Below are 72,089 nucleotides of genomic sequence, written 5' to 3'. Positions count from 1 at the left end.
TGTGGTGTGTTTTTAGCACATTGCCCAGCTTTTCAGAAGTTGTGTGTGTGTGTGTGTGTGTGTGTGTGTGTGTGATGGCTGGAGGTTGGAACAGAAACGGTTCCCTATGTAGCCCACAAGGCTCTGGTCAAAAGTGGTGCACTAATCAGAGAACAGGATGCCAGTTCACCCAGCCTCTCCTCCAGCGAGGGGGGGGGGGGGGGGGGGGGGGGTAGTATCTAATGGGTGTCTCCTCCAGTGAGAGGGGCCTAAACCTAAAATGTCTGACTTGAATATCTGTCGTGTTGGGACTTGCCCGGAGAAATGAAGATGCTTTTATAAGGTTTCAGAGAGAAATACTTGCCCTGTTACATGAAATGGGTCTTCCACTTAATCAAGTTGTGCTTTTCAAACCTCTCATCAGGGACCCCCAGAGTTGACTGGGGTGTGCCAGCTCTGCAATATATCAAACACATGGAACGGCAGGGGGGTCCCTGAGGAGAGGTTGAACCCCCCCCCCCCCTGCTGTAGGAGCAGACGGTGGGCATATCTCCCAAATGGCACTCTATTCCCTATCTAGTGCACTATTTTTCACCAGGATCCATAGGCCACAGGGTGCAGACCCAGTAACATAGCGAAGCAAACCACTGATCTGAATAACAATTTATGACTGGATTAACCAACACGGATGTATCCCAAATGGCGCCCTATATAGTGCACTACTTTTGACTAGAGCCCCCCCCCAGCGTCATCTGAGGTAGGCCGTCATTGTAAAACAAGAATTTGTTCTTAACTGACTTACCTGGTTAAATGAAATAGGACTCTGATGAAAAGTAGAGGCTTTTATGTAGGGAACACTTTAAAACTAAATCACACGCACTGAGAGACCTAAGAGAGAACACTGTGAGACCTAAGCGATAACACTTGTGTGTACAGTATAAAAAAATTACATTGGACATTGCTATTTAGCATTTTGTATTTAAATTCTTTTTATTTTTCTAGATCTTCAACTAATGCTATATTGACATGTATACATACAGATGGCATTAACAGATATTTATAAATGTTTGAGAGTAAAGAATTGTTTATATTTAATAAACTGATGACAGAGAATGTGGGTTCTGGGGGATTCTTGACCAAGTCTCCAGACAATTTCTTTTTTAGTTTTGAGAGAAATATTCTTTAAAGTCAAAGAAACGACATGTTTTGGTTTGATTCAAGGGCATTTCCAAACACAGAAATGGAAGAGACATATTGAAAATATATATTTGTTTTAACAATTCCAATAACCAATCTAAACTAAATGTAATATTTTAAGCTCAAATAATGCAACAATCAGTATTTTCAAACTATACAAATTAAGTGACCCTTTCAGACATGGATTGTCCTGACTTTTATAGCAAGGCTGTGTGCATTAGGGTACAAAGCAGCAATGGAAAATAAGCAGTTATTGGACAAGTATTGAATGTTTTCTTCTGTTCGGTGTCTACTGAACACAACCCAGGGCCATGTTCAGATAGAAATATAGAACAAACATACCTCTGACAGGTAGAGTAAGGGACTCATTTCTACTCTGAACATTGCAGATAGAAATGGCATGAATAATGTTTTGCCAACGGAATGTGACCCAGTTACAGACGTGTTAAACAGCCACGGACTGTATTACAGTGTCAATAGAAGCCTCCGCTCCGAGGATCCTCAGAAGACTCTGGAAGGAGTCGGGGGCATTCTCGATCACCTTCCTGCTGTCCATCTCGAGCACTGAAAAACAAAACAATCTTTATAGTTGTGATATCAGGTGCTTGCTAGAAATATGTTGTAGTAATACCGGTTGGTCTCATTATGATTTGAAAAGCACAGTTGTTTGATTTCACTTTCTGATCCGTTCGAAAAGGTAAGAGATTATTGTGACGGGAGTTATTTCAACATTGTCTCACCCTTCTCAGGCATCTTGGTAAGGAGGTCTATCTTGGGTGTGACATCCCCCTCATTGGTCACCTCAATGCTCCAGTAGACAGTCAGAGCACACCTGGATCCAATCACAACTCTGTTAGCGCCACTGTGGATCTCTCGTATCAGCCAATCAAGACGTTACAGAGTGGCTACCGTTATCTTGAGCTATAGATAAAGAGTGACAGATTACCCGGCTAGTTTAGGTGACTTGATCTGCATGGTCTCGGCCCTGCAGCCTCCGGGTAGACTGACCACACGTGGATACTTCTCCTGGAAGAGAGAGAGAAACCGTTGATCAATGTTCAAATACAATTAAGTTCCATCTCATTCAGTAAGGAGGTCCATCCTCAGGCTGTGATGGTAAATGTTAAGATTTCAGATGTTCCATATTGTCAAGGTCAGATACCAGACCGTATAATTGAGCAACACGGCATCTCAGGGGTTTGTGGTATTTGGCCAATATACTACGGTTAAAGGCTGTTCTAATGAACGACGCAATGCAGAGTACAGCCCTTAGCCGTGGTATATTCACCATATACCACAAGCCCCTGAGGTGCCTTATTGCTATTATAAACTGATTACTAACGTAATTACACCAGTAAACAAGTCTATTATAAACTGATTAGCATCATAATTACACCAGTAAACAAGTCTATTATAAACTGATTAGCATCATAATTACACCAGTAAACAAGTCTATTATAAACTGATTAGCATCATAATTACACCAGTAAACAAGTCTATTATAAACTGATGCCCTCGTAATTAGAACAGTAAAAATACATGTTTTGTCATACCCGTGGTATACTGTCTGATATACCACGGCGGTCAGCCAATCAGAATTCAGGGCTCGAACCACCCAGTTTATAATGTCTGATATACCAACTGCTTTCAGCCAATCAGCATCCAGAAGTGAATAAACTCCAGGTGATCTGTTATGGACTGATCTGTGTAAACATAACTGGTACCGTAGAATCGGGAAGGAATAGGATGTGTGGAATAACGAGCAACAGTAGTTCCGGCTTTTCATCAATGGTTATTTGGACAAACTACGATTTGCATGTGTTATTTTCTTGGGGAAGGAGAGGGCACAGTCGGCTCAGTAATTTGCAAAGAGAAAGGCTGGAGCTCCTCGTAGTAGTAGAGTAGCAGCAGTAGTAGTAGCAGTAGTGGTAGTAGTAGTAGAGTAGTAGCAGCAGCAGTAATAGTAGTAGTAGCAGTACTGGTAGTAGCAGTAGTAGCAGCAGTAATAGCAGTAGCAGCAGCAGTAGCAGCAGTAATAGTAGTAGCAGAAGTAGTAGTAGCTGTAGTAGCAGTAATAGCAGTAGCAGCAGCAGTAGTAGTAGTAGTAGCTGTAGTAGCAGCAGCAGTAATAGTAGTAGCAGTAGTAGTAGTAGCTGTAGTAGCAGCAGCAGTAATAGTAGTAGCAGAAGCAGTAATAGTAGTAGTAGTAGTAGTAGTGGTAGTAGCAGTAGTAGTAGCAGTACTGGTAGTAGCAGTAGTAGTAGTAGTAGTATTAGCAGCAATAGCAGTAGTAGTACTGGTAGTAGTAGCAGTAGTAGCAGTAGTAGTTGTAGTATTAGCAGTAGTAGTAGCAGTAGTAGTTGTAGTATTAGCAGCAGTAGCAGTACTGGTAGTAATAGTAGTAGTAGTAGTAGCAGTACTGGTAGTAGTAGCAGTAGTAGTAGTAGCAGTAGTAGTTGTAGTATTAGCAGCAGTAGTAGTACTGGTAGTAGCAGTAGTAGTAGTAATAGTACTGGTAGTAGTAGTAGCAGTAGCAGTACTGGTAGTAGTAGCAGTTGTAGTATTAGTAGTAGTACTGGTAGTATTAGTAGTAGTATTAGCAGTAGTAGTAGTAGTAGTAGCAGTAGTAGTAGTAGTAGTAGCAGCAGTAATAGTAGTAGTAGTAGTAATAGTACTGGTAGCTGTACATTCCAACAGGATGAATCCAATGGTAACATTGCAGAAGCCAGTCTAAGCTCACACACACACCACACACACACACACACACACACACACACTGTCGATGCTCCGTAGCCACTAACACACCTCTAGCATCTGAGTACCCAACCCTTCCATAGCACCGGTTAGCTCTATGCTCCAGTCACTGAGTACCCAACCCTAGCCTTCCATAGCACTGCTTAGCTCTATGCTCCAGTCACTGAGTACCCAACCCTAGCCTTCCATAGCACTGCTTAGCTCTATGCTCCAGTCACTGAGTACCCAACCCTTCCATAGCACCGGTTAGCTCTATGCTCCAGTCACTGAGTACCCAACCCTAGCCTTCCATAGCACTGGTTAGCTCTATGCTCCAGTCACTGAGTACCCTGGCCTTCCATAGCACCGGTTAGCTCTATGCTCCAGTCACTGAGTACCCAACCCTGGCCTTCCATAGCACTGGTTAGCTCTATGCTCCAGTCACTGAGTACCCAACCCAACCCTTCCATAGCACCGGTTAGCTCTATGCTACCGACGTTAAGGCTAATCTGAAGATGGTGCTGGCTAAAGCTAAAACTGGCGAGTGTAGAGAGTATAGAGATATTGTTATCCACGTCGGCACCAACGATGTTAGGATGAAACAGTCAGAGGTCACCAAGCGCAACAAGCCTCAGCGTGTAAATCAGCTAGAAAGATGTGTCGGCATCGAGTAATTGTCTCTGGCCCCCTCCCAGTTAGGGGGAGTGACGAGCTCTACAGCAGAGTCTCACAACTCAATCGCTGGTTGAAAACTGTTTTCTGCCCCTCCCAAAATATAGAATTTGTAGATAATTGGCCCTCTTTCTGGGACTCCCCCACAAACAGGACCAAGCCTGACCTGCTGAGGAGTGACGGACTCCATCCTAGCTGGAGGGGTGCTCTCATCTTATCTACCAACATAGACAGGGCTCTAACTCCTCTAGCTCCACAATGAAATAGGGTGCAGGCCAGGCAGCAGGCTGTTAGCCAACCTGCCAGCTTAGTGGAGTCTGCCACTAGCACAGTCAGTGTAGTCAGCTCAGCTATCCCCATTGAGACCGTGTCTGTGCCTCGACCTAGGTTGGGCAAAACTAAACATGGCGGTGTTCGCCTTAGCAATCTCACTAGGATAAAGACCTCCTCCATTCCTGCCATTATTGAAAGAGATCGTGATAACTCACATCTCAAAATAGGGTTACTTAATGTTAGATCCCTCACTTCAAAGGCAGTTATAGTCAATGAACTAATCACTGATCATAATCTTGATGTGATTGGCCTGACTGAAACATGGCTTAAGCCTGATGAATTTACTGTGTTAAATGAGGCCTCTCCTCCTGGTTACACTAGTGACCATATCCCCCGTGCATCCCGCAAAGGCGGAGGTGTTGCTAACATTTACGATAGCAAATTTCAATTTACAAAAAAAAAAATGACGTATTCGTCTTGAGCTTCTAGTCATGAAATCTATGCAGCCTACTCAATCACTTTTTATAGCTACTGTTTACAGGCCTCCTGGGCCATATACAGCGTTCCTCTCTGAGTTCCCTGAATTCCTATCGGACCTTGTAGTCATAGCAGATCATATTCTAATTTTTGGTGATTTTAATATTCATATGGAGAAGTCCACAGACCCACTCCAAAAGGCTTTCGGAGCCATCATTGACTCAGTGGGTTTTGTCCAACATGTCTCTGGACCTACTCACTGCCACAGTCATACTCTGGACCTAGTTTTGTCCCATGGAATAAATGCTGTAGATCTTAATGTTTTTCCTCATAATCCTGGACTATCGGACCACCATTTTATTACGTTTGCAATCGCAACAAATAATCTGCTCAGACCCCAACCAAGGAGCATCAAAAGTCGTGCTATAAATTCTCAGACAACCCAAAGATTCCTAGATGCCCTTCCAGACTCCTTCTGCCTACCCAAGGACGTCAGAGGACAAAAATCAGTTAACCACCTAACTGAGGAACTCAATTTAACCTTGCGCAATACCCTAGATGCAGTTGCACCCCTAAAAATGAAAAACATTTGTCATAAGAAACTAGCTCCCTGGTATACAGAAAATACCCGAGCTCTGAAGCAAGCTTCCAGAAAATTGGAACGGAAATGGCGCCACACCAAACTGGAAGTCTTCCGACTAGCTTGGAAAGACAGTACCGTGCAGTATCGAAGAGCCCTCACTGCTGCTCGATCATCCTACTTTTCCAACTTAATTGAGGAAAATAAGAACAATCCAAAATTTATTTTTGATACTGTTGCAAAGCTAACTAAAAAGCAGCATTCCCCAAGAGAGGATGGCTTTCACTTCAGCAGTAATAAATTCATGAACTTCTTTGAGGAAAAGATCATGATCATTAGAAAGCAAATTACGGACTCCTCTTTAAATCTGCGTATTCCTCCAGGGCTTAGCTGTCCTGGATCTGCACAGCTCTGCCAGGGCCTGGGATCGGGAGAGACACTTAAGTGTTTTAGTACTATATCTCTTGACACAATGATGAAAATAATCATGGCCTCTAAACCTTCAAGCTGCATACTGGATCCTATTCCAACTAAACTACTGAAAGAGCTGCTTCATGTGCTTGGCCCTCCTATGTTGAACATAATAAACGGCTCTCTATCCACCGGATGTGTACCAAACTCACTAAAAGTGGCAGTAATAAAGCCTCTCTTGAAAAAGCCAAACCTTGACCCGGAAAATATAAAAAACTAAATCGGCCTATATCGAATCTTCCATTCCTCTCAATTTTTTTTGAAAAAGCTGTTGCACAGCAACTCACTGCCTTCCTGAAGACAAACAATGTATACGAAATGCTTCAGTCTGGTTTTAGACCCCATCATAGCACTGAGACTGCACTTGTGAAGGTGGTAAATGACCTTTTAATGGCGTCAGACCGAGGCTCTGCATCTGTCCTCGTGCTACTAGACCTTAGTGCTGCCTTTGACACCATCGATCACCACATTCTTTTGGAGAGACTGGAAACCCAAATTGGCCTACACGGACAAGTTCTGGCCTGGTTTAGATCTTATCTGTCGGAAAGATATCAGTTTGTCTCTGTGAATGGTTTGTCCTCTGACAAATCAACTGTACATTTCGGTGTTCCTCAAGGTTCCGTTTTAGGACCACTATTGTTTTCACTATATATTTTACCTCTTGGGGATGTTATTCGAAAACATAATGTTAACTTTCACTGCTATGCGGACGACACACAGCTGTATATTTCAATGAAACATGGTGAAGCCCCAAAATTGCCCTCGCTAGAAGCCTGTGTTTCAGACATAAGGAAGTGGATGGCTGAAAACTTTCTACTTTTAAACTCGGACAAAACAGAGATGCTTGTTCTAGGTCCCAAGAAACAAAGAGATCTTCTGTTAAATCTGACAATTAATCTTGATGGTTGTACAGTCGTCTCAAATAAAACTGTTAAGGACCTCGGCGTTACTCTTGACCCTGATCTCTCTTTTGACGAACATATCAAGACTGTTTCAAGGACAGCTTTTTTCCATCTACGTAACATTGCAAAAATCAGAAATTTTCTGTCCAAAACTCATGCAGAAATATTAATCCATGCATTTGTTACTTCTAGGTTAGACTACTGCAATGCTCTACTTTCTGGCTACCCGGATAAAGCACTAAATAAACTTCAGTTAGTGCTAAATACGGCTGCTAGAATCCTGACTAGAACCAAGAAATTTGATCATATTACTCCAGTGCTAGCTTCCCTACACTGGCTTCCTGTTAAGGCAAGGGCTGATTTCAAGGTTTTACTGTTAACCTATAAAGCGTTACATGGGCTTGCTCCTACCTATCTTTCCGAGTTGGTCCTGCCGTACATACCTACACGTACGCTACGGTCACAAGACGCAGGCCTCCTAATTGTCCCTAGAATTTCTAAGCAAACAGCTGGAGGCAGGGCTTTCTCCTATAGATCTCCATTTTTATGGAACGGTCTGCCTACCCATGTGAGAGACGCAGACTCGTTCTCAACCTTTAAGTCTTTACTGAAGACTTATCTCTTCAGTAGGTCATATGATTGAGTGTAGTCTGGCCCAGGAGTGTGAAGGTGAACGGAAAGGCTCTGGAGCAACGAACCGCCCTTGCTGTCTCTGCCTGGCCGGTTCCCCTCTCTCCACTGGGATTCTCTGCCTCTAACCCTATTACAGGGGCTGAGTCACTGGCTTACTGGTGCTCTTTCATGCTGTCCCTAGGAGGGGTGCGTCACTTGAGTGGGTTGAGTTACTGACGTGATCTTCCTGTCTGGGTTGGCACCCCCCCTTGGTTTGTGCTGTGGTGGAGATCTTTGTGGGCTATACTCGGCCTTGTCTCAGGATTGTAAGTTGGTGGTTGAAGATATCCCTCTAGTGGTGCGGGGGCTGTGCTTTGGCAAAGTGGGTGGAGTTATATCCTTCCTGTTTGGCCCTGTCCGGGGGTATCATCGGATGGGGCCACAGTGTCTCCTGACCCCTCCTGTCTCAGCCTCCAGTATTTATGCTGCAGTAGTTTGTGTCGGGGGGCTAGGGTCAGTTGGTTATATCTGGAGTACTTCTCCTGTCTTATCCAGTGTCCTGTGTGAATTTAAGTATGCTCTCTCCTTCTCTCTCTCTCTCGGAGGACCTGAGCCCTAGGACCATACGTCAGGACTACCGGGCATGATGACTCCTTGCTGTCCCCAGTCCACCTGGCCTTGCTGCTATTCCAGTTTCAACTGTTCTGCCTGCGGTTATGGAACCCCTACCTGTCCCAGACCTGCTGTTTTCAACTCTTAATGATCGGCTATGAAAAGCCAACTGACATTTATTCCTGATTATTATTTGACCATGCTTGTCATTTATGAACATTTTGAAAATCTTGGCTCTCTCTAATTCTCTCCTTCTCTCTTTCTTTCTCTCTCTCGGAGGACCTGAGCCCTAGGACCATACGTCAGGACTACCGGGCATGATGACTCCTTGCTGTCCCCAGTCCACCTGGCCTTGCTGCTATTCCAGTTTCAACTGTTCTGCCTGCGGTTATGGAACCCCTACCTGTCCCAGACCTGCTGTTTTCAACTCTTAATGATCGGCTATGAAAAGCCAACTGACATTTATTCCTGATTATTATTTGACCATGCTTGTCACTTATGAACATTTTGAACATCTTGGCCATGTTCTGTTATAATCTCCACCCGGCACAACCAGAAGAGGACTGGCCACCCCTCATAGCCTGGTTCCTCTCTAGGTTTCTTCCTAGGTTTTGGCCTTTCTAGGGAGTTTTTCCTAGCCACCGTGCTTCTACACCTGCATTGCTGGCTGTTTGGGGTTTTAGGCTGGGTTTCTGTACAGCACTTCGAGATATTAGCTGATGTACGAAGGGCTATATAAAATAAACTTGATTTGATTTGATTTATGCTCCAGTCACTGAGTACCCAACCCTAGCCTTCCATAGCACCGGTTAGCTCTATGCTCCAGTCACTGAGTACCCAACCCTAGCCTTCCATAGCACCGGTTAGGCTTTATGTTCCAGTCACTGAGTACCCAACCCTAGCCTTCCATAGCACCGGTTAGCTCTATGCTCCCGTCACTGAGTACCCAACCCTAGCCTTCCATAGCACCGGTTAGGCTTTATGTTCCAGTCACTGAGTACCCTAGCCTTCCATAGCACCGGTTAGCTCTATGCTCCCGTCACTGAGTACCCAACCCTAACCTTCCATAGCACTGGTTAGCTCTATGCTCCCATCACTGAGTACCCAACCCTAGCCTTCCATAGCACCGGTTAGGCTCTATGTTCCAGTCACTGAGTACCCAACCCTAGCCTTCCATAGCACCGGTTAGCTCTATGCTCCAGTCACTGAGTACCCTAGCCTTCCATAGCACCGGTTAGCTCTATGCTCCAGTCACTGAGTACCCAGCCCTAGCCTTCCATAGCACCGGTTAGCGCTATGCTCCAGTCACTGAGTACCCAACCCTAGCCTTCCATAGCACCGGTTAGCTCTATGCTCCAGTCACTGAGTACCCTACCCTTCCATAGCACCGGTTAGCTCTATGCTCCAGTCACTGAGTACCCAACCCTGGCCTTCCATAGCACTGGTTAGCTCTATGCTCCAGTCACTGAGAACCCAACCCAACCCTTCCATAGCACCGGTTAGCTCTATGCTCCAGTCACTGAGTACCCTAGCCTTCCATAGCACCGGTTAGCTCTATGCTCCCGTCACTGAGTACCCAACCCTAGCCTTCCATAGCACTGGTTAGCTCTATGCTCCAGTCACTAAGTACCCAACCCTGGCCTTCCATAGCACTGGTTAGCTCTATGCTCCAGTCACTGAGTACCCTAGCCTTCCATAGCACCGGTTAGCTCTATGCTCCCGTCACTGAGTACCCAACCCTAGCCTTCCATAGCACCGGTTAGCTCTATGCTCCAGTCACTGAGTACCCAACCCTAACCTTCCATAGCACCGGTTAGCTCTATGCTCCAGTCACTGAGTACCCAACCCTAGCCTTCCATAGCACCGGTTAGCTCTATGCTCCAGTCACTGAGTACCCTAGCCTTCCATAGCACCGGTTAGCTCTATGCTCCAGTCACTGAGTACCCTAGCCTTCCATAGCACCGGTTAGCTCTATGCTCCCGTCACTGAGTACCCAACCCTAGCCTTCCATAGCACTGGTTAGCTCTATGCTCCAGTCACTGAGTACCCAACCCTGGCCTTCCATAGCACTGGTTAGCTCTATGCTCCAGTCACTGAGTACCCTAGCCTTCCATAGCACCGGTTAGCTCTATGCTCCAGTCACTGAGTACCCAACCCTAGCCTTCCATAGCACTGGTTAGCTCTATGCTCCAGTCACTGAGTACCCAACCCTGGCCTTCCATAGCACTGGTTAGCTCTATGCTCCAGTCACTGAGTACCCTAGCCTTCCATAGCACCGGTTAGCTCTATGCTCCAGTCACTGAGTACCCTAGCCTTCCATAGCACCGGTTAGCTCTATGCTCCAGTCACTGAGTACCCTAGCCTTCCATAGCACCGGTTAGCTCTATGCTCCAGTCACTGAGTACCCTAGCCTTCCATAGCACCGGTTAGCTCTATGCTCCAGTCACTGAGTACCCTAGCCTTCCATAGCACCGGTTAGCTCTATGCTCCAGTCACTGAGTACCCTAGCCTTCCATAGCACCGGTTAGCTCTATGCTCCCGTCACTGAGTACCCAACCCTAGCCTTCCATAGCACCGGTTAGCTCTATGCTCCAGTCACTGAGTACCCTAGCCTTCCATAGCACCGGTTAGCTCTATGCTCCAGTCACTGAGTACCCTAGCCTTCCATAGCACCGGTTAGCTCTATGCTCCAGTCACTGAGTACCCAACCCTAGCCTTCCATAGCACTGGTTAGCTCTATGCTCCAGTCACTGAGTACCCTAGCCTTCCATAGCACCGGTTAGCTCTATGCTCCAGTCACTGAGTACCCTAGCCTTCCATAGCACCGGTTAGCTCTATGCTCCAGTCACTGAGTACCCTAGCCTTCCATAGCACCGGTTAGCTCTATGCTCCAGTCACTGAGTACCCTAGCCTTCCATAGCACCGGTTAGCTCTATGCTCCAGTCACTGAGTACCCTAGCCTTCCATAGCACCGGTTAGCTCTATGCTCCAGTCACTGAGTACCCTAGCCTTCCATTGCACCGGTTAGCTCTATGCTCCAGTCACTGAGTACCCTAGCCTTCCATAGCACTGGTTAGCTCTGAGTACCCTAGCCTTCCATTGCACCGGTTAGCTCTATGCTCCAGTCACTGAGTACCCTAGCCTTCCATAGCACTGGTTAGCTCTGAGTACCCTAGCCTTCCATAGCACTGGTTAGCTCTATGCTCCAGTCACTGAGTACCCTAGCCTTCCATAGCACCGGTTAGCTCTGAGTACCCTAGCCTTCCATAGCACCGGTTAGCTCTATGCTCCCGTCACTGAGTACCCAACCCTAGCCTTCCATAGCACCGGTTAGCTCTATGCTCCAGTCACTGAGTACCCAACCCTAGCCTTCCATAGCACCGGTTAGCTCTATGCTCCAGTCACTGAGTACCCTAGCCTTCCATAGCACCGGTTAGCTCTATGCTCCAGTCATTCTGTTACGTTCCTGTTCTCCACTGTCCTGAAGATCCTCGGTAGAAATGAAGCACATGGCAAAATCATCTGAAACATACACACTCAGTGGACAGTTTATTAGGTACAACAATATAGTACCGGGTTGGACACTCCTTTGCCAAGAATTTGTTCTTAACTGACTTGCCTAGTTAAATAACAGTTTAAAAAATGCCTGAATTATTCGGGGCATTCTACAAGGTGTTGGAAACGTTCCAAATGGATGTTGGTCATGATGGAATCAAACAGTTGCTGCAGATTGTATGGTGGTACATTCATGCTGCCAACAGCCCGTTCCATCTCATCCCATTATGCTCTATAGGGTTGAGGTCTGGGGGACTGACCAGATTGTATGGTGGTACATTCATGCTGCCCGTTCCATCTCATCCCATTATGCTCTATAGGGTTGAGGTCTGGGGGACTGACCAGATTGTATGGTGGTACATTCATGCTGCCCGTTCCATCTCATCCCATTATGCTCTATAGGGTTGAGGTCTGGGGGACTGACCAGATTGTATGGTGGTACATTCATGCTGCCCGTTCCATCTCATCCCATTATGCTCTATAGGGTTGAGGTCTGGGGGACTGACCAGATTGTATGGTGGTACATTCATGCTGCCCGTTCCATCTCATCCCATTATGCTCTATAGGGTTGAGGTCTGGGGGACTGACCAGATTGTATGGTGGTACATTCATGCTGCCCGTTCCATCTCATCCCATTATGCTCTATAGGGTTGAGGTCTGGGGGACTGACCAGATTGTATGGTGGTACATTCATGCTGCCCGTTCCATCTCATCCCATTATGCTCTATAGGGTAGAGGTCTGGGGGACTGACCAGATTGTATGGTGGTACATTCATGCTGCCCGTTCCATCTCATCCCATTATGCTCTATAGGGTTGAGGTCTGGGGGACTGACCAGATTGTATGGTGGTACATTCATGCTGCCCGTTCCATCTCATCCCATTATGCTCTATAGGGTTGAGGTCTGGGGGACTGACCAGATTGTATGGTGGTACATTCATGCTGCCCGTTCCATCTCATCCCATTATGCTCTATAGGGTTGAGGTCTGGGGGACTGACCAGGTTGTATGGTGGTACATTCATGCTGCCCGTTCCATCTCATCCCATTATGCTCTATAGGGTTGAGGTCTGGGGGACTGACCAGATTGTATGGTGGTACATTCATGCTGCCCGTTCCATCTCATCCCATTATGCTCTATAGGGTAGAGGTCAGGGGGACTGACCAGGTCTGGGGGACTGACCAGGTCTGGGGGACTGACCAGGACTGGGGGACTGACCAGGTCTGGGGACGGACCAGGACTGGGGGACTGACCAGGTCTGGGGGGGACTGACCAGGTCAGGGCTCAAAAGGTGTTTGATGGGGGTTGAGGTCAGGGCTCTGTGCAGGCCAGTGAAGTTCTTCCACATCGATCTCACCATTTCTGTATGGACCTCGCTTTGTGCACGTGGGCATTGTCATGCTGGAACAGGAAAGGGCCTTCCCCAAACTGTTGCCACAAAGTTGGAAGCACAGAATATTCTAGAATGTCATTGTATGCTGTAGCATTAAGATTTCCATTCACTAGAACTAAGGGGCCCGAACCATGAAAAACAGCCCCAGACCATTATTCCTCATCCACCAAACTTTATAGTTGGCACTGTGCATTGGGGCAGGTAGCGTTCCCCTGGCATCCTCCAAACCCAGATTCATCCGTCAGACTGCCAGATGGTGAAGCGTGATTCATCACTCCAGAGAACGTGTTTCCACTGTTCCAGAGTCCAATGGTGGCGAGCTTTACGCCACTCCAGCCGACGCTTGGCATTATGCATGATGATCTTAGGTTTGTGTGCGGCTGCTCGGCCATGGAAACCCATTTCATGAAGCTCCCAACGAACAGTTATTGTACTGACGTTGCTTCCAGAGGCAGTTTGGAACTCGGTAGTGAGTGTTGCAACCGAAGACAGATGAGTTTTATGCACTATGCGCTTCAGCTCTCGGCGGTCCCGTTCTGCGAGCTTGTGTGGCCTACCACTTCGCGGCTGAGCCGTTGTTGCTCCCAGACATTTCCACTTCACAATCACAGCTCTAGCAGGTGCAGAAATTTGGCAAACTGACTTGGCATCCTATGACGAGGCCACATTGAAAGTCACTGAGCTCTTCAGTATGGCCCATTTTACTGACAATGTTTGTCTATGGAGATTGCATGACTGTGTGCTTGATTTTATACACCCGTCAGCAACGGTTGAGGCTGAAATAGCCAAATCCATTGCTTTGAAGGGGTGTCCACATACTTTTGTATATATAGTGTATATAGACCAGATATTTGGATGTTTTCCGCCAACTCTGCCAGAAGATAACATCTCTCCTGGCAGAAAGACAAACCTCCAATACATTACTAGTCCACGGTATCCTCCCACTAGGGATGAGATGAGAGGAAAAGGGGCTGGACATCACTCTCATTGGGTAACAAATATCTTCCTACCACTAAACTAGCCACTAAAACTGCAGAAAACATGCCTGGGTCCCAGACCAGGACAGAGTAGACTGTCTTTCCCATCTCTCCATGACACATCAGCCACTAAGGATGTTGAACCCTGCGTCTGAAAGGGCACCCTATTCCCTATATAGTGCACTACTTTTCATCAGGGCCCTATTCCCTATATAGTGCACTACTTTTCATCAGGGCCCTATATAGGGAATAAGGTGCCATTTGGGGGAACCCCCCCCCCCCAAGACGTGTACATTTCTGTCCTATATTCTGGTGACAGGTGGCGGTGCAGTCTGCAGACTGGTTAGAGGCGGTGCAGTCTGCAGACTGGTTAGAGGCGGTGCAGTCTGCAGACTGGTTAGAGGCGGTGCAGTCTGCAGACTGGTTAGAGGCGGTGCAGTCTGCAGACTGGTTAGTGGCGGTGCAGTCTGCAGACTGGTTAGTGGCGGTGCAGTCTGCAGACTGGTTAGTGGCGGTGCAGTCTGCAGACTGGTTAGAGGCGGTGCAGTCTGCAGACTGGTTAGAGGCGGTGCAGTCTGCAGACTGGTTAGAGGCGGTGCAGTCTGCAGACTGGTTAGAGGCGGTGCAGTCTGCAGACTGGTTAGAGGCGGTGCAGTCTGCAGACTGGTTAGTGGCGGTGCAGTCTGCAGACTGGTTAGTGGCGGTGCAGTCTGCAGACTGGTTAGTGGCGGTGCAGTCTGCAGACTGGTTAGTGGCGGTGCAGTCTGCAGACTGGTTAGTGGCGGTGCAGTCTGCAGACTGGTTAGTGGCGGTGCAGTCTGCAGACTGGTTAGAGGCGGTGCAGTCTGCAGACTGGTTAGTGGCGGTGCAGTCTGCAGACTGGTTAGAGGCGGTGCAGTCTGCAGACTGGTTAGTGGCGGTGCAGTCTGCAGACTGGTTAGTGGCGGTGCAGTCTGCAGACTGGTTAGTGGCGGTGCAGTCTGCAGACTGGTTAGTGGCGGTGCAGTCTGCAGACTGGTTAGTGGCGGTGCAGTCTGCAGACTGGTTAGAGGCGGTGCAGTCTGCAGACTGGTTAGTGGCGGTGCAGTCTGCAGACTGGTTAGAGGCGGTGCAGTCTGCAGACTGGTTAGAGGCGGTGCAGTCTGCAGACTGGTTAGTGGCGGTGCAGTCTGCAGACTGGTTAGTGGCGGTGCAGTCTGCAGACTGGTTAGAGGCGGTGCAGTCTGCAGACTGGTTAGAGGCGGTGCAGTCTGCAGACTGGTTAGAGGCGGTGCAGTCTGCAGACTGGTTAGAGGCGGTGCAGTCTGCAGACTGGTTAGAGGCGGTGCAGTCTGCAGACTGGTTAGTGGCGGTGCAGTCTGCAGACTGGTTAGTGGCGGTGCAGTCTGCAGACTGGTTAGTGGCGGTGCAGTCTGCAGACTGGTTAGAGGCGGTGCAGTCTGCAGACTGGTTAGTGGCGGTGCAGTCTGCAGACTGGTTAGTGGCGGTGCAGTCTGCAGACTGGTTAGTGGCGGTGCAGTCTGCAGACTGGTTAGTGGCGGTGCAGTCTGCAGACTGGTTAGTGGCGGTGCAGTCTGCAGACTGGTTAGAGGCGGTGCAGTCTGCAGACTGGTTAGTGGCGGTGCAGTCTGCAGACTGGTTAGTGGCGGTGCAGTCTGCAGACTGGTTAGTGGCGGTGCAGTCTGCAGACTGGTTAGTGGCGGTGCAGTCTGCAGACTGGTTAGTGGCGGTGCAGTCTGCAGACTGGTTAGTGGCGGTGCAGTCTGCAGACTGGTTAGTGGCGGTGCAGTCTGCAGACTGGTTAGTGGCGGTGCAGTCTGCAGACTGGTTAGTGGCGGTGCAGTCTGCAGACTGGTTAGTGGCGGTGCAGTCTGCAGACTGGTTAGTGGCGGTGCAGTCTGCAGACTGGTTAGTGGCGGTGCAGTCTGCAGACTGGTTAGAGGCGGTGCAGTCTGCAGACTGGTTAGTGGCGGTGCAGTCTGCAGACTGGTTAGAGGCGGTGCAGTCTGCAGACTGGTTAGAGGCGGTGCAGTCTGCAGACTGGTTAGTGGCGGTGCAGTCTGCAGACTGGTTAGAGGCGGTGCAGTCTGCAGACTGGTTAGAGGCGGTGCAGTCTGCAGACTGGTTAGAGGCGGTGCAGTCTGCAGACTGGTTAGAGGCGGTGCAGTCTGCAGACTGGTTAGAGGCGGTGCAGTCTGCAGACTGGTTAGTGGCGGTGCAGTCTGCAGACTGGTTAGAGGCGGTGCAGTCTGCAGACTGGTTAGTGGCGGTGCAGTCTGCAGACTGGTTAGTGGCGGTGCAGTCTGCAGACTGGATAATGACAAGCTATAGGGGTAAAGCTACACCTCTGTTGTTGTTGCAGAGTAGTGTACCCAACACCACCATTGTGTTAGCTTGGCTAGTAATTACAAGAGAAAATGACCTCTCTCAACACTGTCTTCGTGTATTTTCTAGTCGTTTAAGTGATCTGCTCTCTCTCTGATGCTACAGCTTTACAGACTTCTAAAACATGTCTTCTGTTAGGCAAGGCTTGGCATCCCCGGGCTTCTGTGAGCGGAGCATAACAGGCTTGTCTTCCTCTCTGTCTGTTTAAAACATTTATCTCCTCGGCAGCTCAGAGCCTGCAGAGGAGAGGACACTGTCCTACAGCTGGTTTGGAAGAGGGAGGAAATAACTTGGCATTGCAACATACAGACAGACAGACATCCTGCAACACGTTGGTAATGTATACTGGGTTGTCTCACTACTTGTTCCGCTTTAACTATAGCTAGTCATTAAGTTCAATGTGTTCTGTGTTTGAGTAGGTCAGTGAGGGAGGTGTTCTGTGTTTGAGTAGGTCAGTGAGGGAGGTGTTCTGTGTTTGAGTAGGTCAGTGAGGGAGGTGTTCTGTGTTTGAGTAGGTCAGTGAGGGAGGTGTTCTGTGTTTGAGTAGGTCAGCGAGGGAGGTGTTCTGTGTTTGAGTAGGTCAGTGAGGGAGGTGTTCTGTGTTTGAGTAGGTCAGTGAGGGAGGTGTTCTGTGTTTGAGTAGGTCAGTGAGGGAGGTGTTCTGTGTTTGAGTAGGTCAGTGAGGGAGGTGTTCTGTGTTTGAGTAGGTCAGCGAGGGAGGTGTTCTGTGTTTGAGTAGGTCAGTGAGGGAGGTGTTCTGTGTTTGAGTAGGTCAGTGAGGGAGGTGTTCTGTGTTTGAGTAGGTCAGCGAGGGAGGTGTTCTGTGTTTGAGTAGGTCAGTGAGGGAGGTGTTCTGTGTTTGAGTAGGTCAGTGAGGGAGGTGTTCTGTGTTTGAGTAGGTCAGCGAGGGAGGTGTTCTGTGTTTGAGTAGGTCAGCGAGGGAGGTGTTCTGTGTTTGAGTAGGTCAGTGAGGGAGGTGTTCTGTGTTTGAGTAGGTCAGCGAGGGAGGTGTTCTGTGTTTGGGGGGGGGGGGGGGGGGGTAGACTGATGATTTCTGGACACAGAATACAGTCCAGTGAGAGTATCAACTTTTTCCTGCCATGTTAGTAAAACAGCTTTGAAAGTGTTCCCTTGTTGTTTATTTTTGTTAGAAGCTAATCGTTCATCTGGGATCTTCATTTCCTCTACCCCCTTTCTATATCAACAAATGCATTCCTAGTCCTAACTGTCAGCATTAAATCCTATCCAACTGTTCAGTAAGACGTGAAAACACCCCACTATTAAAAGCTTTGGTTAAGATGGTTACCTGACAGCTTGGAATGAGACTGAAAACTCCACAGCCAAACTGTGGCGACTTCATTATTAGTCTAAAAATGGTTTCATTCAGTCTCATCCTCTCCTGTAGATTATTTTTAGTTCAGTAAACTCCCTCCCTCTTCCCCCCCACCCTTTCCCTCCTCTCTCTCTCTCTCCCCTCTCTCTCTGTCCCTCCCTCTTCTCTTCTGTTTGTATAGAGTTTCTCCATGTGAGCCTAGTCATCCAGAGGGTCACGTTAATCACAATGTTTTCCACTCTTTTCTTTCCCCTCTCCTCTTCCCCGTCCCCTTCTCTCTTCCCCCCCTCCTTCTCTCCCTTTCCCCTCCCCTCCCCTTCTCTCTCCCCTCTCCTTCTCCTCTCCCCTTCCCTCTCCCCTCCCCCCTCCCCTCTCCTCTCCTCTCCCCTCCCCTCCCCTCTCCTTCTCCTCTCCCCTCTCCATCTCCTCTCCCCTCCTTCTCCCCTCTCCTTCTCCTCTCCCCTCCCTTCTCCTCTCCCCTCCTCCCCTCTCCTCTCCCTTCTCCCCTCCCCTTCTCCTTTCCCCTTCTCTCTCCCCTCCCCTTCTCTCCTTCTCCTCTCCCATTCTCCTCTCCCCTCTCCTTCTCCTCTCCCCTCTCCTTCTCCTCTCCCCTCTCCTTCTCCTCTCCCCTCTCCTTTTCTTCTCCTCTGAGTGGAAGGAGGGTTTAATGCTTCAGTTCCAGGGCCGGTTTATGACTGACTGCTGAGGCTGCTTCCCAAATGGCACCCTATTCCCTTATTCCCTTTATAGTGCAACCTATTCCCTTCACAAGCATTTTGCTACACCCACAGTAACATCTGCTAAATATGTGTATGTGAGCAATACAATTTGACTTGATTTATAGTGCACCCTAAGGCCAGTACTACATAGAGCCATGACCACATGGAACCTCGAGCCATGACCACATGGAACCTAGAGCCATGACCACATGGAACCTAGAGCCATGACTACATGGAACCTAGAGCCATGACTACATGGAACCTAGAGCAATGACTACATGGAACCTAGAGCCACGACTACATGGAACCTAGAGCCATGACTACATGGAACCTAGAGCAATGACTACATGGAACCTAGGGCCATGACTACATGGAACCTAGAGCCATGACTACATGGAACCTAGAGCCATGACTACATGGAACCTAGAGCAATGACTACATGGAACCTAGAGCCATGACTACATGGAACCTAGAGCCATGACTACATGGAACCTAGAGCCATGACCACATGGAACCTATAGCCATGACTACATGGAACCTATAGCCATGACTACATGGAACCTATAGCCATGACTACATGGAACCTATAGCCATGACTACATGGAACCTAGAGCCATGACTACATGGAACCTAGAGCCATGACTACATGGAACCTAGAGCAATGACTACATGGAACCTAGAGCCATGACTACATGGAACCTAGAGCCATGACCACATGGAACCTAGAGCCATGACCACATGGAACCTAGAGCAATGACCAGATGGAACCTAGAGCAATGACTACATGGAACCTAGAGCCATGACCACATGGAACCTAGAGCAATGACTACATGGAACCTAGAGCCATGACCACATGGAACCTAGAGCAATGACTACATGGAACCTAGAGCAATGACTACATGGAACCTAGAGCAATGACTACATGGAACCTAGAGCCATGACTACATGGAACCTAGAGCCATGACTACGTGGAACCTAGAGCCATGACTACGTGGAACCTAGAGCCATGACTACGTGGAACCTAGAGCCATGACTACGTGGAACCTAGAGCCATGACTACGTGGAACCTAGAGCCATGACTACGTGGAACCTAGAGCCATGACTACGTGGAACCTAGAGCCATGACTACGTGGAACCTAGAGCCATGACTACGTGGAACCTAGAGCCATGACTACGTGGAACCTAGAGCCATGACTACATGGAACCTAGAGCTATGACTACATGGAACCTAGAGCCATGACTACATGGAACCTAGAGCCATGACTACATGGAACCTAGAGCCATGACTACATGGAACCTAGAGCCATGACCACATGGAATCTAGAGCCATGACCACATGGAATCTAGAGCCATGACCACATGGAATCTAGAGCCATGACCACATGGAACCTAGAGCCATGACCACATGGAACCTAGAGCCATGACTACATGGAACCTAGAGCCATGACTACATGGAACTTAGAGCCATGACTACATGGAACCTAGAGCCATGACTACATGGAACCTAGAGCAATGACCAGATGGAACCTAGAGCCGTGACTACATGGAAGCTAGAGCCATGACTACATGGAACCTAGAGCCATGACTACATGGAACCTAGAGCCATGACCACATGGAACCTAGAGCCATGACTACATGGAACATTATTCAAGTAACGCAGGCAGATAAGTAGGTATTTAAAAAACTGAAAATTACACCTTACAGAACAGCATGGACTGTGAACACAAACACACACGCGCACGCACACACAATATTGTAGTAATGTGTTGGGAATTGTTATGTTTTAACTCTATGTAAACCCCAGGAAGAGTAGCTGCTGCCTTGGCAGGAACTAATGGGGATCCATAATAAACCCCAGGAAGAGTAGCTGCTGCCTTGGCAGGAACTAATGGGGATCCATAATAAACCCCAGGAAGAGTAGCTGCTGCCTTGGCAGGAACTAATGGGGATCCATAATAAACCCCAGGAAGAGTAGCTGCTGCCTTGGCAGGAACTAATGGGGATCCATAATAAACCCCAGGAAGAGTAGCTGCTGTCTTGGCAGGAACTAATGGGGATCCATAATAAACCCCAGGAAGAGTAGCTGCTGCCTTGGCAGGAACTAATGGGGATCCATAATAAACCCCAGGAAGAGTAGCTGCTGTCTTGGCAGGAACTAATGGGGATCCATAATAAACCCCAGGAAGAGTAGCTGCTGCCTTGGCAGGAACTAATGGGGATCCATAATAAACCCCAGGAAGAGTAGCTGCTGCCTTGGCAGGAACTAATGGGGATCCATAATAAACCCCAGGAAGAGTAGCCGCTGCCTTGGCAGGAACTAATGGGGATCCATAATAAACCCCAGGAAGAGTAGCCACTGCCTTGGCAGGAACTAATGAGGATCCATAATAAACCCCAGGAAGAGTAGCTGCTGCCTTGGCAGGAACTAATGGGGATCCATAATAAACCCCAGGAAGAGTAGCTGCTGCCCTGGCAGGAACTAAATGGGGATCCATAATAAACCCCAGGAAGAGTAGCTGCTGCCTTGGCAGGAACTAATGAGGATCCATAATAAACCCCAGGAAGAGTAGCTGCTGCCTTGGCAGGAACTAAATGGGGATCCATAATAAACCCCAGGAAGAGTAGCTGCTGCCTTGGCAGGAACTAAATGGGGGATCCATAATAAACCCCAGGAAGAGTAGCTGCTGCCTTGGCAGGAACTAATGAGGATCCATAATAAACCCCAAGAAGAGTAGCTGCTGCCTTGGCAGGAACTAATGGGGATCCATAATAAACCCCAGGAAGAGTAGCTGCTGCCTTGGCAGGAACTAATGGGGATCCATAATAAACCCCAGGAAGAGTAGCTGCTGCCTTGGCAGGAACTAATGGGGATCCATAATAAACCCCAGGAAGAGTAGCTGCTGCCTTGGCAGGAACTAATGGGGATCCATAATAAACCCCAGGAAGAGTAGCTGCTGCCTTGGCAGGAACTAATGGGGATCCATAATAAACCCCAGGAAGAGTAGCTGCTGCCTTGGCAGGAACTAATGGGGATCCATAATAAACCCCAGAAAGAGTAGCTGCTGCCTTGGCAGGAACTAATGGAGATCAATAATAAATACAAAATATAAAAATACAAATAGTGCCCTGGTCAAAAGTAGTGCACTAGTACAGACATGCTCTCTCTCTCTGTCTGTTGGGATAAAAGTGACTGGCTGCCTGAGGCTCAGTACAGACATTCTCTCTCTCTGTCTCTCTGTCTCTGTCTCTCGGGATAAGAGTGAAGACATCCTTCAGCATGTTCACACACTTCCTGCTACACCCACATACACACACCACCAATCTGCAGGATGGTCCTAGACCTAGAAGACGGTTGAGGACAGAGTTGAGATATTACAGAATCTGTTTACAATATAAACTAGTTTCCTACCTGTAGTCTGGAGGAAATGAAGACCAATCCTTAACAAGTCTGATTCTCCTCTACCTAAAGACCAATCCTAAACAAGTCTGATTCTCCTCTGCCTAAAGACCAATCCTAAACAAGTCTGATTCTCCTCTGCCTAAAGACCAATCCTAAACAAGTCTGATTCTCCTCTGCCTAAAGACCAATCCTAAACAAGTCTGATTCTCCTCTGCCTAAAGACTAATCCTAAACAAGTCTGATTCTCCTCTGCCTAAAGACCAATTCTAAACAAGTCTGATTCTCCTCTACCTAAAGACCAATCCTAAACAAGTCTGATTCTCCTCTACCTAAAGACCAATCCTAAACAAGTCTGATTCTCCTCTGCCTAAAGACCAATCCTAAACAAGTCTGATTCTCCTCTGCCTAAAGACCAATCCTAAACAAGTCTGATTCTCCTCTACCTAAAGACCAATCCTAAACAAGTCTGATTCTCCTCTGCCTAAAGACCAATCCTAAACAAGTCTGATTCTCCTCTGCCTAAAGACCAATCCTAAACAAGTCTGATTCTCCTCTGCCTAAAGACCAATCCTAAACAAGTCTGATTCTCCTCTACCTAAAGACCAATCCTAAACAAGTCTGATTCTCCTCTACCTAAAGACCAATCCTAAACAAGTCTGATTCTCCTCTGCCTAAAGACCAATCCTAAACAAGTCTGATTCTCCTCTACCTAAAGACCAATCCTAAACAAGTCTGATTCTCCTCTACCTAAAGACCAATCCTAAACAAGTCTGATTCTCCTCTGCCTAAAGACCAATCCTAAACAAGTCTGATTCTCCTCTGCCTAAAGACCAATTCTAAACAAGTCTGATTCTCCTCTGCCTAAAGACCAATCCTAAACAAGTCTGATTCTCCTCTGCCTAAAGACTAATCCTAAACAAGTCTGATTCTCCTCTGCCTAAAGACCAATCCTAAACAAGTCTGATTCTCCTCTACCTAAAGACCAATCCTAAACAAGTCTGATTCTCCTCTACCTAAAGACCAATCCTAAACAAGTCTGATTCTCCTCTGCCTAAAGACCAATCCTAAACAAGTCTGATTCTCCTCTGCCTAAAGACCAATCCTAAACAAGTCTGATTCTCCTCTACCTAAAGACCAATCCTAAACAAGTCTGATTCTCCTCTGCCTAAAGACCAATCCTAAACAAGTCTGATTCTCCTCTGCCTAAAGACCAATCCTAAACAAGTCTGATTCTCCTCTGCCTAAAGACCAATCCTAAACAAGTCTGATTCTCCTCTACCTAAAGACCAATCCTAAACAAGTCTGATTCTCCTCTACCTAAAGACCAATCCTAAACAAGTCTGATTCTCCTCTGCCTAAAGACCAATCCTAAACAAGTCTGATTCTCCTCTACCTAAAGACCAATCCTAAACAAGTCTGATTCTCCTCTACCTAAAGACCAATCCTAAACAAGTCTGATTCTCCTCTGCCTAAAGACCAATCCTAAACAAGTCTGATTCTCCTCTACCTAAAGACCAATCCTAAACAAGTCTGATTCTCCTCTACCTAAAGACCAATTCTAAACAAGTCTGATTCTCCTCTGCCTAAAGACCAATCCTAAACAAGTCTGATTCTCCTCTACCTAAAGACCAATCCTAAACAAGTCTGATTCTCCTCTACCTAAAGACCAATCCTAAACAAGTCTGATTCTCCTCTACCTAAAGACCAATCCTAAACAAGTCTGATTCTCCTCTGCCTAAAGACCAATCCTAAACAAGTCTGATTCTCCTCTACCTAAAGACCAATCCTAAACAAGTCTGATTCTCCTCTACCTAAAGACCAATCCTAAACAAGTCTGATTCTCCTCTGCCTAAAGACCAATCCTAAACAAGTCTGATTCTCCTCTACCTAAAGACCAATCCTAAACAAGTCTGATTCTCCTCTACCTAAAGACCAATCCTAAACAAGTCTGATTCTCCTCTGCCTAAAGACCAATCTTAAACAAGTCTGATTCTCCTCTACCTAAAGACCAATCCTAAACAATTCTGATTCTCCTCTACCTAAAGACCAATCCTTAACAAGTCTGATTCTCCTCTACCTAAAGACCAATCCTAAACAATTCTGATTCTCCTCTGCCTAAAGACCAATCCTAAACAATTCTGATTCTCCTCTGCCTAAAGACCAATCCTAAACAAGTCTGATTCTCCTGTATAACAGCTGTTGTCTAGGTGACAGGATGGATGTAGATCCTGTATTAACAGCTGTTGTCTAGGTGACAGGATGGATGTAGATCCTGTATTAACAGCTGTTGTCTATGTGACAGGATGGATGTAGATCCTGTATTAACAGCTGTTGTCTAGGTGACAGAATGGATGTAAATCCTGTATTAACAGCTGTTGTCTGGGTGAACATGCCATCGTCTTTGTCAATCAACACACTTAACATTATTCAGTCTAAATCCTAAATGTGCTGCATCACATATTTAAAGGAGTATCTTCACAAAGCTGTGAAAGGTAAGCATTACAGAATTACAGCCCTGGTGACAGAGAGAGGTTTGTGCCTGGCCTAATCCGTCTACTGTCTGACTCGGACTATAGACCAGAGGCTTGTTATTACTACGCTAGAGCATGTAGAAACTACATATTATGTCCGTATCCTACATAGCACCCTTTTCCCAATATAGTGCACTACCTTTGACATGCTACATGTTATATAGAGACCCAGGTAAAAAAAGTAGTGCACTATATAGGGTGCCATTTTGGACGTAGTGTCTCACAGCTCTCTATATCAAGGGCTTTACCAGTATCTAAAACCCCTCTTTGTCTTGTTCCAGTGTAACACACAGACTCCTGTTCTGCTATGGAGCGCTGGGTTCTCCTCTCTCTGTCTCTCCTGGCCTACCTGTATCTGGAGGTGGCTGGAGCTGGGGCCCAGGACCAAAGAGGGCTGGCAGGCCAGGGCAACGGGAGGAGGAGAGGGCCAGGGGGCGCAGAGCACAACCAGCCCCAGGGAGTAGGACTAGGACGGGGAAAGAGGAGGAAGGCAGGAGGGCCCGGGAAAGGGAGAGCCAAGGGGAACAGGGACAATCAGAGGTCAAAACCCCCCCTGGGTCTGACGAGGCTGGGGAGTCTTCCACCCAACGCAGGAGGAGACAGAGGGTCTATATTCATTGAGTCGTACAAGAGTGTTGACGAGAGACAGTCTAACTACAATGTTATCCCAGGTTAGTCCACCACCACGCCTCTCTCTCTCAATCCCTCTCTCTCTCCCTCCATTTCTGTCTCCCCCCTCTCTGCTGTACCAGATGTTACGCACATAGACTTACGCTCACAGTCCTTTTATTTTCTATATAATCAAACAATGAATTAAGCAGTTTGATTACGGTTGGTGTATTTGTACAGTTACTGAACTGAATCAGGCAGCAGATGTCTTCAACAAAAGGGAACAATGTACTGTACGAGCTTAGTAGGGAATGCCCCACGTTCTTCTCAGGCAGGAGGAAGCTCTCTCATCCATTTATATGCAGATGATACAGTCTTATACTCAGCTGGCCCCTCCTCGGATGTTGTGTTAAACGCTCTACAACAAAGCTTTCTTAGTGTCCAACAAACTTTCTCTACCCTTGACCTTGTTCTGAACACCTCCAAAACAAAGGTCTTGTGGTTTGGTAAGAAGAATGCCCCTCTCCCCCCGGTGTTATTACTACCTCTGAGGGTTTAGAGGTTGAGGTAGTCACCTCATACAAGTACTTGGGAGTATGGCTAGACGGTACACTGTCCTTCTCTCAGCACATATCAAAGCTGCAGGCTAAAGTTAAATCTAGACTTGGTTTCCTCTATCGTAATCGCTCCTCTTTCACCCCAGCTGCCAAACGTACCTTTTTTGCACTATTGGTTAGAGTAAGCATTTCACTGTAAGGTCTACACCTGTTATATTCGGCGCACGTGACAAATAAACTTTGATTTGATTTAACGCTGATTCAGATGACCATCCTACCCATGCTAGATTACAGAGAAATAATTTATAGATCGGCAGGTAAGGGGTGCTCTCGAGCGGCTAGATGTTCTTTACCTTTCGGCCATCAGATTTACCACCAATGCTCCTTATAGGACACATCACTGCACTCTATACTCCTCTGTAAACTGGTCATCTCTGTATACCCGTCGCAAGACCCACTGGTTGATGCTTATTTATAAAACCCTCTTAGGCCTCACTCCCCCTATCTGAGATATCTACTGCAGCCCTCATCCTCCACATACAAAATATTTTCCTCCTGAAGATTTTACCTCAGTATGGTCTGTCGGTCAGTATGGTCTAATAGTCAGTATGGTCTAATAGTCAGTATGGTCTGTTAGTCAGTACGGTCTGTTAGTCAGTACGGTCTGTTAGTCAGTACGGTCTGTTAGTCAGTACGGTCTGTTAGTCAGTATGGTCTGTTAGTCAGTATGGTCTGTTAGTCAGTATGGTCTATTAGTCAGTATGGTCTGTTAGTCAGTATGGTCTATTAGTCAGTACGGTCAGTATGGTATAATAGTCAGTATGGTCTATTAGTCAGTATGGTCTATTAGTCAGTATGGTCTATTAGTCAGTATGGTCTGTTAGTCAGTATGGTCTAATAGTCAGTATGGTCTGTTAGTCAGTATGGTCTATTAGTCAGTATGGTCTATTAGTCAGTATGGTCAGTATGTCATTTGTATGGTTCAGGTAGTCGTATGGTCTTATTAGTATGTTCATTAGTCAGTATGGTCAGTATGGTCTATTGGTCAGTATGGTCTATTAGTCAGTATGGTCAGTATGGTCTGTTAGTCAGTATGGTCAGTATGGTCTGTTAGTTAGTATGGTCAGTATGGTCTATTAGTCAGTATGGTCTATTAGTCAGTATGGTCTGTTAGTCAGTATGGTCTGTTAGTCAGTATGGTCTGTTAGTCAGTATGTCTGTTAGTCATTATGGTCTGTTTCGTCTATGGTCTGTTAGTCAGTATGGTCTTTCATCAGTATGGTCTTTTATTCAGTATGGCTTTAGTCAGTACGGTATGGTATAATATCAGTATGGTCTATTAGTCAGTATGGTCATTAGTCTATGGTCTATTAGTCAGTATGGTCTATTAGTCAGTAGGTCTTTAGTCGTATGGTCTAATAGTCAGTATGGTCTGTTAGTCAGTATGGTCTATTAGTCAGTATGGTCTATTAGTCAGTATGGTCAGTATGGTCTATTAGTCAGTATGGTCAGTATGGTCTGTTAGTCAGTATGGTCTATTAGTCAGTATGGTCTATTAGTCAGTATGGTCAGTATGGTCTATTGGTCAGTATGGTCTATTAGTCAGTATGGTCAGTATGGTCTGTTAGTCAGTATGGTCAGTATGGTCTGTTAGTTAGTATGGTCAGTATGGTCTATTAGTCAGTATGGTCTATTAGTCAGTATGGTCTATTAGTCAGTATGGTCTGTTAGTCAGTATGGTCTGTTAGTCAGTATGGTCTGTTAGTCAGTATGGTCTGTTAGTCAGTATGGTCTGTTAGTCAGTATGGTCTGTTAGTCAGTATGGTCTGTTAGTCAGTATGGTCTGTTAGTCAGTATGGTCTATTAGTCAGTACGGTCAGTATGGTATAATAGTCAGTATGGTCTATTAGTCAGTATGGTCTATTAGTCAGTATGGTCTAATAGTCGGTATGGTCTATTAGTCAGTATGGTCTATTAGTCAGTATGGTCTGTTAGTCAGTATGGTCTAATAGTCAGTATGGTCTATTAGTCAGTATGGTCTACTGGTCAGTATGGTCTATTAGTCAGTATGGTCAGTATGGTCTGTTAGTCAGTATGGTCTGTTAGTTAGTATGGTCAGTATGGTCTATTAGTCAGTATGGTCTATTAGTCAGTATGGTCTGTTAGTCAGTATGGTCTGTTAGTCAGTATGGTCTGTTAGTCAGTATGGTCTGTTAGTCAGTATGGTCAGTATGGTCTAATAGTCAGTATGGTCTAATAGTCAGTATGGTCTGTTAGTACGGTCAGTATGGTATAATAGTCAGTATGGTCTGTTAGTCAGTATGGTCTAATAGTCAGTATGGTCTAATAGTCAGTATGGTCTGTTAGTCAGTACGGTCTGTTAGTCAGTACGGTCTGTTAGTCAGTACGGTCTGTTAGTCAGTACGGTCTGTTAGTCAGTACGGTCTGTTAGTCAGTATGGTCTATTAGTCAGTACGGTCAGTATGGTATAATAGTCAGTATGGTCTAATAGTCAGTATGGTCTGTTAGTCAGTATGGTCTATTAGTCAGTATGGTCTATTAGTCAGTATGGTCAGTATGGTCTATTAGTCAGTATGGTCAGTATGGTCTGTTAGTCAGTATGGTCTATTAGTCAGTATGGTCTATTAGTCAGTATGGTCAGTATGGTCTATTGGTCAGTATGGTCTATTAGTCAGTATGGTCAGTATGGTCTGTTAGTCAGTATGGTCAGTATGGTCTGTTAGTTAGTATGGTCAGTATGTTTAGTCAGTATGTCTATTAGTCAGTATGGTCTATTAGTCAGTATGGTCTGTTAGTCAGTATGGTCTGTTAGTCAGTATGGTCTGTTAGTCAGTATGGTCTGTTAGTCAGTATGGTCTGTTAGTCAGTATGGTCTATTAGTCAGTATGGTCTGTTAGTCAGTATGGTCTATTAGTCAGTACGGTCAGTATGGTATAATAGTCAGTATGGTCTATTAGTCAGTATGGTCTATTAGTCAGTATGGTCTAATGGCATTATGGTCTATGTATGGTCTATAGTCATAGGTCTGTTAGTCAGTATGGTCTAATAGTCAGTATGGTCTATTAGTCAGTATGGTCTACTGGTCAGTATGGTCTATTAGTCAGTATGGTCAGTATGGTCTGTTAGTCAGTATGGTCTGTTAGTTAGTATGGTCAGTATGGTCTATTAGTCAGTATGGTCTATTAGTCAGTATGGTCTGTTAGTCAGTATGGTCTGTTGTCAGTAATGGTCTGTTAGTCAGTATGGTCAGTATGGTCTAATAGTCAGTATGGTCTAATAGTCAGTATGGTCTGTTAGTACGGTCAGTATGGTATAATAGTCAGTATGGTCTAATAGTCAGTATGGTCTGTTAGTCAGTATGGTCTGTTAGTCAGTATGGTCTGTTAGTCAGTATGGTCTGTTAGTCAGTATGGTCTGTTAGTCAGTATGGGTCTGTTAGTCAGTATGTCTAATATAGTCAGTTGGTCTATTAGTCAGTATGGTCTGTTAGTCAGTGTCTAATAGTCAGTATGGTCTAGTAGTCAGTATGGTCTGTTAGTCAGTAGGTCTATTAGTCAGTATGGTCTAATGTCAGTATGGTCTGTTAGTCAGTATGGTCTATTAGTCAGTTGGTCTATTATCGTATGGTCTGTTAGTCAGTATGGTCTGTTAGTCAGTATGGTCTGTTAGTCAGTATGTTCTATTAGTCAGTATGTTCTATTATCAGTATGGTCTGTGGTCAGTATGGTCTGTTAGTCAGTATGGTCTATTAGTCAGTCATATGTCTGTTAGTCAGTATGGTCATAGTCAGTACGGTCTATTAGTCAGTACGGTCTATTAGTCATACGTCTAGTAGTCAGTCGTCTGTTATCAGTAGCGGTCTGTTAGTCAGTAGGTCTGTTAGTCAGTACGGTCATTAGTCAGTATGGTCTTTAGTCATGTATGGTCTATAGTCAGTATGGTCTATTAGTCAGTATGGTCTATTAGTCAGTATGGTCTAATAGTCAGTATGGTCTGTTAGTCAGTATGGTCTGTTAGTCAGTATGGTCTATTAGTCAGTATGGTCTATTAGTCAGTATGGTCTGTTAGTCAGTATGGTCTAATAGTCAGTATGGTCTATTAGTCAGTATGGTCTGTTAGTCAGTATGGTCTAATAGTCAGTATGGTCTAATAGTCAGTATGGTCTGTTAGTCAGTATGGTCTATTAGTCAGTATGGTCTGTTAGTCAGTATGGTCTGTTAGTCAGTATGGTCTAGTTGTCATATGGTCTATAGTCGTATGGTCTGTAAGTCATTATGGTCAGTATGGTCTGTTAGTCAGTATGGTCTATTAGTCAGTATGGTCTGTTAGTCATAGTTGTTAGTCAGTTGGTCTAGTATATGGTCTGTTAGCAGTATGGTCTGTTAGTCAGTATGGTCTTATCAGTATGGTCTATTAGTCAGTATGGTCTGTTAGTCAGTAGGTCTATTAGTCAGTATGGTCTATTAGTCGTATGGTCTATTAGTCAGTATGGTCTATTGTCAGTATGTCTAATAGTCAGTATGGTCTGTTATCAGTATGGTCTATTAGTCAGTATGGTCTATTAGTCAGTAGGTCTGTTAGTCAGTATGGTCTATTAGTCGTATGGTCTATTAGTCAGTATGGTCTATTAGTCAGTATGGTCTGTTAGTCGTATGGTCTATTAGTCTATGGTCTGTTAGTCAGTATGGTCTATTAGTCAGTAGGTCAGTATGGTCTATTATCAGTTGGTCTATTAGTCAGTATGGTCTATTAGTCAGTATGGTCTATTAGTCAGTATGGTCTGTTAGTCAGTATGGTCTATTAGTCAGTATGGTCTAATAGTCAGTATGGTCTATTAGTCAGTATGGTATAATAGTCGGTATGGTCTAATGGTCTGTCGGTCAGTATGGTCGAATGGTCAGTCGGTCAGTATGGTCTATTAGTCAGTATGGTCTGTTAGTCAGTATGGTCTGTTAGTCAGTATGGTCTGTTAGTCAGTATGGTCTGTTAGTCAGTATGGTCTATTAGTCAGTATGGTTATGTCAGTACGGTCTTGTTAGTCAGTATGGCTAATAGTCAGTATGGTCATTAGTCAGTATGGTATAATAGTCAGTATGTCTGTAGTCAGTATGGTCTGTAGTCAGTATGGTCTGTTAGTCAGTATGGTCTATTAGTCAGTATGGTCTATTAGTCAGTATGGTCTGTTAGTCAGTATGGTCTGTTAGTCAGTATGGTCTGTTAGTCAGTATGGTCTGTTAGTCAGTATGGTCTAATAGTCAGTATGGTCTATTAGTCAGTATGGTATAATAGTCAGTACGGTCTGTTAGTCAGTATGGTCTAATGGTCTGTCAGTCAGTATGGTCGAATGGTCAGTCGGTCAGTATGGTATAATAGTCAGTATGGTCTATTAGTCAGTATGGTCTGATAGTCAGTATGGTATAATAGTCAGTATGGTCTGTTAGTCAGTATGGTCTGTTAGTCAGTATGGTCTGTTAGTCAGTATGGTCTATGTCGTATGCTGTTAGTCAGTATGGTCTGTCAGTATGTATGTCTGTTAGTCAGTATGTCTGTTAGTCAGTATGGTCTGTTAGTCAGTATGGTCTGTTAGTCAGTATGGTCTGTTAGTCAGTATGGTCTGTTAGTCAGTATGGTCTAATAGTCAGTATGGTCTATTAGTCAGTATGGTATAATAGTCAGTACGGTCTGTTAGTCAGTATGGTCTAATGGTCTGTCAGTCAGTATGGTCGAATGGTCGAATGGTCAGTATGGTCTGTTAGTCAGTACGGTCAGTATGGTATAATAGTCAGTATGGTCTGATAGTCAGTATGGTCTATTAGTCAGTATTGTCTGTTAGTCAGTACGGTCAGTATGGTATAATAGTCAGTATGGTCTGATAGTCAGTATGGTCTATTAGTCAGTATGGTCTGTTAGTCAGTATGGTCTGTTAGTCAGTATGGTCTGTTAGTCAGTATGGTCAGTATGGTCTATTAGTCAGTATGGTCTATTAGTCAGTATGGTCTAATAGGCAGTATGGTCTGTCGGTCAGTATGGTCTATTAGTCAGTATGGTCAGTATGGTCTATTAGTCAGTATGGTCTGTTAGTCAGTATGGTCTGTTAGTCAGTATGGTCTGTTAGTCAGTATGGTCAGTATGGTCTATTAGTCAGTATGGTCTGTTAGTCAGTATGGTCAGTATGGTCTGTTAGTCAGTATGGTCTGTTAGTCAGTATGGTCTGTTAGTCAGTATGGTCAGTATGGTCTATTAGTCAGTATGGTCTATTAGTCAGTATGGTCTAATAGGCAGTATGGTCTGTCGGTCAGTATGGTCTATTAGTCAGTATGGTCAGTATGGTCTATTAGTCAGTATGGTCTGTTGTTAGTATGTCAGTATGGTCTATTAGTCAGTATGGTCTATTAGTCAGTATGGTTATAATGTCAGTATGGTCTATTAGTCAGTATGGCTGTTAGTCAGTATGGTCTAATAGTCAGTATGGTCTAATAGTCAGTATGGTCTGTTAGTCAGTATGGTCTGTTAGTCAGTATGGTCTAATAGTCAGTATGGTCTGTTAGTCAGTATGGTCTATTAGTCAGTATGGTCTATTAGTCAGTATGGTCTAATAGTCAGTATGGTCTGTTAGTCAGTATGGTCTGTTAGTCAGTATGGTCTAATAGTCAGTATGGTCTGTTAGTCAGTATGGTCTATTAGTCAGTATGGTCTGTTAGTCAGTATGGTCTATTAGTCAGTATGGTCTGTTAAGTCGGATGCTATTAGTCAGTAGTGTCTATTAGTCAGTATGGCTATTAGTCAGTATGTTCTTAGTCAGTATGGTCTATTAGTCAGTATGGTCTATTAGTCAGTATGGTCTATTAGTCAGTATGGTCTATTAGTCAGTATGGTCTGTTAGTCAGTATGGTCTGTTAGTCAGTATGGTCTATTAGTCAGTATGGTCTATTAGTCAGTATGGTCTAATAGTCAGTATGGTCTATTAGTCAGTATGGTCTATTAGTCAGTATGGTCTAATAGTCAGTATGGTCTATTAGTCAGTATGGTCTATTAGTCAGTATGGTCTAATAGTCAGTATGGTCTATTAGTCAGTATGGTATTATGGTCATGTCATTAGTCAGTATGGTCTATTAGTCAGTATGGTCTATTAGTCAGTATGGTCTGTTAGTCAGTATGGTCTGTTAGTCAGTATGGTCTATTAGTCAGTATGGTCTATTAGTCAGTATGGTCTGTTAGTCAGTATGGTCTATTAGTCAGTATGGTCTATTAGTCAGTATGGTCTAATGGTCTGTCAGTCAGTATGGTCGAATGGTCAGTCGGTCAGTATGGTATAATAGTCAGTATGGTCTATTAGTCAGTATGGTCTATTAGTCAGTATGGTCTGTCAGTCAGTATGGTCGAATGGTCAGTCGGTCAGTATGGTATAATAGTCAGTATGGTCATAGTCAGTTGGTCTGATAGTCAGTGGTATTAGTCATAGTCTATCATATGTCGTGTAGTCAGTATGGTCTTAGTCAGTATGGTCTAATAGTCAGTATGGTCTGTTAGTCAGTATGGTCTGTTAGTCAGTATGGTCTGTTAGTCAGTATGGTCTGTTAGTCAGTATGGTCTGTTAGTCAGTATGGTCTGTTAGTCAGTATGGTCTGTTAGTCAGTATGTCTAATGTCATTATGGTCAATAGTCGTATGTCTATTAGTCAGTATGGTATAATAGTCAGTACGGTCTGTTAGTCAGTATGGTCTAATGGTCTGTCAGTCAGTATGGTCGAATGGTCGAATGGTCAGTATGGTCTGTTAGTCAGTACGGTCAGTATGGTATAATAGTCAGTATGGTCTATTAGTCAGTATGGTCTGATAGTCAGTATGGTCTATTAGTCAGTATTGTCTGTTAGTCAGTACGGTCAGTATGGTATAATAGTCAGTATGGTCTGATAGTCAGTATGGTCTATTAGTCATTTGGTCTGTTATCAGTATGGTCTGTTAGTCAGTATGGTCTGTTAGTCAGTATGGTCAGTATGGTCTGTTAGTCAGTATGGCTTTAGTCAGTATGGTCTAATAGTCAGTTATGGTCTGTCGGTCAGTATGGTCTATTAGTCAGTATGGTCAGTATGGTCTATTAGTCAGTATGGTCTGTTAGTCAGTATGGTCAGTATGGTCTATTAGTCAGTATGGTCTGTTAGTCAGTATGGTCAGTATGGTCTATTAGTCAGTATGGTCTGTTAGTCAGTATGGTCTGTTAGTCAGTATGGTCTGTTAGTCAGTATGGTCAGTATGGTCTATTAGTCAGTATGGTCTATTAGTCAGTATGGTCTAATAGGCAGTATGGTCTGTCGGTCAGTATGGTCTATTAGTCAGTATGGTCAGTATGGTCTATTAGTCAGTATGGTCTGTTAGTCAGTATGGTCAGTATGGTCTATTAGTCAGTATGGTCTGTTAGTCAGTATGGTCAGTATGGTCTATTAGTCAGTATGGTCTATTAGTCAGTATGGTATAATAGTCAGTATGGTCTATTAGTCAGTATGGTCTGTTAGTCAGTATGGTCTAATAGTCAGTATGGTCTAATAGTCAGTATGGTCTGTTAGTCAGTATGGTCTATTAGTCAGTATGGTCTAATAGTCAGTACGGTCTGTTAGTCAGTATGGTCAGTATGGTCTGTTAGTCAGTATGGTCTATTAGTCAGTATGGTCTAATAGTCAGTATGGTCTGTTAGTCAGTATGGTCTATAGTATATGGTCGTTAGTCAGTATGGCTATGTCGTATGGTCTGTTAGTCAGTATGGTCTATTAGTCAGTATGTTGTTAGTCAGTATGGTCTATTAGTCAGTATGGTCTATTAGTCAGTATGGTCTATTAGTCAGTATGGTCTATAGTCAGTATGGTCTATTAGTCAGTATGGTCTATTAGTCAGTATGGTCTATTAGTCAGTATGGTCTATTAGTCAGTATGGTCTATTAGTCAGTATGGTCTATTAGTCAGTATGGTCTATTAGTCAGTATGGTCTATTAGTCAGTATGGTCTGTTAGTCAGTATGGTCTGTTAGTCAGTATGGTCTATTAGTCAGTATGGTCTGTTAGTCAGTATGGTCTATTAGTCAGTATGGTCTGTTAGTCAGTATGGTCTATTAGTCAGTATGGTCTATTAGTCAGTATGGTCTAATAGTCAGTATGGTCTATAGTCGTATGGCTTATGAGGTCTGTTTAGTCAGTATGGTCAGTATGGTCTGTTAGTCAGTATGGTCAGTATGGTCTGTTAGTCAGTATGGTCAGTATGGTCTATTAGTCAGTATGGTCAGTATGGTCTATTAGTCAGTATGGTCTAATAGTCAGTATGGTCTGTTAGTCAGTATGGTCAGTATGGTCTGTTAGTCAGTATGATCAGTACGGTCTGTTAGTCAGTATGGTCAGTATGGTCTAATAGTCAGTATGGTCTAATAGTCAGTATGGTCTATTAGTCAGTATGGTCTAATAGTCAGTATGGTCTGTTAGTCAGTATGGTCTGTTAGTCAGTATGGTCAGTATGGTCTGTTAGTCAGTATGGTCAGTACGGTCTGTTAGTCAGTATGGTCAGTATGGTCTATTAGTCAGTATGGTCTATTAGTCAGTATGGTCTATTAGTCAGTATGGTCTAATAGTCAGTATGGTCTATTAGTCAGTATGGTCTATTAGTCAGTATGGTCTGTTAGTCAGTATGGTCTAATAGTCAGTATGGTCTAATAGTCAGTATGGTCTAATAGTCAGTATGGTCTAATAGTCAGTATGGTCTATTAGTCAGTATGACTCTTTATTTAAATTGTCAGATTTCCTTATATGAACTGTAACCCAGTAAAATCTTTGGAAATTGTTGCATTTTGCATTTATGTTTTTGTTCAGTATATATTTCTTACATTTTGTTTTTCTGTCCGGAAATAAATAACAAAATCACAGCCAGTTGAGAAACCCTGTTGTATTGGATCACAGTACAAGTCAATGAGGTCTGACTCCTAGACCAGGTCAGGCTGCAACTAGGAAAAACTCCAGCCACAATCATTTGATATCTGATCACAGAATGTATGTTTGTCCCTACGATATCAACCCGTCTGCCTTTGTCTCTCCGTCCAGGTAAAAAGGGCCAGTGTGTGTACCAGGGCATCACCATGTTTGAGAAAGCCGTCTGGTCCCCCAAGCAGTGTGTTACCTGTCTGTGTAGTGGAGGGGAGGTGGTCTGTGACGAGATCATTTGTCCCCACCTACGATGTCACTACTCCTACACTCCCACTGGGGAGTGCTGTCCTGTCTGCATGGATACAGGTAGGAGTTGTTGTTAATATTGTTATTGTGGTGTTTCACTGGCCATCTTCACTGATCTTAACTACCGTAGTACTATCTTAACTAATCTTAACTACCGTAGTACTATCTTAACTAATCTTAACTACCGTAGTACTAATCTTAACTACCGTAGTACTGATCTTAACTACCGTAGTACTATCTTAACTAATCTTAACTACCGTAGTACTATCTTAACTACCGTAGTACTAATCTTAACTACCGTAGTACTAATCTTAACTACCGTAGTACTGATCTTAACTACCGTAGTACTATCTTAACTAATCTTAACTACCGTAGTACTATCTTAACTACCGTAGTACTAATCTTAACTACCGTAGTACTAACCTTAACTACCGTAGTACTAATCTTAACTACCTAGTACTATCTTAACTAATCTTACTACCGTATACTAATCTTAACTACCGTGTACTATCTAACTACCGTAGTACTAATCTTAACTACCGCAGTACTAATCTTAACTACCGTAGTACTATCTTAACTACCGTAGTACTATTCTTAACTACCGTATACAATCTTAAACTATCTTACTTAGTACTAATCTTAACTACCGTAGTACTAATCTTAACTACTGTAGTACTATCTTAACTACCGCAGTACTAATCTTAACTACCGTAGTACTAATCTTAACTACCGTAGTACTATCTTAATCTACGTATACATCTAACTCCGATACTAATCTTAACTACCGTAGTACTATCTTAACTAATCTTAACTACCGTAGTACTACCTTAACTACCGTATTACTAACCTTAACTACCGTAGTACTATCTTAACTACCGTAGTACTAATCTTAACTACCGTAGTACTAATCTTAACTACCGTAGTACTAATCTTAACTACCGTAGTACTAATCTTAACTACCGTAGTACTATCTTAACTAATCTTAACTACCGTAGTACTATCTTAACTACCGTAGTACTAATCTTAACTACCGCAGTACTAATCTTAACTACCGTAGTACTAATCTTAACTACCGTAGTACTATCTTAACTACCGTAGTACTAATCTTAACGACCGTAGTACTATCTTAACGACCGTAGTACTAATCTTAACGACCGTAGTACTAATCTTAACTACCGTAGTACTAATCTTAACTACCGTAGTACTAATCTTAACTACCGTAGTACTAACCTTAACTACCGTAGTACTAATCTTAACTACCGTTACTATCTTAACTATCTTACTACCGTAGTACTAATCTTAACTACCGATACTAATCTAACTACCGTAGTACTAATCTTAACTACCGCAGTACTAATCTTAACTACCGTAGTACTACTTAACTACCGTATATAATCTTACTACGTGTACTATCTTAACTACCGTAGTACTATCTTAACTAATCTTAACTACCGTAGTACTAATCTTAACTACCGTAGTACTAATCTTAACTACTGTAGTACTATCTTAACTACCGCAGTACTAATCTTAACTACCGTAGTACTAATCTTAACTACCGTAGTACTAATCTTAACTACCGTAGTACTAATCTTAACTACCGTAGTACTAATCTTAACTACCGTAGTACTATCTTAACTACCGCAGTACTAATCTTAACTACCGCAGTACTAATCTTAACTACCGTAGTACTAATCTTAACTACCGTAGTACTATCTTAACGACGTAGTACTAATCTTAACGACCGTAGTACTATCTTAACGACCGTAGTACTAATCTTAACGACCGTAGTACTAATCTTAACTACCGTAGTACTAATCTTAACTACCGCAGTACTAATCTTAACTACCGTAGTACTAATCTTAACTACCGTAGTACTGATCTTAACTACCGTAGTACTATCTTAACTAATCTTAACTACCGTAGTACTATCTTAACTACCGTAGTACTAATCTTAACTACCGTAGTACTAACCTTAACTACCGTAGTACTAATCTTAACTACCGTAGTACTATCTTAACTAATCTTAACTACCGTAGTACTAATCTTAACTACCGTAGTACTAATCTTAACTACCGTAGTACTAATCTTAACTACCGTAGTACTATCTTAACTACCGTATACTATCTTAACTACCGTATACTACTTAACTACCGTAGTACTAATCTTAACTACCGTAGTACTAATCTTAACTACTGTAGTACTATCTTAACTACCGCAGTACTAATCTTAACTACCGTAGTACTAATCTTAACTACCGTAGTACTAATCTTAACTACCGTAGTACTATCTTAACTACCGCAGTACTAATCTTAACTACCGCAGTACTAATCTTAACTACCGTAGTACTAATCTTAACTACCGTAGTACTATCTTAACTACCGTAGTACTATCTTAACTACCGTAGTACTATCTTAACTAATCTTAACTACCGTAGTACTAATCTTAACTACCGTAGTACTAATCTTAACTACCGTAGTACTAATCTTAACTACCGTAGTACTATCTTAACTAATCTTAACTACCGTATTACTAACCTTAACTACCGTAGTACTAACCTTAACTACCGTAGTACTAATCTTAACTACCGTAGTACTATCTTAACTACCGTAGTACTAATCTTAACTACCGTAGTACTATCTTAACTATCGTAGTAACATGAATATGCCTCCACCATTCTATCCCTCTCTCCTGGATCTATCCCTCCATCCCTCGTCTCTCTCTCCATCCCTCGCCTCTCCCTTGCCTCTCTCTCCATCCCTCGCCTCTCTCTCTCCCTTCATCCCTCGCCTCTCTCCCTCCATCCCTCGCCTCTCTCCCTCCATCCCTCGCCTCTCTCCCTCCATCCCTCGCCTCTCTCCTCCATCCCTCGCCTCTCTCCTCCATCCCTCCTCTCTCCCTCCTTCCCCTCTCTCCCTCCTTCGCCTCTCTCCCTCCATCCCATCTTTCTCTCCCTCCATCCACCTCTCTCTCTCCTCCATCCCGCCTCTCTCCCTCCATCCCATCCTCTTTCCCTCCATCCCTCGCCTCTCTCCCTCCATCCCATCCTCTCTCCCTCGCCTCTCTCCCTCCATCCCATCCTCTCTCCCTCCATCCCTCGCCTCTCTCCCTCCATCCCATCCTCTTTCCCTCGCCCCTCTCTCCCTCCATCCCATCCTCTCTCCCTCCATCCCTCGCCTCTCTCTCTCTCCTCCATCCCTCCTCTCTCCTCCATCCCCGCCTCTCTCCCTCCATCCATCCTCCTCCCCTGCCTCTCTCCCTCCATCCCATCCTCTTTCCCTCTACCCTCGCCCCTCTCTCCTCCATCCCATCCTCTCTCCCTCCATCCCATCCTCTCTCCCTCCATCCCTCGCCTCTCTCCATCCCATCCTCTTTCCCTCTATCCCTCGCCCCTCTCTCTCTCCCTCCATCCCATCCTCTCTCCCTCTATCCCTCGCCCCTCTCTCTCTCCCTCCATCCCATCCTCTCTCCCTCCATCCCTCGCCTCTCTCTCTCTCCCTCCATCCCATCCTCTCTCCCTCCATCCCTCGCCTCTCTCTCTCTCCCTCCATCCCATCCTCTCCCTCCATCCTCTCGCCTCTCTCTCCTCCCTCCATCCCATCCTCTTTCCCTCCATCCCTCGCCTCTCTCCCTCCATCCCATCCTCTCTCCCTCGCCTCTCTCCCTCCATCCCATCCTCTTTCCCTCTATCCCTCGCCCCTCTCTCCCTCCATCCCATCCTCTTTCCCTCTATCCCTCGCCCCTCTCTCCCTCCATCCCATCCTCTCTCCCTCCATCCCATCCTCTTTCCCTCTATCCCTCGCCCCTCTCTCTTTCCCTCCATCCCATCCTCTCTCCCTCCATCCCATCCTCTCTCCCTCCATCCCATCCTCTCTCCCTCCATCCCTCGCCTCTCTCTCTCTCCCTCCATCCCTCTCTCCCTCCCTCCATCCCATCTCTCTCCTCTTTCCCTCTTTACACTCTGCGGTTCTGGTTGGCTGGGCCAGCAGCCCGTGGTGACGTCCCTGACTTCTCTGGCAATTCCCCAGTTCCCAACGACCCCAGCGACCATGTGAACCCTGACCTTGAACCCGCCATGCCCCGCTCCCAGGCCGAGATCGAACTCCTCTTGAAGAGAGAGGAGGAGGAGCACAGGGAGGAGGAGGCACGTCTTCTCAAGAAGGACGCCGAGAAAAAGAGGAGGAAGAAACAGAAGAAGGAGGAGGCTGAGAGACAGAGGAGTCTGCAGGAGGAGAGGAGTCTGCAGGAGGAGAGGAGTCTGCAGGAGGAGAGGAGGCACGAGGAAGAGAGGAGGCGCGAGGAAGAGCGGCTGCAGATGGAGAAGGAGGAGGCAGAGAAGAGGCAGGAGGAGGCAGAGGTGGCCATGAAGGAGCAGGAAAGGAAGCTGGAGGAGGAGAGGAGGAGACACGAGGATGACCTGAAGGAGAAACTCAGGGAGCTAGAGGAGGAAGAAGAAGAGGAGAGGGAGCAGGAGGAGGAAGACGTGGAGTGGCTGTTGAGAGGAGATGTTTTCCAGATTTTTCCAGAGGAGCCGACCGAAGAGGACCTCCTTACACCTCCCCTAGCCGAGCCCACTGATGAACAAGAGGAGGATGGAGGAGAGGAGTGGGGAGGGGTGGTACGCAGACCTGGGAACACACTCCCGTTAGGTTGTGATATCTCTGATGTCATCGTGACATGTGAGAACGCCCAGCTGACCAACTTCCCCCCCCTAAACATCCCTGAACTCAAGTCTCTGAGCCTGGAGGGTAAGTTTAAGGAAGTTTAAGGAAAACTCCAACCAAAAAAAACAATCATTTGGTATATGTTTAATTAGTAAATTGTTGATATAGTTCCAATATGTTTTCAAGATATGTAACTTTCAAAGTACAGAAATACAGCCGGCATCATATGATGCTGCGTTTTACCGGCTGTATTTCTGTACTTTGAAAGTTACACATCTTGAAAATATGATTGCTGACATGTAAAACATCTTGGGACTAAATCAACAATTTACTAATTAAAAAAATACCAAACGATAGTTATTTGGTTGGAATTTTCCTTTAAGGCAGCTGTGTGTGTGCTTGCGTGTGTGCTGCATAAGGTAGACAACACACCATCATATAACGTGTTAAGACACTAAACCAAAAATTTCAATCACAAATCACCCAAAACCAATCCCTATGCAGAGACTTCAACTGAGAAGTGAGTAGTGTTTTTGTTTAGTCCTTGTGATGGTAATTCCTAATGTGGTCACAGAGACTAAAGTTAATTGGAGTAGAAACTAAAGAAGAAAATAAATAAATACTGAAGGATAGATTTATTAGTTTCCCATGCTTGTTGGTTTATATACTGCAATTATGGAGGCTTGGCATAATTATGGTACGTACTAGAACTATGAGAGCTTTTGGACCATGTCTTGACTTGCAGGACACGTCGTCATGGAAAGTACAACAGAGCCATTCTGAACACTAGTACTTAACAACACTAGGCTATGGAGTCCAGTCATTCTGAACATTAGTATTTAACAACACTATAACACCAGGCTATGGAGTCCAGTCATTCTGAACACTAGTATTTAACAACACTATAACACCAGGCTATGGAGTCCAGTCATTCTGAACACCAGTATTTAACAACACGATAACACCAGGCTATGGAGTCCAGTCATTCTGAACACTAGTATTTAACAACACTATAACACCAGGCTATGGAGTCCAGTCATTCTGAACACTAGTATTTAACAACGCTATGGAGTCCAGTCATTCTGAACACTAGTATTTAACAACACTATAACACCAGGCTATGGAGTCCAGTCATTCTGAACACTAGTATTTAACAACACTATAACACCAGGCTATGGAGTCCAGTCATTCTGAACACTAGTATTTAACAACACTATAACACCAGGCTATGGAGTCCAGTCATTCTGAACACTATAACACCAGGCTATGGAGTCCAGTCATTCTGAACACTAGTATTTAACAACGCTATGGAGTCCAGTCATTCTGAACACTAGTATTTAACAACACTATAACGCCAGGCTATGGAGTCCAGTCATTCTGAACACTAGTATTTAACAACGCTATGGAGTCCAGTCATTCTGAACACTAGTATTTAACAACACTATAACGCCAGGCTATGGAGTCCAGTCATTCTGAACACTAGTATTTAACAACACTATAACACCAGGCTATGGAGTCCAGTCATTCTGAACACTAGTATTTAACAACACTATAACACCAGGATATGGAGTCCAGTCATTCTGAACACTAGTATTTAACAACACTATAACACCAGGCTATGGAGTCCAGTCATTCTGAACACTAGTATTTAACAACACTATAACACCAGGCTATGGAGTCCAGTCATTCTGAACACTAGTATTTAACAACACTATAACACCAGGCTATGGAGTCCAGTCATTCTGAACACTCGTATTTAACAACACTATAACACCAGGCTATGGAGTCCAGTCATTCTGAACACTAGTATTTAACAACACTATAACACCAGGCTATGGAGTCCAGTCATTCTGAACACTAGTATTTAACAACACTATAACACCAGGCTATGGAGTCCAGGCTTAATGATCGAGGTGAAAATACTATCCCCAGCACGGACGATATTCATGTTATTCCTCAGATTAATATGTCTCTTAACTTCCCGGCAGGTAACGCCATCACAACCATCCCAATGGGGGCGTTCAATGGCATCCCCAACCTGGAGTGGATTAACCTGAGCAAGAACAAGTTGGTGACTTCTGGTATTGCCCCACGTGCCTTCAAAGTAAGAGTCTCTCCTTTGAAATAAGAGCCCGTCTCTCTGCTGGCATCGCGCCTATACTCCTTCAAAATAAGAGTCTGTTTCTCTGCGGCCATTGCCCCACACGCTTTCAAAATAAGAGTCTGTTTCTCTGCGGCCATTGCCCCACACGCTTTCAAAATAAGAGTCTGTTTCTCTGCGGCCATTGCCCCACACGCTTTCAAAATAAGAGTCTGTTTCTCTGCGGCCATTGCCCCACACGCTTTCAAAATAAGAGTCTGTTTCTCTGCGGCCATTGCCCCACACGCTTTCAAAATAAGGAGTCTGTTTCCAATGAGCCTGTCCAACCAATGAAATATGAACCGTGTGGGAACAGTCTAAGCAGATATAAACTGATGAATATGTGAACAAACAGAAGCATGTCAACATGGTGGGGGACGAGAAGGGGGACTTGACTCACTCTCTCTGGTCAAAATAAAGTCTAGGTTTTAAAGTGTCAATATTTAAATCCATCTTGTACATTTCCCAGAACAAACAGCGGTCTATCATGCTACAGTCCTGACTAGGCCCGAACACAATACTACAGTGATGAGAGAACACAGGTTACCTAGCAGATATTGTTTGATAAGTGAAAATTAGAGCCTGGTTAGTTGGATCTGGAGTCCATGACACATTTGTCCATAGAGAAACCATCTCTTTAGTGATGGCCACTTCAACCATCCTCCGTTAATTACTGCAATTACACTTTGGAGAATATCCACAATCACATTACATTCACTCTTGGAATATTGGAGAATATCCACAATCACATTACATTCACTCTTGGAATATTGGAGAATATCCACAATCACATTACATTCACTCTTGGAATATTGGAGAATATCCACAATCACATTACATTCTCTCTTGGAATATTGGAGAATATCCACAATCACATTACATTCACTCTTGGAATATTGGAGAATATCCACAATCACATTACATTCACTCTTGGAATATTGGAGAATATCCACAATCACATTACATTCACTCTTGGAATATTGGAGAATATCCACAATCACATTACATTCACTCTTGGAATATTGGAGAATATCCACAATCACATTACATTCACTCTTGGAATATTGGAGAATATCCACAATCACATTACATTCACTCTTGGATCTCAAAACACTTCGATGGACATCAGCAGTATAGATATATGATTTTAACTTTGCGAGGCACAACAGACGCCAAAATCTCACTTCTACCCGTTTTAAACCAACATGAGCTAATTTAAACTGTAGCATGACTCTTGGAGCCAGTCTGCCAATTAGTTTGCACAATGAAACACAGTCTAAACTCTTAAGCCATGCAGGCTTTAAAGGAAGGAGGCCTGTTGAGCTAGCATCACCCCCATTCACCCTGCTCTGCCACAAACCTGCACAGGCCTTTAAAAACAACATTCCATGGTCCTTAGTCAAGAGAAACCTCAGGGGAACAGGGATGGAGAAACCTCAGGGGAACAGGGATAGAAAAACCTCAGGGGAACAGGGATAGAGAAACCTCAGGGGAACAGGGATAGAGGACCCTCAGGGGAACAGGGATAGAGAACCCTCAGGGGAACAGGGATAGAGAAACCTCAGGGGAACAGGGATAGAGAACCCTCAGGGGAACAGGGATAGAGAAACCTCAGGGGAACAGGGATAGAGAAACCTCAGGGGAACAGGGATAGAGAACCCTCAGGGGAACAGGGATAGAACAGGGATAGAGAAACCTCAGGGGAACAGGGATAGAGAAACCTCAGGGGAACAGGGATAGAGAAACCTCAGGGGAACAGGGATAGAGAAACCTCAGGGGAACAGGGATAGAGAAACCTCACGGGAACAGGGATAGAGGACCCTCAGGGGAACAGGGATAGAGAAACCTCAGGGGAACAGGGATAGAGAAACCTCAGGGGAACAGGGATAGAGAAACCTCAGGGGAACAGGGATAGAGAAACCTCAGGGGAACAGGGATAGAGAAACCTCAGGGGAACAGGGATAGAGAAACCTCAGGGGAACAGGGATAGAGAAACCTCAGGGGAACAGGGATAGAGAAACCTCAGGGGAACAGGGATAGAGAAACCTCAGGGGAACAGGGATAGAGAAACCTCAGGGGAACAGGGATAGAGAAACCTCAGGGGAACAGGGATAGAGAAACCTCAGGGGAACAGGGATAGAGAAACCTCAGGGGAACAGGGAGAGAGAAACCTCAGGGGAACAGGGAGAGAGAAACCTCAGGGGAACAGGGAGAGAGAAACCTCAGGGGAACAGGGAGAGAGAAACCTCAGGGGAACAGGGAGAGAGAAACCTCAGGGGAACAGGGATAGAGAAACCTCAGGGGAACAGGGATAGAACAGGGAGAGAGAAACCACAGGGGAACAGGGAGAGAGAAACATCAGGGGAACAGGGAGAGAGAAACCACAGGGGAACAGGGAGAGAGAACCCTCAGGGGAACAGGGAGAGAGAAACCACAGGGGAACAGGGATAGAGAAACCACAGGGGAACAGGGAGAGAGAAACCACAGGGGAACAGGGATAGAACAGGGATAGAGAAACCTCAGGGGAACAGGGAGAGAGAAACCACAGGGGAACAGGGAGAGAGAAACCACAGGGGAACAGGGAGAGAGAAACCACAGGGGAACAGGGAGAGAGAAACCTCAGGGGAACAGGGAGAGAGAAACCTCAGGGGAACAGGGAGAGAGAAACCTCAGGGGAACAGGGAGAGAGAAACCTCAGGGGAACAGGGAGAGAGAAACCACAGGGGAACAGGGATAGAGAAACCACAGGGGAACAGGGAGAGAGAAACCACAGGGGAACAGGGATAGAGAAACCTCAGGGGAACAGGGAGAGAGAAACCTCAGGGGAACAGGGATAGAACAGGGATAGAGAAACCACAGGGGAACAGGGATAGAGAACCCTCACGGGAACAGGGATAGAACAGGGAGAGAGAAACCTCAGGGGAACAGGGAGAGAGAAACCTCAGGGGAACAGGGATAGAGAAACCACAGGGGAACAGGGATAGAGAAACCACAGGGGAACAGGGATAGAACAGGGAGAGAGAAACCTCAGGGGAACAGGGAGAGAGAAACCTCAGGGGAACAGGGAGAGAGAAACCACAGGGGAACAGGGATAGAGAAACCACAGGGGAACAGGGAGAGAGAAACCTCAGGGGAACAGGGAGAGAGAAACCACAGGGGAACAGGGATAGAGAAACCACAGGGGAACAGGGATAGAACAGGGAGAGAGAAACCACAGGGGAACAGGGATAGAGAAACCACAGGGGAACAGGGATAGAGAAACCACAGGGGAACAGGGATAGAACAGGGAGAGAGAAACCTCAGGGGAACAGGGAGAGAGAAACCTCAGGGGAACAGGGAGAGAGAAACCACAGGGGAACAGGGAGAGAACAGGGATAGAGAACCCTCAGGGGAACAGGGAGAGAGAAACCTCAGGGGAACAGGGAGAGAAACCTCAGGGGAACAGGGAGAGAGAAACCACAGGGGAACAGGGAGAGAGAAACCACAGGGGAACAGGGAGAGAGAAACCACAGGGGAACAGGGATAGAGAAACCACAGGGGAACAGGGAGAGAGAAACCTCAGGGGAACAGGGAGAGAGAAACCACAGGGGAACAGGGATAGAACAGGGAGAGAGAAACCTCAGGGGAACAGGGAGAGAGAAACCACAGGGGAACAGGGAGAGAGAAACCACAGGGGAACAGGGAGAGAGAAACCTCAGGGGAACAGGGAGAGAGAAACCACAGGGGAACAGGGAGAGAGAACCCTCAGGGGAACAGGGATAGAGAAACCTCAGGGGAACAGGGATAGAGAAACCTCAGGGGAACAGGGATAGAGAAACATCAGGGGAACAGGGATAGAACAGGGATAGAGAAACCTCAGGGGAACAGGGATAGAGAAACATCAGGGGAACAGGGATAGAACAGGGATAGAGAAACCTATTTCCAGCCAGCTAGATCCACCGAGGTTCTATATCACCAGAAAGAGGTGCGACAATCAGGACATTTCTACAGCAAGAACCCTTGATTTCGTAAACAAAAATATTGTGACAGAGTGCCAACATCGATCGTTTTTCTTTTCCAATACTTTAGGTACGCTTCATTTAGTTTGCCTTCTTTCATGGAACCAATGGAATAGTCCCAATAAGTATTTCAAACCAGGTCTGATACTGTTACATTCCAATGTACAATATTTACATTTCTTTATCGGGTTCCACAGAATGACAGATTATTTTCCATCACTATAACATGGCAACGATAGAACATCTATCTAGATCTATAAAGTACTTTATTTTCCATTGGTTAGAATTGTTAAATAGCCCAAAGACACACGTTGTTTAATGTTGTTAATGATTGTTGGTCAGGGCCTGAAGTTCCTGAGCCGTCTGTTCCTGGACAACAACCTCCTGGAGACGGTTCCAACAGATCTCCCATCAACACTACAGGAACTCAAGATCAACGAGAACCACCTCAAAGGCATCGAGGAGAATAGCTTCCAAGGTAACCAAACAAAACAACAAATCTACATGTTACTAGTTACGGGACAAACATTTTCAAAGTACTTTTTGGGCCATTTCAGGAAATAATATTTGTAAAACTGAAATGCTTCAATCAAAAAAAAACTGTTTCAACTGCACAAACGTAAATATTTGTTAGTGGAAGTGGCTGAAACCATAACCAGCACAGGGAGACTTTTATAGGAACATGTTTTCACTGCTGTGTAATTTCTGAAAGGTCTGAGTAGCCTGTTGATCTTGGAGTTGGAGGGAAATGTCCTGAACGAAGGGAACGTGGATCATCAAGCTTTCAGTCCCCTCTCCCAGCTCTCCTACCTCCGTCTGGGCAGAAACCACTTCAGGACCATCCCGCAGGGCCTGCCTCCATCTCTACTGGTGAGATTTATCCGTTTTATCCAAAGATGTATATAAACCCTGGATGACTGACGCTATGTATTGGCCATGGAGAGGCTTTGAAGCCACCGGTCGGCCATATTGGCCCTCCCCAGTAGGAACAGTCCTCCATAGGAATGAATGGAATTCTAAAGTATTTCAATTAAATGTATTTAAGGATCTGTTTGTTGTAGTGGGGGACAATAACAACAAATTATACTTTATAAGGAAAATGTTTATATACATATTCATATATAAACTCAGCAAAAAAAGAAACATCGCTTTTTCAGGACATTGTCTTTCAAAGATAATTCGTAAAAATCCAAATGACTTCACAGATCTTCATTGTAAAGGGTTTAAACACTGTTTCCCATGCTTGTTCAATGAACCATAAACAATTAAATGAACATGCACCTGTGGAACGGTCGTTAAGACACTAACAGCTTACAGACGGTAGGCAATTAAGGTCACAGTTATGAAAACTTAGGACACTAAAGAGGCCTTTCTACTGACTCCGAAAAAAAAGAAAGATGCCCAGGGTCCCTGCTCATCTGCGTGTACGTGCCTTAGGCATGCTGCAAGGAGGCATGAGGACTGCAGATGTGGCCAGGGCAATAAATTGCAATGTCCGTACTGTGAGACGCCTAAGACAGCGCTACAGGGAGACAGGACGGACAGCTGATCGTCCTCGCAGTGGCAGACCGCGTGTAACAACACCTGCACAGGATCGGTACATCCTAACATCACACCTGCGGACAGGTACATGACGGCAACAACAACTGCCCGAGTTACACCAGGAATGCACAATCCCTCCATCAGTGCTCAGACTGTCCGCAATAGGCTGAGAGAGGCTGGACTGAGGGCTTGTAGGCCTGTTGTAAAGCAGGTCCTCACCAGACATCACCGGCAACAACGTCACCTATGGGCACAAATCCACCGTCGCTGGACCAGACAGGACTTGCAAAAAGTGCTCTTCACTGATGAGTCGCGGTTTTGTCTCACCATGGGTGATGGTCGGATACGCGTTTATCGTCGAAGGAATGAGCGTTACACCGAGGCCTGTACTTTGGAGCGGGATCTTTTTGGAAGGGAAGAGGGTCCATCATGGTCTGGGGCGGTGTGTCACAGCATCATCGGACTGAGCTTGTCATTGCAGGCAATCTCAACGCTGTGCGTTACAGGGAAGACTTCCTCCTCCCTCATCTGGTACCCTTCCTGCAGGCTCATTCTGACATGACCCTCCAGCATGACAATGCCACCAGCCATACTGCTCGTTCTGTGCGTGATTTCCTGCAACACAGGAATGTCAGTGTTCTGCCATGGCCAGCGAAGAGACCGGATCTCAATCCCATTGAGCACATCTAGGACCTGTTGGATCGGAGGGTGAGGGCTAAGGCCATTCCCACCAGAAATATCCGGGAACTTGCAGGTGCCTTGGTGGAAGAGGGCAGTAACATATCATAGCAAGAACTGGCAAACCTGGTGCAGTCCAGGAGGAGGAGATGCACTGCAGTACTTAATGCAGCTGGTGGCCACACCAGATACTGACTGTTACTTTTGATTTTTACCCCCCCTTTGTTCAGGGACACATTATTCCATTTCTGTTAGTCACATGTCTGTGGAACTTGTTCAGTTCATGTCTCAGTTGTTGAATCTTGTTATGTTCAAACAAATATTTACACATGTTAAGTTTGCTGAAAATAAACGCAGTTGACAGTGAGAGGACGTTTCTTTTTTTCCCTGAGTTTATATATATATAAATAATATAATAAATATATAATATAATAATAATAATAAATAATAATATATAAATAATAAATACATTAAATATTGTATAAGCTATAGAAATGCATTTATTAATCTTTATAAGAATACATGTGTCATAAACACAGTGTATATTTTTACTGATAAGTGGACAATAAACATCTGTACATTTCAACGAAACACAGTGAAGCAACTAGAGCCTTTTTCTTGATAAGCCTTATCCACCACTCACTCTCATGGTTAAAGACCTCAGCTCTGCTTCACATCACATCCAGTACAGCCTGTCATCACATCCAGTACAGCCTGTCTTATCCACCACTCTCATGGTTAAAGACATGGTACATCCAGGACAGCCTGTCATCACATAACATCCAGGACAGCCTGTCATCACATAACATCCACTACAGCCTGTCATCACATAACATCCACTACAGCCTGTCATCACATCCAGTACAGCCTGTCATCACATAACATCCAGTACAGCCTGTCATCACATCCAGTACAGCCTGTCATCACATCCAGTACAGCCTGTCATCACATCCAGTACAGCCTGTCATCACATAACATCCACTACAGCCTGTCATCACATAACATCCAGGACAGCCTGTCATCACATCCAGTACAGCCTGTCATCACATAACATCCAGTACAGCCTGTCATCACATCCAGTACAGCCTGTCATCACATAACATCCAGTACAGCCTGTCATCACATCCACTACAGCCTGTCATCACATCCACTACAGCCTGTCATCACATCCACTACAGCCTGTCATCACATAACATCCAGGACAGCCTGTCATCACATAACATCCAGGACAGCCTGTCATCACATCCAGTACAGCCTGTCATCACATCCAGTACAGCCTGTCATCACATCCAGTACAGCCTGTCATCACATAACATCCAGTACAGCCTGTCATCACATAACATCCAGTACAGCCTGTCATCACATAACATCCACTACAGCCTGTCATCACATAACATCCACTACAGCCTGTCATCACATCCAGTACAGCCTGTCATCACATCCAGTACAGCCTGTCATCACATAACATCCAGGACAGCCTGTCATCACATAACATCCACTACAGCCTGTCATCACATAACATCCACTACAGCCTGTCATCACATAACATCCAGTACAGCCTGTCATCACATAACATCCACTACAGCCTGTCATCACATAACATCCACTACAGCCTGTCATCACATCCAGTACAGCCTGTCATCACATAACATCCAGTACAGCCTGTCATCACATAACATCCAGGACAGCCTGTCATCACATAACATCCAGGACAGCCTGTCATCACATCCAGTACAGCCTGTCATCACATCCAGTACAGCCTGTCATCACATCCAGTACAGCCTGTCATCACATCCAGTACAGCCTGTCATCACATCCAGTACAGCCTGTCATCACATAACATCCAGGACAGCCTGTCATCACATAACATCCAGGACAGCCTGTCATCACATAACATCCAGTACAGCCTGTCATCACATAACATCCAGGACAGCCTGTCATCACATAACATCCAGTACAGCCTGTCATCACATAACATCCAGTACAGCCTGTCATCACATAACATCCAGTACAGCCTGTCATCACATAACATCCAGTACAGCCTGTCATCACATAACATCCAGGACAGCCTGTCATTAAGTAACATCCAGTACAACATCCAATTACAGCGAGCTACATTTGTGTTGCTGTCTATTAGAGGAGCAAAGGGCATCTCCAGAAAACAGTGCATCTCCATTGTGTATAAATAACGCAGTATAAATACTCTTCATTTGATCTGTTTTCAGGAGGTTTATCTTGAGAACAACCTGATAGAAGAGATATCCGACTGCGTCTTCAATCAAACCACTAACCTGAACGTGATCTCACTGAGACACAACAGACTGGAGGAGTCCATGATAGCACCTCTAGCATGGATCAACCACAAGTAAGAAAACTAGAGGATTTCACAAGTCTTCTTTTCAATGCATATATTACAAAGAAACTATAGTCAAGATATATATGAGTTGCCCCCCACCTTGCCCTCAGAACAGCCTCAATTTGCCAGGACATGGACTCTACAAAGTGTCGAAAGCGTTCCACAGGGATGTTGGCCCATGTTGACTCCAGTGCTTCCCACAGTTGGCTGGATGTGTTTGGGTGGTGGACCATTCTCGATACACACGGAAAACTGTTGAGCGTGAAAAACCCAGCAGCGTTGCAGTTCTTGACACAAACCAGTGCCCCTGGCATCTACAACCCAACCATACCCCGTTCAAAAGCACTTAAATAGTATGTCTTGCCCATTCACCCTCTGAATGGTACACACATACGATCCATGTCTCAGTTGTCTTAACAGTCCTTCTTCAACCTGTCTCCTCCCCTTCATCTACACTGATTAAAGTGGATTTAACAAGTGACATCAATAAGGGATCATAGCTTTTCACCTGGATTCCCCTGGGTCAGTCTGTCATAGAAAGAGCAGGTGTACTTAATGTTTTGTCCACCCACTTTCTCCCTTCCTCCTTCAGGAACCTGGAGTCCATCGACCTATCCTACAACCGTCTGTACCTGGTCCCATCCTACCTGCCCAGAGCTCTGGTTCACCTGGTCTTAGTAGGGAACCAGATCGAGAGAATCCCAGGTATTTACCATCCAGGACCACTTTGGAAAGTGTGGAAAAGTTGTCATTCTTTTAAGTGCTTATCTTCTGGGAATACAATGTACATCTTGCTGTATATTTTAATACAATTCATTTCAATTCAGGTTTTGTGTTTGCCCACATGGTCCCGGGGATAGAGTACCTGTACCTGTCCCACAACAAGCTGGATGGGGAGGGAGTAGAGCCAGAGTCCTTCTTGGGCACCTATACCTCCATGACAGAGCTGTGTTTAGACCACAACCAGCTGGTTACGGTTCCCCCTGGTATCAACCAGATGAGCACGCTGCACTTCCTCCATCTCAATAACAACAAAATCAGGTACTGTAGACTCACTCTGCGTCCCAAATGGCACCCTATACCCTATATAGTGCACTACTTTAGACCAGGGCCCTATGGCACCCTATTCCCTACATAGTGCACTACTTTAGACCAGAGCCCTATTCCCTATATAGTTCACTACTTTAGACCAGGGCCCTATTCCCTATATAGTTCACTACTTTAGACCAGGGCCCTATTCCCTATATAGTGCACTACTTTAGACCAGAGCCCTATTCCCTATATAGTTCACTACTTTAGACCAGGGCCCTATTCCCTATATAGTTCACTACTTTAGACCAGGGCCCTATTCCCTATATAGTGCACTACTTTAGACCAGAGCCCTATTCCCTATATAGTGCACTACTTTAGACCAGAGCCCTATTCCCTATATAGTGCACTACTATAGACCAGAGCCCTATTCCCTATATAGTGCACTACTTTAGACCAGAGATGTAACCGTTGGCTAACTATACTCTACCGTGCTCTACCATGCTCTACCATACTCTACCGTGCTCTACCGTACTCTACCATGCTCTACCACACTCTACCACACTCTACCGTGCTCTAACATGCTCTACCATGCTCTACCACACTCTACCACACTCTACCGTGCTCTACCATGCTCTACCACGCTCTACCACACTCTACCATGCTCTACCACACTCTACCGTGCTCTACCATGCTCTACCACACTACCACACTCTACCATGCTCTACCGTGCTCTACCATGCTCTACCACACTCTACCGTGCTCTACCATGCTCTACCATGCTCTACCACACTCTACCACGCTCTACCACGCTCTACCGCGCTCTACCATGCTCTACCATGCTCTACCACACTCTACCGTGCTCTACCACGCTCTACCATGCTCTACCACACTCTACCACGCTCTACCACACTCTACCACGCTCTACCACACTCTACCACGCTCTACCACACTCTACCACACTCTACCACACTCTACCACACTCTACCGCGCTCTACCACGCTCTACCATGCTCTACCACACTCTACCATACTCTACCACGCTCTACCACACTCTACCACGCTCTACCACACTCTACCGCGCTCTACCACACTCTACCGTGCTCTACCACGCTCTACCATGCTCTACCACACTCTACCACACTCTACCACGCTCTACCATGCTCTACCACGCTCTACCATACTCTACCACGCTCTACCACACTCTACCACGCTCTACCACACTCTACCACGCTCTACCACACTCTACCGTGCTCTACCACACTCTACCACACTCTACCACGCTCTACCACACTCTACCGCGCTCTACCACACTCTACCACGCTCTACCACACTCTACCGTGCTCTACCACGCTCTACCGTGCTCTACCACACTCTACCACGCTCTACCATGCTCTACCACACTCTACCATGCTCTACCACGCTCTACCATACTCTACCGTGCTCTACCACACTCTACCACGCTCTACCACACTCTACCACACTCTACCACACTCTACCACACTCTACCGCGCTCTACCACACTCTACCGCGCTCTACCACACTCTACCGTGCTCTACCACACTCTACCGTGCTCTACCGTGCTCTACCACACTCTACCGTGCTCTACCGTGCTCTACCACGCTCTACCACGCTCTACCACACTCTACCGTGCTCTACCACACTCTACCATACTCTACCACACTCTACCACACTCTACCACACTCTACCACGCTCTACCACACTCTACCATGCTCTACCACACTCTACCATGCTCTACCACACTCTACCATGCTCTACCACGCTCTACCATGCTCTACCACGCTCTACCGTGCTCTACCACACTCTACCGTGCTCTACCACACTCTACCGTGCTCTACCACACTCTACCGTGCTCTACCACACTCTACCGTGCTCTACCACACTCTACCATGCTCTACCACACTCTACCATGCTCTACCACACTCTACCATGCTCTACCACACTCTACCGTGCTCTACCACACTCTACCATGCTCTACCACACTCTACCGTGCTCTACCACACTCTACCGTGCTCTACCACACTCTACCGTGCTCTACCATACTCTACCACACTCTACCGTGCTCTACCACACTCTACCATGCTCTACCACACTCTACCATGCTCTACCACACTCTACCATGCTCTACCACACTCTACCGTGCTCTACCACACTCTACCGTGCTCTACCATGCTCTACCGTGCTCTACCGTGCTCTACCATGCTCTACCGTGCTCTACCACGCTTTGAAAACACAAAAAACACATGAAAAGCTTATTCAGTTCAAGAGTATTGACTTCTTGGCAGTCCAGAGTATAGACTATATACGTAATCACTTCAAATCAAAGTTTGCCACATGCAAATCAAATCAAAATGTATTTGTTGTATGCTCTGAATACAACAGGTGTAGACTTTACAGTGAAATGCTTACTGACGAGCCCTTAACCAACAATGCAGAGGTAAACAGCAAGACATATTTGCTAATAAACAAGTAAATAGTAACACAATAAAATAACAATAATGACACTATATACAAGGAGTACCCGGTACTGAGTCAATGTGCAGGGGTACCAGGTAGTAATGAGGCTATATACAAGGAGTACCGGTACTGAGTCAATGTGCAGGGGTAGTAATGAGGCTATATACAAGGAGTACCGGTACTGAGTCAATGTGCAGGGGTACGAGGTAGTAATGAGGCTATATACAAGGAGTACCGGTACTGAGTCAATGTGCAGGGGTACGAGGTAGTAATGAGGCTATATACAAGGAGTACCGGTACTGAGTCAATGTGCAGGGGTACGAGGTAGTAATGAGGCTATATACAAGGAGTACCGGTATCGAGTCAATGTCTAGGGTTACCAGGTAGTAATGAGGCTATATACAAGGAGTACCGGTATCGAGTCAATGTCTAGGGTTACCAGGTAGTAATGAGGCTATATACAAGGAGTACCGGTACTGAGTCAATGTGCAGGGGTACCAGGTAGTAATGAGGCTATATACAAGGAGTACCAGTACTGAGTCAATGTGCAGGGGTACGAGGTAGTAATGAGGCTATATACAAGGAGTACCCGGTACTGAGTCAATGTGCAGGGGTACCAGGTAGTAATGAGGCTATATACAAGGAGTACCGGTACTGAGTCAATGTGCAGGGGTACGAGGTAGTAATGGGGCGAAATGCAGCGTTTAAAAAATGTCAAAGGTAGGAAAATAAAATCCTGAATAGGATGACGTATGATTCATGATGTATAAAACCAATGGTTTCTCTATCTCCTACAGGACCTTTGCTGAGGACGCTATCTGTGACCCCGAGAACATCGAGGACTCCCACATCGTGATGCTGCGTCTGGAGAACAACCTCATTGACCCCAGGAAGATCTCTCCTTCCGCCTTCTCCTGCGTCCGCTCTTACTCCAGCGTCGTCTTGAAACCTCAGCGGGCCAAGTAACAGGATTTGCAAAAAGCTGTGTGGCAGAATTGCCAAAAAAACAGATCCCCTTTCTTCCTAGGCACTCCTGTAGATCTGAAAGGCTGTGATAGGTGGAAACAATATGGCGACATTTCCACACAGCCAATCACAAGGCAAGAGGAAGCAATTATCCTTATCCTCTCAGATCAACAGAGCCTGGAATTCAGCCGCTGTTATTGTATAAAAAAACAAGGAAAATGTCCGTAAAATCACCATTGCCAAACTCCTACTGTATCTCATTGTTCGAGTCGTGCAACACAATTCATATCAACGACTATAGGAGAGAGAGAGACAGACACCGTTAGGAAAATACACCTTCCACTCCTGGTTTTCCATCTTCTAAAACTCCCATGGATGGAAACATTCTAGGGAAGTGAGGAACAGCTTCTTGGACTTGTTCCTAAAACCTTAATTTAAAAGATTGAAATGTTTGAATAAGATCTCCTAGTAGAGTTAACCTCAGCATGATCTGGGCTGCATCCCAAATTGCAAGCTATTCCCTATATAGTGCACTACTTTTGGCCAGGACCGATAAGGAAAAGGGTGGCATTTGGGATGTAGATCTGGTGATAGAGGGGTACAAAATGAGAATGTAACATGTCTAGAGATGCCCTTTTCAGTCCTACTCTGTGATTTGTTGTTGGTTCCCAGTTTGAGACGTTGCTTCAGATTTCGTTCGTTGACGTTCGACTGGGAGAAGAGAGACGGATCGCCTAAACCCCACACGTCCTCAAAGTAGCACAGAAATAGAAATAGAACAATCTTCACCAGTCAAATTGCCAGGGTTAGAGGTTCCAAGCACGGTTCTATAGATTATATTTCTATGTCAAGCAGCGGGTCAGGATCTACAACAGGGAGATATACCTCTGATGTATATAGGGATATGTATATTGGGATAATAATAATCAGTACGTTTTATATGTTATTGCTTTCCCCTCAACAGACTTAATTCACGTGTCATCAATCATTCTATAAAGAAACTATACTGTATAATGAAAACATACTGTGGAATGGAAACTTTTACAATAGTTTTCAGTGTTTGAAATCTGTCTGCAACACCACGTGTACGTGGCTGGCTAAGATTTAAAAGTGGGGATATGAATTTATTAAAAAAAGCTACATTTGAGAATTGCATTATCGACAAGTTCATACAAAGTGCAAGTTTTTATTTTTGTTCTTCATACCTGTACAAAACACACGATGTTTACTACGACTCAAATAAAGAAGCCTATGTTTTGATTCAAATACCTTTCCCGCTTCGATGAACCATTTATTACAAACTGACGAGCCAGGGGACGCAACTCGATGCTCTCCAGACCCCATGACAAGGGCACGTCCCAAACGGCACCCTATCCCCTACATAGTGCACTACTTTACACCAGGACCCACAGTGGTAAGGTCAAAAGTAGTGCTATTATGTAGGGAATAGTGTGCCACTTGGGATTCAAACAGAGTTGTCAGATTAGCAGTGCAGGCGTTACCTAGCGTATATAAATGTCAGGTCATGTTGAGGTCATTAAGAATGAAAGAATAGCTACTCTGTGAGAGAATGTCCTTCGAGAACACGTACCATAATACAAACTGCTGAACTATAAGCACATTTTCTTTAAAATACCTCAGGAACACTTTCCAGTAGCTGGAAAAAAATACCAGGTGGATACCAGAGTTAACAAATACCTTGTTGGATATCAGGGTCACATTAGCCCGGTTCCCAGATCTGTTTGTGTTGTCTTGCCAACTTCTATGGTAAATGACAAAGACAACACAAACAGATCTGGGACCAGGCTAAGGTCACGCTGAACTAATGCTCAAAAGGTTTTACAATGCTGTGACTGAAAGTCTACTTCTTCTGAGAAACTATTATAAACATCTGCTTTCTGAATGAAGAGAGAGAGAGACTAGCATAGCAGCTCATCAGCCATGAACCACTAACTGCGTCTGAAATTCACCTTACTTTGTGACCATGGCCAATAGGGTAACGTTAGTGCACTATATAGGGAACTAGGGTGCCATTTAGGATGCAAGCCACTGATCACGTCTCTTCCTGGCACATGACCTCTGTTTTTTTAAGGACGCAGACAGTAGGTATACAAATTAAAGTTTACCGTTTACCTGCTGGGTTCAGTTCAGTCGGTCATATTTTCCTCTCATTTCAATGACACACAGAGTCAAAACACACACACACACACACACACACACACACACACACACACACACACACACACACACACACACACACACACACACACACACACACACACACACACACACACACACACACACACACGTCAAAACACACACAGTGGTTGGTTGGTATCCATGGAAACAACTCTAAACTGTCAGTCTGTGTCTGGTGTTAACCTAATCAGACATACTCTGTCCTGAATGACAGTGATACCTGTGTTAACGCGTAAATAAGTCTCAAGGCTAAAGTCTAATAACCCTGAACCCTGAAGAATAATCAGCATAACGACCTTGTGAGGTTAAATACATAAACAACATTACATCTGACAGTATTGATTCCCTGAAAAGTCTTGGATTGTTTCATTAAACCCCGATGAACAGGGTTTCTATGTTGACCCCCGATGAACAGGGTTTCTATGTTGACCCCCGATGAACAGGGTTTCTATGTTGACCCCCGATGAACAGGGTGTCTATGTTGACCCCCGATGAACAGGGTGTCTATGTTGACCCCCGATGAACAGGGTGTCTATGTTGACCCCCGATGAACAGGGTTTCTATGTTGACCCCCGATGAACAGGGTTTCTATGTTGACCCCCGATGAACAGGGTTTCTATGTTGACCCCCGATGAACAGGGTTTCTATGTTGACCCCCGATGAACAGGGTTTCTATGTTGACCCCTGATGAACTGAACTGGTTGTGAATAAGTCTGCTATCTAAATACTCATTAACACAGACAACTAATAGACATGACCTGCTGGTGTTAAATACAGTTGAAGTCAGAAGTTTACGTACACTTAGGATGGAGTCATTAAAACTTGTTTTTCAACAACTCCACAAATTGCTTGTTAACAAACTATAGTTTTGGCAAGTCGGTTAGGACATCTACTTTGTGCATGACACAAGTCATTTTTCCAACAATTGTTTACAGACATTATTTCACTTATAATTCACTGTATCACAATTCCAGTGGGTCAGAAGTTTACATACACTAAGTTGACTGTGCCTTTAAACAGCTTGGAAAATTCAAGAAAATAATGTCATGGCTTTAGAAGCTTCTGATAGGCTAACTGACATCATTTGAGTCAATTGGAGGTGTACCTGTGGATGTATTTCAAGGCCTACCTTCAAACTCAGTGCCTCTTCGCTTGACATCATGGGAAAATCAAAAGAAATCAGCCAAGACCTCAGAAAAAAAATTGTAGACCTCCACAAGTCTGGTGCATCCTTGGTAGCAATTTCCAAACGCCTGAAGGTACCACACGTTCTTCTGTACAAACAATAGTACGCAAGTATAAACACCATGGGACCACGCAGCCGTCATACCGCTCAGGATGAACGTACTTCGGTGCGAAAAGTGCAAATCAATCCCAGAACAACAGCAAAGGACCGTGTGAAGATGCTGGAGGAAACAGGTACAAAACTATCTATATCCACAGTAAAACGAGTCCTATATCGACATAACCTGAAAGGCCGCTCAGCAAGGAAGAAGCCACTGCTCCAAAACCGCCATAAAAAAGCCAGACTACGCTTTGCAACTGCACATGGGGACAAAGATCGTACCTTTTGGAGAAATGTATTCTGGTCTGATGAAACAAAAATAGAACTGTTTGGCCATAATGACCATCGTTATGTTTGGAGGAAAAAGGGGGACGCTTGCAAGCCGAAGAACACCATCCCAACCGTGAAGCACAGGGGTGGCAGCATCATGTTGTGGGGGTGCTTTGCTGCAGGAGGGACTGGTGCACTTCACAAAATAGATGGCATCATGAGGGAGGACAATTATGTGGATATATTGAAGCAACATCTCAAGACATCAGTCAGGAAGTTAAAGCTTGGTCGCAAATGGGTCTTCCAAATGGACAATGACCCCAAGCATACTTCCAAAGTTGTGGCAAAATGGCTTAAGGACAACAAAGTCAAGGTATTGGAGTGGCCATCACAAAGCCATGACCTCAATCCAATAGAACATTTTTGGGCAGAACTGAAAAAGCGTGTGTGAGCAAGGAGGCCTACAACCCTGACTCAGTTACACCAGCTCTGTCAGGAGGAATGGGCCAAAATTCACCCAACTTATTGTGGGAAGCTTGTGGAAGGCTCCCCGAAACATTTGACCCAAGTTAAACAATTTAAGGGCAATGCTACCAAATACTAATTGAGTGTATGTAAACTTCTAACCCACTGGGAATGTGATGTAAGAAATGAAAGCTGAAATAAATCCTTCTCTCTCTACTATTATTCTGACATTTCACATTCTTAAAATAAAGTGGTGATCCTAACTGACCTAAGACAGGACATTTTTACTGGGATTAAATGTATTTGGCTACTAAGGTGTATGGAAACTTCCGACCTTAACTGTACATAGATAGTAGTGTTTCTTGGATTTTTAAAATCGACCTTCTGGAATTACATACATATATATTATATTATATATTATTACATATATTGACTTTCTCCACATTTTGTTGTGTTACAGCCTGAATTAAAAAACATGTACACAGCCCACACACACACAACACCCCATAATGTCAAAGTTACATTGTTTATATTTTGACAAATTAATGTAAAAAAAAGCTGAAATGTCGTGAGTCACAACCCCTTTGTTATGGCAAGACAAAATAAGTTCAGGAGTAACAATTTGCATGGACGGACTCACTCTGTGTGCAATAAAAGAGGTTATTAACATGATTTTGAATGAATACCTCATCTCTGTACTCCATACAGATAATTGTAAGGTCCCTCAATCTAGCAGTGAACTTCAAACACATATTCAACCACAAAGAAAAGAAGGGCACCTATTGGTAAAAAAAAAGCAGACATTGAATATTCCTTTGAGCAGGGTGCAGTTATTAATTACACTTTGGATGGTGTATCAATACACCCGGTCACTACAAAGATACAGGCGTCCTTCCTAACTCAGTTGCCGGAGAGGAAGGAAACTGCTCAGGGATTTCACCATGAGGCCAATGGTGACTTTAAAACAGTTACAGAGTTTAATGGCTGTGATAGGAGAAAACTGAGGATGGATCAACAACATTGTAGTTACTCCACAATCCTAACGTAAATGACAGAGTGAAAAGAAGGAAGCCTGTACAGAATAAAAAATATCCCAAAATGTGCACCCTGTTTGCAACAAGGCACTAAAGTAATACTGCAAAAAATGTGACAAAGCAATTCACTTTTTGCCATGAACACAAAGTGCTATGTTTGGGGCAAATCCAATACAACCCATTACTGAGCACCACTCTCCATATTTCCAAGTATAGTGGGGTTGCATCATGTTATGGGTATACTTGTAATCGTTAAGGACTGGGAACTTTTTAAGTATAAAAATTTTTACGGGATGGAGCTAAGCACAGGCAAAATCCTACAGGAAAATCTGGTTCAGTCTGCTTTTCACCAGACACTGGGAGATTAATTCACCTTTCAGCAGGACAATAACCTAAAACACAAGACCAAATCTACACTGAGTTGCTTACCAAGAAGACGGTGAATGTTCCTGAGTGGCAGAGTTACAGTTTTGATTTAAATCTGCCTGAATTTTTTTCCCAATTTTTTTCCCCCACATTTATTTTTTCAAATACAGTTTGACAGCGCTTTTGGTGTAGATCGTTGACAAAATAAAAAGGACAATTAAATCAATTTTAATCCCACTTTGTAAACACAACAAAATGTGGAAAAAGGTCAAGGGGTGTGACTATTTTCAGAAGGCACTGTACGGTATATGTAGGCCTAGATAATAGACTATTTTAAAAGACTCGATTGTTTCAATTATTCAACAGGCAGGAATTGTGAGACGTGTCGTGGGAGAGATGATACATTTGAATCTAAAAAATGACTGGAGTCATCTCTATTGTAGACACTGATGTTAGTACCAGATCTCAGGAAAACTGACCGATCTTCCGTAGGAAAATATTACACAAACTCAAAAATGGGAGGAAGATGATACTGTAGTGAAACCATGAATAAAAGACTTCTTTCCATTATAGCTGGGAGTCTAAGCCAAACCCCTGACATAGTTGGACCTTCTGAGTTCCCCATAAGTACCCCCTTTTCAGACTGCAAATTCGTAGATAGAGCTATGGATGCAAGGACTTGGCCATCCATGATATCAACAATATAGTTTTAACCATGTTTAGAGGTTACAGTGTTTTCTTACAATTACATTGTTTACAAACAATGGAGTAAAACAAGCTTCTATTTTTGGGCTCTGATAAGTTATGGTATAACAGTTGAACTTACCCCCTTGAGGCATTTATAGGTTATATTTTTTAAGAATCAAAGGGTATAATATATAATTCATTTAAAAGTAAAAAAAAAAAAAAAAAAAAAAAAACGATTACCGATCGCAGATTACCCCTTTAACATGCACAATGCGAGATGAACTTAAAGCAGTCTCTAGTCTAGAGTCTATTGTCGGGCTAGACAGTAATATTAGAACCAGATCTGACTGATATTACACCCTGACTCAATGGGAGAGAGATAATAGTGTACTGACACATAAATAAAACACCCATTTTCGGGCCTTTCCATTATCCTGTAGCTGTGTGTCTCAGCCAAACCTAAACATAGTTGGACCCTCTGTGTTCCCCCCATAACTACCTCTTCAGACTGCAGTTACTGCTGTGGCAAGCAGATATCAATGCCACATGGAAAGATGGTGGAAAAAAGAATTGTGTAATACTTAGCACTGACGGCAACATGCATTTAACATTATTTTGTGCTTTGGTTGGGTATGAGTTTGGGACATTTATGGTAATTCCAACCTAGTTCAAATGGTTATGTTGGCCCGGAGTCCATTCCTAAAACAGAACCGAAGTGAAAATGGGAATTGAGAATGCAATCCCAGCTGCTGCTACAGAGTGTGAATGAGAGACACTTTAACTTGTTTAGCCGTGGGGTCATTGTACAGACACATTAACTAGCTTAGCAGTGGGGTCATCGTAGCTACACATTAACTAGCTTAGCCGTGGGGTCATTGTCGCTACACATTAACTAGCTTAGCAGTGGGGTCACTGTAGCGACACATTAACTAGCTTAGCAGTGGGGTCACTGTAGCTACACATTAACTAGCTTAGCAGTGGGGTCATTGTAGCGACACATTAACTAGCTTAGCCGTGGGGTCATTGTAGCGACACATTAACTAGCTTAGCAGTGGGGTCATTGTCGCTACACATTAACTAGCTTAGCCGTGGGGTCATTGTAGCGACACATTAACTAGCTTAGCAGTGGGGTCATTGTAGCGACACATTAACTAGCTTAGCAGTGGGGTCATTGTAGCGACACATTAACTAGCTTAGCAGTGGGGTCATTGTAGCGACACATTAACTAGCTTAGCCGTGGGGTCATTGTCGCTACACATTAACTAGCTTAGCAGTGGGGTCATTGTCGCTACACATTAACTAGCTTAGCCGTGGGGTCATTGTAGCGACACATTAACTATCTTAGCAGTGGGGTCATTGTAAGACACATTAACTAGCTTAGCAGTGGGGTCATTGTAGCTACACATTAACTAGCTTAGCAGTGGGAACATTGTCGCTACACATTAACTAGCTTAGCCGTGGGGTCATCGTAGCTACACATTAACTAGCTTAGCAGTGGGGTCATCGTAGCTACACATTAACTAGCTTAGCAGTGGGGTCATCGTAGCTACACATTAACTAGCTTAGCCGTGGGGTCATTGTCGCTACACATGAACTATCTTAGCAGTGGGGTCATTGTCGCTACACATTAACTAGCTTAGCCGTGGGGTCATTGTACAAACACATTAACTAGCTTAGCAGTGGGGTCATTTTAGCTACACAACACAGTGCCTAAAACAGACTTCCCCAATGGCACTACCAACTGTATAGTAGCCTAATTGGTTAGATGCTCAGTTTGACCACTTATTGATATAAAAAGAAAAATAACTATTTGGGATTTATACTGAACAAAAATATAAACACAAAATGTGAAAGTGTTGGTCCCGTGTTTCCTGAACTGAAATAAATGACCCCAGAAATGTTCCATACGCACAAAAAGCAGATTTCTCTCAAATTTTGTGCACAAATTTGTTTACATCCTTTTTAGTGAGCGGTTCTCATTTGCCAAGATAATCCATCTACCTGACAGGTGTGGCATATCAAGAAGCTGATTAAACAGCATGATTATTACACAGGTGCACCTTGTGCTGGGGACAATAAAAGGCCACTATAAAATGTTCAGTTTTGTCAAACAACAAAATGCCACAGATGTCTCAAGTTTTGAGGGAGCGTGTAATTGGCATGCTGACTGTAGGAATGTCCACCAGAGCTGTTCCCAGATAATTTAATGTTTCTCTACCATAAGCCGCCTCCAATGTCGTTTTAGAGAATTTGCTAATTTGCTAAGTCACTCTGGGCGTCTCAGAGACACTTGCTCCTCCTCTAAGTCACGCTGAGCGTCTCAGAGACACGTGCTCCTCCTCTAAGTCACTCTGGGCGTCTCAGAGACACTTGATCCTCCTCTAAGTCACGCTGGGCGTCCCAGAAACACGTGCTTCTCTAAGTCACGCTGGGCGTCCCAGAAACACGTGCTTCTCTAAGTCACGGTGGGCGTCCCAGAAACACGTGCTTCTCTAAGTCACGCTGGGTGTCTCAGAGACACATGCTCCTCCTCTAAGTCACTCTGGGCGTCCCAGAAACACGTGCTTCTCTAAGTCACGCTGGGCATCTCAGAGACACTTGCAGGACAGACCCCCCTCCATTCATTCTCAGCTTCTTCAGGTCCATTGAGAAGAAAAAAAAACATTCCTTTCATTATGTAACAACCACCACCAGTCTTCTTGATGGCTGTTCAGCAGAATAAAAATGTATAATATCTAACACCAGGCCACCTATGGACGGTATTTATAGGGAAGGAGGGTTGGGGAGCAGGGGACTGGGACCTACCGGTAGGATGATACATTAGTTCTACATAAAGACTAAAGCATTGAGAAGTTAAAACGTGCCTATTCTGGCCCTGGTTCAAATACTGATGAGAACCACATGACCGGCCGGTAACGATGCGTTTTCAGGACTAGCCAGCTATACAGAGATGTGGTGGTGGTGGGTGATCTCTGTGTGTGAGAGAGAGAGAGAGAGAGTGATAGGTCTTTATTCAAACCAAGCTCTCCATGCTAGCGGCAGCACCAGCAGCAGAGGTTTATTTTTCATTCAGAGAGTTAGTGTTTCTGTCTGATGCACCTTCCTCCACTTCCACTGTGACTGGCGCTCCTGCTCCTGCACACTACTGCTCCCTTTGTGGATAGAGTAACTCTCTTTGGTTCATGTTCTCCCTGGAGGCTATCTGACTGGAGTTAAACAACGATACAACACACTAAGTGACTGCTGAGGTGAGTTAAACAAAATATACATTATTGTAAGGTGCAATGTGACGTTATTAGTTGTATGATATGTAGAGGATGTTTTTAGTTGTATGATATGTAGAGGATGTTATTAGTTGTGATTTGACAATGGCTCACTTAGTTCACCCTGAGTGGATCAATAAAGTTATATAGAATTAAACTGTGTGTGGGGGGGGGGGGGGGGGGGGGGTAACTGTCCTCTGAGGTGTGCTACCTCAGAATGACTTACTGTATGTTGCTGACTGCTGAGGTGTGCTACCACAATGTTATTGCTAAATGTCAATAATGGATACATTATCTGAGCTTATGAACTTGATCTCAGAAACGTTTGAATAGATTGCGATTTTGTCTCAATTGATGTTGCAGGCTTAAAGGAAAAATCCACCCAAATTCACTCATTCCTCAAATTTTAGTGTCACATAACGCTAATATGCGAGAACGGTATTTTTTTGTGAACAAATGTTTAATTTTGTCGTTATAATAAGGTTGGTAGCAACACGTGGAAATTGTTGTGAAAATCTGTTGCAGCTCAAGTCGACTACAAAACCCACAATGCAATGCTCTATATGGGCTGGCTGGCTAGCTAGCTATCGAGCAAACGTAGCTACACACAATAATACTAAAGTCAATATCAGCATGTGAAGTAGCTAATTAGCTGTAAAATCGGCTAAACAAACTGCACTATCAATTTAGGAGTCTACAATCTCACCGTTGTAGACTCCATGTTCAGATCGATGTGGAGTCTGACACTTTCGCAACGGCACCATGCAATGTCCCCTGGAAGAGGCAGGGAGATATGTGTTAGACCCTCTGTTAAATTACACATTTCTCGAGGTGGGAATAACGCAAAAAAATATGATCAATGGTTCATTGGAGAGAAGGCAACCTCCCGCATTATGGTATCGGCCACTATTGTAATCTGACATGTATGAAAGGCGTTTTGGAGAACAATTCAATACCTCAGATACACATGAAAACATGAATTTACCCAGGGGAATCGATAGTAAAACATCGCTCAGAGATGCACAAAAAACAACATTACGTTCAGAATGGGAAGAATCTTTACTTCCCGATGGTTCAGCGTTGACATGCACAAGAGGAAACTGGGAAAAAATTTGGATCCGTATTAAAATGGCTGCATGCATAAAAGATGCGAGAGAAATTGTAGAAAATCTGCTTATTTGTAACGAAACAGTAAACTGGGTATTCAAAAACATAGTACTTCTGATTCTAGAGTAGTGCAGTATTTGAGTATACAGTGCATTCGGGAAAGTATTCAGACCCCTTGACTTGATCCACATTTTGTTACGTTACAGCCTTATTCTAAAACTGATTAAATGTTTTTCCCCCCTACACACAATATCCCATAATCACAAAGCAAAAACAGGTTTAATTAAACATTTTTACCACAAAAACCCCCCGGAAATATCACATTTAAATAAGTATTTAGACCCTTTACTCAGTACTTTGTTGAAGCACCTTTGGCAGCGATTAGAGCCTCGAGTCGTCTTGGGTATGATGCTACAAGCTTGGCATACCTGTATTTGGGGAGTTTCTCCCATTCTTCTCTGCAGATCCTCTCAAGCTCTGTGCGGTTGGATGGGGAGCGTCGCTGCACAGCTATTATCAGGTCTCTCTAGAGATGTTTGATTGGGTTCAAGTCCAGCTCTAGATGGGCCACTCAAGGATATTCAGAGACTTGTCCTGAAGCCACTCCTGTGTTGTCTTGGCTGTGTGCTTAGGGTCATTGTCCTGTTGGAAGATGAACCTTTGCCCCAGTCTGAGGTCCTGAGGGCTCTGGAGCAGGTTTTCATCACGTATCTCTCTGTTCTTTGCTCTGTTCATCTTTCCCTCGATCCTGACTATGCTGCCACCACCATGCTTAACCGTAGCAGGCCAAAGAGTTCAATCTTGGTTTCGTCAGACCAGAGAATCTTGTTTCTCATGGTCTGAGAGTCCTTTAGGTGTCTTTTGGCAAACTCCAAGTGGGCTGTCATGTGCCTTTTACTGAGGAGTGATTTTCGTCCGGCCACTCAAGGCCTGACTGGCCTGATTGCTGGAGTGCTGCAGAGATGGTTGTCCTTCTGGAAGGTTCTCCCATCTCCACAGAGGAACTCTGGAGCTCAGTCAGCGTCACATCCCTGACCAAGGCCCTTCTCCCCCGATTGCTCAGTTTGGCCAGGCAGCCAGCTCTAGGAAGAGTCTTGGTGGTTCCATACCTCTTCCATTTAAGAATGATGGAGGTCAATGTGTTCTTGGGGACCTTAAATGCTGCAGAAATGTTTTGGTACCTTTCACCAGATCTGTGCCTCGCTACAATCCTGTCTCGGACTCCAATCAAGTTGTAGAAACATCTCAAGGATGATCAATGGAAACAGGATGCACCTGAGCGCAATTTCGAGTCTCATAGCAAAGGCTCTGAATACTTATGTAAATAAGGTATCTGTTTATTATTTTAATACATTTGCAAAAACATTCTAAAAACCCGTTTATACGCTTTGGTATTGTGTGTAGATTGCTAAGATTTTTTACTTTAAAAAAAATATATATTTTAAAATAAGTCTGTATTATAACAAAATGTGGAAAAAGTCAAGCGATCTGAATACTTTCCCGAATTCACTGTATAATGTTATTTAGTCTCAAACTACATGTCTGTGTGCTGTTAAGTATTATCGAAATCCTCTGAACCACCACCAAATACTTGTGGGTAGAAACAGCACTGGGTTGCAGAATGGAGCAAAGTTGAACAGAGTATGGTCATACACAACCAAACCCAAACCCAAACCGCAGTTCCATTTCCCTCAGCTGGCCTTCAGAAAGGGTAAGAAGGTAACTTGTTCCCTTCTGTTGACCTTGTGTAATCTGAGAACGTGTGAGAAATGGATAGCTGCATCGCTAGTTCTGTATAAACCTTACGTGTAAAACGCCATAGATGGTGTTATATTGAGCAAGAGGCAAAACGACATTTGCGTCGACTCTTAAATGTCTCGATTCCTGCACAATGGTTAATGGAAACCTTGATTACAGACTCAAAAAGTAACTGGTGGAGGTTTTATCTTTCTCCCAAAAAACCTTACGAAACAGCAAGAACACCTAAGCACTTAGTGTTTGGATTGAACTTAAAGGGAGGATCTTGACAAGACTACTGCATGTGTGATACTCATCTAGACATGCCTTCCATCCACAAATAAATTGAGTTCAACATTTTGTCAAAGTTGTGACAAATAATAAACTACTTTAGTATAAACCATCAGAATCAGAACAAGTAGAAATGTAATTTTGAATATGAACTTTCCGTTTAAGACTAAGTCATCATCAATCATTCCATGTTTCAACATCCTTACACTGCAGGCCAGGACATCATTTTGGCAAAGACTTGGCAGCCATGTCTAAACACCATAACAACACGTATCAACATACTTACAGAGCAGACCAGGACATCATTTTGGCAAAGACTTGGCAGCAACGTCAAGCAACATCCTAACGTCATCAGTTCTGTTTGTCTGTTTAGACTTCAGGAGCTGCAGGGTCTAAAACCCTCAGAATCGTGAACAGTACCAGTCAAAAGTTTGGACACATGGGTTTTTCTTTTTTTTTTTTTTTTTTTTACTATTTTCTACAAAGTAGAATAATAGTGAAGACATCACAACTATGGAATAATACATATGGAATCATATAGTAACACAAAGTGTTAAATAAATCATAATCTTTTTTAAATTTGAGATTATTTAAAGTAGCCACACTTTGCCTTGATTCAGCTTTGCACACTCTTGGCATTCTCTCAACCAGCTTCACCTGGAATGCTTTTCCAAGAGATCCCATATGTAGGAACTCTTGAAGGAGTTCCGACATATGCTGAGTACTTGTTGGCTGCTTTTCCTTCACTCTGCGGTCCAACTCAACCCAAACCATCTCAATTGGGTGGAGGTCGGGTGACTGTGGAGGCCAGGTCATCTGATGCAGCACTCCATCACTCTCCTTCTTGGTCATAAAGCCCTTACACAGCCTGGAGGTGTGTTGGTCATTGTCCTGTTGAAGAACAAATGATAGTCTCACTAAGCGCAAACCAGATGGGATGGTATATCACTGCAGAATGCTGTGGTAGCCATGCTGGTTAAGTGTGCCTTGAATTCTAAATAAATCACTGACAGTGTCACCAGCAAAGCACCCCCACACCATAACACCTCCTCCTCCATGCTTCACGGTGGGAACCACACATGCGGAGATCATCCGTTCACCTACTCTGCACCTCACAAAGACCCGGCAGTTGGAACCAAAATTTGGACTTTGTCAGACCAAAGGACAGATTTCCACCGGTCTAATGTCCATTGCTTGGGTTTCTTGGCCCAAGCAAGTCTCTTCTTCTTACTGGTGTCCTTTAGTAGTGGTTTCTTTGCAGCAATTCGACCATGAAGGCCTGATTCATGCAGTCTCCTCTGAACAGTTGATGTTGAGATGTGTCTGTTACTTGAACTTTGTGAAGCATTTATTTGGGCTGCAATTTCTGAGGCTGGTAACTCTAATGAACGTATCCTTTGCAGCAGAGGTAACTCTGGGTCTTCCTTTCCTGTGTCTTCCTTTCCTGTGGCGGTCCTCATGAGAGACAGTTTCATCATAGCGCTTGATGGTTTTTGCGACTGCAGTTGAAGAAACTTTCAAAGTTCTTGAAATTGACCTTCATGTCTTAAAGTAATGATGGACTGTTGTATCTCTTTGCTTATTTGAGGTGTTCTTGCCATAATGTGGACTTGGTCTTTTAACAAATAGGGCTATCTTCTGTATACCACCCCTACCTTGTCACAACACAACTGATTGGCTCAAACGCATTAAGAAGTTAAGAAATTCTACAAATGAACTTTTAACAAGGCACACCTGTTAATTGAAATGCATTCCAGGTGACTACCTCATGAAGCTGGTTGAGAGAATGCCAAGAGTGTGCAAATCTGTCATCAAGGCAAAGGGTGGCTACTTTGAAGAATCTCAAATATAGTTTGTTTTCTTTAACACTTTTTGTTATTTCATAGTTTTGATGTCTTCTCTATTATTCTACAATATAGAAAATAGTAAAAATAAAGAACAACCCTGGAATGAGTAGGTGTGTCAAAAATGTTGACTGGTACTGTACATTAGGTTGTTTCTTAGTCCTATCAAAAGGAAGATAGCACAGTAACACAATGATAATTATAGTCAGAAACCTGATACAGATTATCAGATCACTGATGTGTTTCAACACTTGGGCATTTCTCAAAGCTTGTGTCTAGTGTGTAAGACATCTTGGGTATTTTTCAAAGCTTGTGTCTAGTGTGTAAGACATCTTGTTTTATAGACCCACTAGTCTTCCCCATGAGAGGCTTCCTGCTGCTGTGTCTGCTGGCACTGGGCCATGCCAAGCCCTACCGGCCAATTAACGTCTTGGACTTCATGAGGGACCATGAAATCATGATGCAGGACGCCGATGATGACGATGATGACGATGACGACAACTCCCTTACGGACTGCCCCTTCGGCTGCCAGTGCTCCCTACGGGTGGTACAGTGCTCTGATCTAGGTAACCTTCTATTACCCACTCACTACTCCTGGTGCAGTCTGGGGGAGAGGGAGGACTAGGGGACTCCTAACATTATATTACACACTCACTACTCCTGGTGCAGTCTGGGGGAGAGGGAGGACTAGGGACTCCTAACATTATATTACCCACTCACTACTCCTGGTGCAGTCTGGGGGAGAGGGAGGACTAGGGGACTCCTAACATTATATTACCCACTCACTACTCCTGGTGCAGTTTGGGGGAGAGGGAGGACTAGGGACTCCTAACATTATATTACCCACTCACTACTCCTGGTGCAGTCTGGGGGAGAGGGAGGACTAGGGCCTCCTAACATTATATTACCCACTCACTACTCCTGGTGCAGTCTGGGGGAGAGGGAGGACTAGGGCCTCCTAACATTATATTACCTATATATACCCACTCACTACTCCTGGTGCAGTCTGGGGGACGAGGGAGGACTAGGGCCTCCTAACATTATATTACCCACTCACTACTCCTGGTGCAGTCTGGGGGAGAGGGAGGACTAGGGCCTCCTAACATTATATTACCCACTCACTACTCCTGGTGCAGTCTGGGGGAGAGGGAGGACTAGGGACTCCTAACATTATATTACCCACTCACTACTCCTGGTGCAGTCTGGGGGAGAGGGAGGACTAGGGACTCCTAACATTATATTACCCACTCACTACTCCTGGTGCAGTCTGGGGGAGAGGGAGGACTAGAGGCTCCTAACATTCTATTACCCACTCACTACTCCTGGTGCAGTCTGGGGGAGAGGGAGGACTAGGGGCTCCTAACATTATATTACCTATATATACCCACTCACTACTCCTGGTGCAGTCTGGGGGAGAGGGAGGACTAGGGACTCCTAACATTATATTACCCACTCACTACTCCTGGTGCAGTCTGGGGGAGAGGGAGGACTAGGGACTCCTA

The 72,089-nt window shown here is 44.6% G+C and overlaps 1 protein-coding gene across 1 annotated transcript; it reads left to right on the top strand.

The window, feature by feature from the left end:
- Positions 1-17,064: 17,064 nt before the first annotated feature.
- Positions 17,065-57,305, top strand: ecm2 (extracellular matrix protein 2, female organ and adipocyte specific). The gene is made up of 12 exons (XM_038983916.1): positions 17,065-17,151; positions 25,081-25,470; positions 36,064-36,252; positions 40,218-40,422; positions 40,465-40,937; positions 42,842-42,957; positions 47,334-47,469; positions 47,704-47,861; positions 51,437-51,576; positions 52,160-52,272; positions 52,395-52,608; positions 55,871-57,305. Exons 2-12 carry the CDS (start codon positions 25,107-25,109, stop codon positions 56,037-56,039), a joined length of 2,277 nt encoding a protein of 758 aa, XP_038839844.1. The 5' UTR covers positions 17,065-17,151; positions 25,081-25,106; the 3' UTR covers positions 56,040-57,305.
- Positions 57,306-72,089: the final 14,784 nt, after the last annotated feature.

Source organism: Salvelinus namaycush, unplaced genomic scaffold (assembly GCF_016432855.1).
Source record: "Salvelinus namaycush isolate Seneca unplaced genomic scaffold, SaNama_1.0 Scaffold20, whole genome shotgun sequence".
Taxonomy (NCBI): domain Eukaryota; kingdom Metazoa; phylum Chordata; class Actinopteri; order Salmoniformes; family Salmonidae; genus Salvelinus; species Salvelinus namaycush.
Note: the sequence above shows the minus strand (reverse complement) of the source record. Positions and strands in the feature narration are given on the sequence as shown.

Coding starts and splice junctions, on each gene's coding strand:
- ecm2 (XM_038983916.1), top strand. CDS start 25,107: ATGGAGCGCTGGGTTCTCCTCTCTCTGTCTCTCCTGGCCTACCTGTAT. Junction 36,253..40,217: donor TCCTGTCTGCATGGATACAG/GTAGGAGTTGTT, acceptor GCAATTCCCCAG/TTCCCAACGACCCCAGCGAC. Junction 51,577..52,159: donor CTAGCATGGATCAACCACAA/GTAAGAAAACTA, acceptor TTCCTCCTTCAG/GAACCTGGAGTCCATCGACC.